Below are 71832 nucleotides of genomic sequence, written 5' to 3'. Positions count from 1 at the left end.
TAATTTTTGCAGCATGTAATACTTCCTTTGATTAGCACAGATTATTACTTACGCAACCTATCATTTCCATTGTTCTAATATATCGTGTTTGTCTTTAACGAATACAAGCAACATGGCTGTGTTTTCAATCTCAAACGAAAAAATGTTGGTGAAGTTGTGCTATTTTTATACAAAAAGAGAGAATATTAAACTTTTTAAAAATCAAAAGTCTTTCTTGAATATGTTTAAGTAAAAAAGAAATGACAACCCAAAAGAAAAAGAGATATAGGTATTTTCTCTACAGATGTGTAGTTGATCTTTTTGAAAATGGACTGGAATAGTGACAAAATATTGTTTTCGTGGTGGTCTACATGGGACTTGCTGTGCGATTGGAGATTGGTGCCAGTTTGAAAAGATGAAGGGAACCACACCAACTGATATAAATAGCCAGATATTAGCATATTTACTCCACACTTAAAATAGAATTTCATATTTTAACATACAACAACTCATAGTTAGAATCTGCTTGAAAATTACTTTTGAAAACAAAATATAAACAAAATTTGTTTGAAAATGAAAAGGGATCTCAATAAAAAGTATGCCAGTTTTAGCTTGGCGTGGGGTAACTTTTTCAATAGGACCGAAACATTATACGAAAGACCTAATGAAGCGACTAGAAATAAATTAAATGCCATCTCATTATTACGACATATCTGTGTACTTGCCATAATTAAAAAGATAAGACAATTTAACCTCCTACCCGGGATAAAGAGCACCTGTCAGTCACCATGTCCTGCTGTCAGTCGATGTACAGACCCTGTGTCATTGTATTCAACAGCTGTTAAAACCGAAGCCAGAAATGAATATTTATTCGACATGGAGCTCAAAGTGCAAATGCAAACAAAGTATACATACATGTATATCTTTTACACGCTTTTTCACACAGCATTTGAAGACCGCCTGCAAAAAGTTCTTTGTTTCCCTCTACCGACAGACTGGCCAGACTCAACAATATTCAATCTCAGAAAACAGTACATATTTTAAAATGCTATTACGATAGGAGACGCTCACTCTTCCATGGGACCTGATCCCACCTCTGATGGTTTTAAAAATCCACGTTTGTTCTGCTCCGAATTTGTATTATTTAATTGAACTTTTGAGATTGAATCTGTTCGTTATCTCCACGTATACATTTATTCAATGTTCCTTTTCTTCAATCAAAAAAATTAAAGCCATTTAAAATAAACACACACACGGTATTCTTGAATGCTTAAGTTAAACTCAAATTGAAACTAGATTCTAAGTCAACACTAAGTATTTATTTGGTAACAATAATAACTCAGATTTTCTGCCCTTAAACGCACAAAAGGTGAAGAACTTTTAAACTGACATAGAGATTTGTACCATTTATGTCGGTATGTCCCGTTTTTTTTATTGTTTACTTTTTATAATTGACAAATTAATGTCAATGAATTAAAAAATCCATCTACTCAATATGTTGAGATTTTAAGAGAAAGAACCGAATTTCGGGGGAAAAGATTGTCTATTGAAGAAAATTTTATGTTTTCTTCACATACACAGGGACAGAAATCTAAATAATCTAAATCTAGATTACAAATTAATCAATTACATGTACGTTTATCAATAAATTTCTTCGAATTCTCTCAGTAACTGCGTTCATGTTTCAAAGTAACTATTTTCAAAGCCAAGATTATATAGATTTTCATCTACGTGTACATTCTATTTACCTAAAAATAGTGAAATGAATTTTTTTCCCACAAAACTACGCCTACCTGGAGGAAATGTTGAAAAGCTTCAACTACAAAAATTGTGCAGCTTTTGAAAAGAGAGAAAAGTGTATTCATATAAAAGTAACAAAAGTAAAAATTCTTATTGTGAAGATCTAGTATAGACAGACATTTATTGGTGTATAAGATTATCCCAGATGTTTTGTATTGGCCTGTACATTAAATAAACATTGTGTTATTAGAAAGCCTCAGTGCACTGTTAATTCGCTGTACTGCAAAGGTGCAACAAATGCTCACTCCTTCGACTGTCAGTTTTCATGGCTTACCCGATGTCGACACGTTTGATCTGTCCTGACACCTTCCGCATACAAATAAAAGAATTTCTAAATTTTGCATCACTTTTATAAAATTCGAGAAGAGAAAACTTTTATTTTAATCTAAAGCAATGTAGCAAACTTCAAAAAACATTGAAAAAAAAACCCCACTAAATATGAAAGAATAAGCCAAGTAGGACACAAAAGTGCCTAACTTTATAGCCTGTGAAAGAAAATTTACATTTAACCTCAATATAATATTTTCATTTTCATTAAATGTGAAATTACAGTAGTAATACTTAAAAGTCGGATTGATGAATTTTAGATTGAGTTAAACTAACACGAATTCCTGAAAACACCAGTAACTGGATCAGATGCCATGAAAAAGTAATTTCAATTGTCGATCACTCTAACTCGCCGTGTGTCCCTTGTCTTTGTCTGGTAAAACAAAAAGTTCCCATGATGGTATAAATGTGTAAAAAGTACACCAGTCGACATCCATTTAAACTCATAAAAGGTACTACCGATATTGATGAATGAAGGATATGGAGATAACGAGCAGTATTCATGAAACAATACAAAATAGCAACAGAGCAAACACGGACCTCCAAAACATCAAAGGTGCATGGATCAGGTGCCATGGAGGAGTGAGCATCCCCTGCCGACCTGCCGACCGGACACACCCGCCGTGTGCTCCTTGTCATGATCGGGAAATAAGGGAAATATCCGTTTTCAATTCTGTGTATATATAATGGACAAACAATTAATGTGAAAAACGTCAGTCAGCATTTGACTCAACGATAAAAGACTTGATGGTAACCTGATAACAAAACTTCATTAAACAAAAATATCAAAAGTCTCGTCGAAAGTCAACATTTTTCAAATTTTAAGATGTTACATTGATGGATCTTTTGTTTGCCTGATCATGACAATAAACACAATGGATGTGAGGGTCGACAAAGGACGTTTTTTCTCCATGGCACTCGATCCTATTTCTGATTTCCTTTGAGGAAAGCTCTGTATTTTCTCTGCACTGAGTTTGTAGTTTTTTAATGGACTTGATTTTTGCTTTTTAACTTCATATTTTATTATGATTGGAAGGTTGTATTTCCGTCGGAAACCTTAAAAACCGAACCACCTTGTAGGCATAGCTCAATAAAGACCCTTACTACTCAAAGGCCCCGAGTGCCGAGAAAAGGCTTAAATCTGAAGCCCTTCACCATTATAAAGTGAACTCTCAATATGAGTGAAATATTCTATAATGGAAGGTAATAAGACAACAACCAATCAATCATATTTTATGCTAAGGTGGGGCCTTTTAAATGTTTTTCAATAACTTGTAATTTAGGAATCTTCTCATAAAGTACGAGAAAAGCAACAACGTAATTATTAGAGGATCCTACAATCCTACTTTTGCTAGTTTTTTTCTTGTTTGAGAGAACCATCGTTAAAAAAGAACTTTTTATATATCAACGTCTAGACTTGATATCGATGAAATATTTTATTCCAGTAAGTTTGGATATGCCAACTTAAGCCTTTATTAAGGCTTTCTCAAAATATAGAAACACGAAGATTAACTTTTGTACCGTCTCAGAGAGAGAGAGAGAGAGAGAAAGAGAAAGAGCATCTTTTTGATGACTGAATAAAGAACAGACATAGCAATGGAAGATTGATTTAAAAACAATTTTTTCCTAATGAATCTCAGAAAATTACAAACTATTCAAAATTACTGTAGCTTGAAATATATAGATACTTTTCAAAATGTATTAATTTTCCATTCATAGAATATGCACAGATGTCAAGATTTGTAGATCAGAGCTATGTTTAAAAAAATTCCTTGTCTTAATGATTTTTTTATCAAAGTTCAGATATGGTTTAAGCCCCTGAAAACTCAAGAAAAACTGGCATGTCAGTGATTTTTATGAACAACATAAAGATTCATGATTCCTTGGATATCTCTTATTCTGACATAAATATCATGTTCTGTTTGATCATCTTAGAATTGGTTTCAAAATCAGCGACTTGCGCATCAACAGAAACGAATGAAAAGCAAAAGTAGAATTTTTGAGTTTCTTGGCATAGTGTTGTGCATTTTGCAAATTAAAGTCTATACGTGTTTATTGTTACGCTTTAAAAACAGAAAATGTACCAATTTTATCAATCAAAGTTTACTTAACAAGTTTGCAAGTTCTGCTTTATTTCCAAGAAAATTGTAGTAACAAGGGCACCGAAACGTAGATCGTAAAGAGTCGTGATATTAAATTTCATTGCAAATGTTCTAAATAAGAATGGAGAAGATAACGAAATTCTAAACTAGCGATCGATCTAATAAAAAAAATACAAACCTGTGGATAGTTCTTTAACCCAGACTCACGTGACATGAGAGATGAAGAGTCAGGTACCGTAGAGGAGTAAGGATTCCCGTTGACTGGTAACAAAGGACTTAAGTCCTATGTATTGATCATGTATGCAAAACTTTATGTAATCAAATTTAGTTTAAACCCATGGACTTATTATGCAATTAGGCAAAAATTAGTCAGCCATAAAATGACTCAAGAAGAGCTTATGTATTACAATTTATGTTATATTCATTTTATTCCTTAGCCAGCAGTATACCTTCATAACCTGCAAAAGGAGTTTACATCATTCACACACTGAAGTGTCCACATATTTTATGGGGGTGGGGGAGGGGGGCGGTTGACGGGAGATGCTCACTCCTCCATGGCACCAGATTCCATCTTTGATGTTTTACAGATCTATGTTTGATCTGTCCAAATTTTGTATTGTTAATTGCACATTTTAGCTTTATTACTGTTCCTTATTTTCTAACATCATAATCAAAACGACCATAGAAGGTTTGAAATGCTGAGTTTAAATATGGTTGTTGAAATATCTGACATCAACTTACCCGTGGGAAGCCTGCTTCTGTTTTAAAATTAATTATACCCAGAACATAATCTTGAGTATCGAAAAAAGTTGACATAAACATGGTGGAATTCTACTGCATATACTTAATAGATGAAAGTTGACGATCGAAAAGCTGAAGTTTAATTTAGCTGTTAGTCGGCTCATACTGTCTATATTCAGTAAGACATATACAAACTTGATTAATTTGTGACAGTCTTAATGGTAACAGTCTTCTACTGTGATATATACAGTGACACATGATGGAAATAATTATTTTTAACTGATAAACTAAATGAGTGAAAAAATAGCTGATTAAGATATCGTCTGGAAATGATAGTTTTACATACTACCGTACATAATGAATGCATGAACTTAAAACCTTATACTTTTTGACCACAAAGTCAGTGAGATATACATGCAAATGCTCCACTTTCAATTTACAAAAGCTCAAGGATGACAGACATACGGATAGACCCAAATTCACTTCCCCAACTCTCAAATTGTTTGCTTTTCAAAGTAAACAAATCTACAATTGTGCCAAAAAGTTATCTATTTTAACATCAACATATTTTAAAGATGTTTCATATTACTTTAACACAACCCAATTACGCAATAACCAAGGGTTATCAAATTCTCCGGTTACCTAGACAGCGGGTATGTATTTATAGATCGAGGTATTTGATGTTTCAATACATTTATCTCTTTTTTGACGTCCTACTGTTGTGTTATATCTGATGTCGGGGTAAAACATTAGTTTGTTAAATCAAACTCATCCTGCTTCGTTACATGATGTTATGTTTTTATCTGTTTTGAGTAGAACTCCAGGTGAGTATCCAGATATCAATAGTTCTTGTTTACATATATCGCAATGATGTATTCATATATCTCAACTAAAATCTCTTCTTTTTTTGAAAAACGAGTGGGCCCATTAATCGAATCAGGATTATAGATAGTGATTGCAAAGTTTTTGAAGACTGATTTGAATATTGATTCTAAGTTAAAAAGAAGTGTTTCCAGATTGAAATTTTCTCTCACAGAAGTAAAAAAATGTATAAGAAAAGATAATTAATATTGTGCTGATTATAAGTTTAAAGTGTTATTGAAACTTTCCATATGATGTATATGTGTGGTCTTCCATCTCCACTCAATCAATGTATACCTACCACCTGCTGCAAAAGCAATGGACGATTAAACTATTTTACTATACAGTATTTTACTTTACTGAAGATATTTTAATGAACAGTGATTAATATCATAAATCTAAAAAGGAAATATAACACAGATCTCTGGAAACATCAGAGTTTGGATGAGGTGCCTAGAAGGCGTAAATATCTAAAAAGGAAAAATAACACAGGCCTCTAAAACATCAGAGATGGAATCAGGTGCCATGGAGGAGTGAGCATCCACTGCCGACCGGTCACATCCGCCGTGTGTTGCCTGTCATGATCGAGAAATTACGGAAAAATCCATCTACAATTCAGTGTGTATATAAAAGTATGAAAATAGTATTTTTTTTTAAAAAAAGTCATTCAGCATTTGACTCAATGATACATTGTATTTCCTAAAAAGATATCGACCATTGTTAATTTTCAACAATCTGTTAAAATTGAAATCACATTGGATATGGTTTTCCAATTGTTTTACTATTTTATTAATGTCGGTAATGTTGTTTTTGTCTTGCGTATAGTTGGAATAGTTTGAAGAATAATTTAGCCTCTGGTAGTCATCAAGTTTGATTAAATGTGTCCACAAAATGAGTGATTTCATATCGAATAAAGTAACTTATTGAATAGAGTTTATATCATATTTATTGTCAAGTGAATCTTTTTGTAGAAATCTTATTTTATTAGAATAATATTTTAGGAACATTACCATTGGCGTCAGGTTAAAGTGTAATTCTTTTTTGAAAATAAACTTAAACAAACCTAAAACGGAAACCACTCTACAAGTTATTTGTGAAGCTATTGTATGTATCAATGTCAGTATGTCGCCTTCTGAGCCTTGACCCTTTAACAGCTTAAAAATAATTAGATCTCTTAAATCTCGTTCTTTAAATTTTCTAACCACTTTTAATCAAAGGTGGAGTGTATGTAAGAGAGTAATTGGGTACAGTGTATAATCTTGCATTCAGTAATGGGTTCTTTTAAAATTTTCTGCCTTTTAAATCAAATATTGTTGGAAACCAACAGGGCCGAGAATAAACTGTTGTCAAGGACGCTTTTAAGGCGAAAAGGAATAAAACATTTATGTAAATATATGCTCTTAGAAAAATAAATAATGCATTAAATTGCCTACATTTAGAAAGACTTTGTTATACGGTTTGATGCAGAAAATTTTAAAACGAAAAGTAAATCTAATTTAATGTGAACACAAATACTACTGCACCGACAATACATAGTATTCAAGGTTGACACAAAAGCTGCTGAACAAACATATAACACAAAAATACACCTTTTCCTTCTTAATTCAATACAACAGGTTATTTTGTTTTACAAAGGCCTCTTTTCATTAGCGCTAAATACCCGTTCTGACTCAACATTTTAGGCATGAAGGGATAGAAATTTTGATCTTTCTTTTTAAGTTTTCATTGAGGATTAACTTTACCCGACCTATAACCGAAATTGTGACGTCACAGTAGCCTTCTTAATAATTGAGGAAAGAGAAGAACCTTTTCCTTTGTTTTTGTATAGATTATTTGTTTTTGTGGGAGACCTGATAAAAGGTTCGTGAGTATTGTCTATTAAGACATCATTAGAATCGTCTGCCGTGATCTATCTGTTAATAACTCTGCTTTCTTACAGCAAACGAGAGCCTGGTGAGAAAATGGCGGAATTCTTAGGTTGGGTTTGTATTTTTCCGTGCAATCCTGTATAGATACGCTTATGAATCTTTGAAGATGAACAGAAATCTGCAGATAAAGTAGATGTTACACCATGCTGCGGTTCAAAATGTAAGTACTTCAGAATCTTTAGCTGTAAATAAAGAAAACTTAAGTTTGTTTTTATCCAAAAGATTTATATATGCTCTGTATAAAGTTTACAAAATGTACTTACAATAGAAATTTTTAGCACTCTCTTTTACTTTTAAAAATAATTACCACATTGTGTAAAAATGTGCGAGGTTTATTAAGAGTTTTAAAATACTCATCATCAAACATGGAATGTGTTTATTTTTCTTCAATTTAATGACAATGCAGTGCTGACTTTGTTAAGGTTTATAGCAGGATATAAGGACAGTTTATATACCTTAACATGTCAGATATATGTCTATTTGTATGTGTTAGTTTAATTTGATAAAAATAAATCCTACAAAAGCATCGATTACACAATACTTCTTGGTGCTTACATCTATGTAGATTAAGGGCCAATACGTATTAATATAAAACTCCTTAAAAAACAAAGCGAAAAAAAGAAAATATTATTACAATAACATTTCTTCAATGAAACATATGGAGATAACGAACAGTATTCAGGATCAAAAGTCCATAAAACAATACAAAACAGAAGCAGAGCAAACACGGACTTCTATAAAATCGGAGATGGGATCAGGTGCCATGTAGGAGTGAGCATCCCCTGCCGACCGGTCACACCCGCCGTGTGCTCCTTGTCATGATCGGGAAATAATGGAAAAATCCGTCGTCGATTCAGTTTATAAATAATGGGCAAACAATGTGTATGAAAACATCAAACAGCATTTGACTCAATGATAAATTGTACTTGCTGACAAGGTCATTGTATCGACCATAGAATTTACGAAATGATAACTTCAAACGAGACATCTGAAATTCTTGTTTCATCAACTTGTTTGTCAATAATTTACCTCATTTTAGAAATTGATCATACGTAGAGCATTCTCTTGTGTATCGAATCATTTGAGATTTATAAACTCTATATGCAGGTGATGAAGGTATTTTGCTGCATAAGTAAGGGACGTTGACGAAAGAGAAGTTAAAGTCATCACGTTTATTAATGAGATTGGTCGTTAGATAACCAACAGTTCATGTGAAGAGAAAGAACGCGATCTCTCTATATCTTTAAACAGTGCACATTGTTAGAAAAGTAGGAAAATGGGTTCTTTGCAACACCAAAGGTGACACCAAGCATTCTCTATCGACCTTTCTCATCTGTCGAGAGCCAAGTGAAAACAAAGTAATCCATAGGTCTGATAAGTATAAAAACAAATGGCCTTGCAATGGTTAAGAAACATGTCAGTCGTAAATAAATCAACGATAGGTTGTATAAGCAAATGATACCATTATCATGACAGTAGAATTCGCAAATGCTGACATTAATTAAGCAAGAGTATTAAAATCATGTCAGTTGATATTACAAGTATTCAACTACCCCGTATTAAATCAGCTGGTCGCAAATTCTACGAAAGTTATAATGACTTTTGCCTATTAGATCTAATGGTTGGTTTTGAAATATTTTTATATTATTTGTTAAGTCGTTGTTTTTATATACCTTAGGGACCAGGCAAAATTTATCACAATGATGGGACCGGTACAAACGGGCATGGGACAATGAGTTTTTTCATCAAAGAAAACCATGAGACAAAACAATTTTTTGCATTAGGTACCCATGGGACACAAACTTTTTTTCAGTGACTTATAGTACATAACCCCAAAAAAATATTCATTTTATTTTTTAATAAAAAAAATTTCGAAAAAAAAAATCATATCTTTGAAACTGAAGTGAAGGATACATTTATATACGAATGGTAACACAATTTTTTTAATGGAAAATATTACAACAGATGAAAATCAAATGAACAAACCAAAAAACTTTTTTTCGATGTCTTAAATATCTGTAGTCTGAAAGACTCCCTAGTTTTGTTCGAGTTATCTCACACCAAGATGTAACCATGGGACAATAACATTTTTATAAGTCTTAAGGCATGGGACAGATATATTTTTAAATACCAAAGCCATGGGACAGGTACTTTTTTAAAATAAGGATTTTGTTTTGTACTGGTCCCATCATTGCGATAAATTTTGCCTGGTCCCTTATTTGACGCCGACGTCTTTATCAATACGTACAGTTTACGTCGACGGCAGATGCTTATTCCTCCTAGCCCCTTCTAACGTTTCCAAGGAGTTTGTGTTTTGCCCTGTTCACGACACAGGGGCGCGGTAACATATTTTATTTGACTTTACGTCATCACTGTATATACAAAAAGGAAAAGGGAACTAACGTCAGCTACTTACACAGGTTCATTCTCAGAAACACTACAGTAATTTCAATAAAATACTTTACAGTTAGTTGAATAGCGACTAGAACCATGAAGCAATAATTATTTTTTCACAAAAGATATAGTGCTCATCAATGTCATTAATGTATCGTTTAAGTTCGTGTTTTGCAAATCCGATATCCTGTCAGTTGCAAGTTTATCTATCAATATTGCATCAAAGATTTGATTAGTCAACGGTGTTTTCTAGAATAGATTTGACTAATTACTTTCCAACTCCTAAATTGCATTTTCTAAAATGCCGTCTAGCTGTTCTTGGCTAAGTCTTTTCCTAGAAGGGAAAAAGCCACAAAAACTTTTTTATAGCGAAGAGGTGCTATTTTTTAATTGCAAGTATCTAAAGGAAAAGATGGTTTTCGTGTAGGCTGGATCTATGGTCTTCGTTTTCCAGCTCCGGGAAGACTTCAAAATCAGAGTAAATGCATGAATTTTACCTTTTTGCTATGGACGACTCAAAGTACATCGACTTGCACGACTGGATTTAGAGTTAGTATGACCCATCTTAAACGTTATATAAATAATAGAAGTTTTAGGTTTATTGAAGAATATTTATTATAGTATGAATCAAGTTCTTAACTTAGTGGCTTCGTGGTATTTTCTTTGAAAAACGAATTATTTATGAGATCGATCCTGTGTAAATTCGGGCTGATATTGGTTCCTATCCTTTTGTATGTATATAGTAATCACATAAAACCAAATATAGTATGTTACCAGCCCCTGTGGTTCACGACTCGTATTCTTTTCTAGATTTTTAAGATTGATCTATGTCTGTTATCTTCTAAATTACTTAAACAAAATTGATAATTGTTTCGAATTAATGCCTTCTAGACTGAATGAAGACGAAAAAACTAAAAATAAAACAAATTATTTTGGTTAATGAAGATTATCCTTAAATCATGACATTACCTTTACTGAATGTTTTTTTTTTGTATTTTGAACACGGAAAAAGGAATACCTTATAAGAAACAAAGACCTTGTCTATCTAGGTATAATTTACAGAACAAGCATTATATCGTATACATTCAATAAATAATTTATCAGTCAATAATATAATTAAGTTCTTAATCAGAAGAAGTAAAGAAACAGTACCTCCTGGAGTCTCAATTTACCTCCATCAACCTCACTTTGACATTCCTCCACTGAATATGTCCAATGTCCACATTGTACTCTCTCATCTTAATTTTTCGATCCCGATTTTCCTTCAATATGATAACTATTCAGATTAATGAATACCTTAAATTAAAGTACCTTAAAGACTTACTTCTTTTTACTCACATTTTGTGGTATTTTGCTTAATCATTAACTCACTAGTCTGTCTCTGCATGACTAAGACCATTCCATGCATCTTTTGTTTCTGCTTGATTACATAATAAAATGTCTGCCTGTCTTCGAGGAACCTATGGAAAAATTAGGATGATGAAAAAATTCCTGTCATATTCGATATCAATAATTTTTTTGAAGTAAATGTGCTTTTAAAAATTTACAATTCCTACCATGGATACATACATGTACTGGAAAAAACCTCAACATACAGGAGCGACTCATCATGAATGTTGTACAATAAACTGGTCGACTTTTAAAGAATGGACTTATCAGTTGTTATTTAGCTGACAAAACAAACCCCTTTAAGAAGTCTTTTGCGTGTTTGCAGTACCTAAAGATGAGATTCACATGCAATCTTAAAGTTCAATTAAATGTGTATTTGAATAGGAAATAAAATGATATGATATAATGTAATGAATTCTTTTATTTAATTAGCGTGACTTATTTCTAAATTTGGTGAAAATTCAATGTATCTAGACGTAAGGTATACTATGATGGAATAGAATGTCATACAAGGTTCGGTTTGACACCTCAATGTGTGACAAATAAGATTACATCATAATCAGGGCTTCTGTAGCAATGAATATCTCGGGAGAAGAACATTTCATTTTGTCGTTTACTGCTTTCAATCGAGACTAGAATTAACAATACAAGACGTCTTGAAAAGATGTTTGCAGTTACCTTCATAAGTAATATCCTCCAAACCATCATTGAACACCCTAATAATGACCAGGTGGAACATGTTCGTTTGTTTATTACATCATAGTCAAGCGTAAAATAGGAGGCAGGGTTACAGTATGTCGTGCTACAATTAATGGGGGTAGACAGTATTCATAATTCTGTTGTGTCGAGGAAAAAAGAGAAAAACTTGTCCTCAAAAATGGACCTGGGTTTCAAAGAAGTGAATCGAAGCATGAGGAAACCTTCATTTTGTCTGTCTTTTCGAGACATTTTTGAAAACATTTCATTAGTTCATTAAAATGTGACGTGAACCCTGTGGAAATGTTATGGCATTCTCATTGTTTAAACATCATACGTAAGTAATTCAAGTAATTCTATTGTTGTTAATTATATCACATTCCTACAATCAAAGATATCAAATTTTAAGACATACGACAACAATGTTTATTTGGTAGAATAACCAAAAGCGAAATAAAATATCAGTTATATATATAACTAACAGTTTGGAAAAGTCAAGATTAGAATTGGAATTACCAACTATAAAATAGGAAAAGCCAAGATTAAAGTTGGAAAAGGCAACTTTAAAGTTGGAAGAGCCAAATTTAAAGTTAGAAAAGTCAACTTTTAAAGTTAGAAAAGCAAAGATTAAAGTTGGAAAAAATAGACAAAAGTTGAAAACAATTTTTTTCAGTTGGAATTGTCCATATCATTTCAGTTGAAAAGCCAAGATTAATGCTGGAAAGGCCAACTTGAAAAAAAATTACGTGGCACTTATACGCTTCCGTAGAAAGTAAACTCAATTACAAAATCGTTCAATTACTGAAAAATGTACTTCATATGGGTTGTTAAAAAGAATAAAACACTTATTGCGGCCTTCCACACATTGAATATATCGGACGTGTTTTCATCTGTTTTTTTTTCCACTGTGAAGTATTGGAATTACCAACTATAAAATCCAAGATTAAAGTAAATTCCTACATTTTGTTTATTAGAGCCAAAAAAGTCAGAAAAGCCCACTTTTAAAATCTTGAAAATTTACAACGATTTTTACTATGAGGTTATAGGATTCACGGAGCAATCCCTTGACGTAAGGCGACGTGACAACCAGATTTCAAATCCGTTATGCTTTGACGCAGTACTTTCCCTTTCTCGGATTTTTCTTATCTTTTTTCTACTTTAAAATTGAATATCTATATCAAGACATGTTTACCTTTCTAAATCTATAATGTCTTTTGTGCACATAAGTTTTAGCTTTTCTGGCCCAGTGTATTGATTCTGATATTTTTGAGATCTTTAAAATCGTCTATGCAGTAAATTGATCAGGTATGAAAACTATGCAAAACCATATAGGCAAAACGTCCATGCGATAAGAGGGCATTGAAGTATCGATTGAGTTAATCATTCAAAATGTTAATCCTTCCATTTATATGAAGTCACAACCATTTGAAAATTTTTGTCCTCTGTGTGTGTAGGAAATTCCCGGCAGCATCTTGAAAATTTTAATCTCTTTTTAGACATTTCACTATCTACACACATAATTTTACGTAGTGCAGTGCTCCATGACGCTCAATGACGTTCCGATTTTTGGCTGTGTTTTTACGTGTTGATCATTTATAAATGGCTATAAAACAGTCATATACCCTCCAATTTATTTCAAAATTTCTCCAAGTGACGTTTCATGTATACTTTAGCGATAGGTAAAATATCATAAATCTCTTTGCACTACAATTGTTCAATTTTTTATTTTAATAAAGATTCTTTGTAATGTAAACGTGCCAAAATGGAGCATGCTCCGTGAAGCAAGATTTATCAAAATAAAAAAGCCGTATATTTTTCAATGATCATCGGAGAGCACCAAATTTTTGTATATTTATTGGAAAATAGGTTAAGATTTTATCTGGAAAGTTTGACCGGTTTCGTGGAAATAGCGCGCTCACAATAGAACTTGTCCGCGAACTTTTCTAACACCCCTCGTATATAAGAAAAGTAAATTACAATTACACCCTTGATATCAGAGGGAATATCAATTTGTTCGTAAAGTTTTCGACTACTGGGTTCACATTTATGGTACTTTTTACAAGATCAAAAAGGACCAAAGTCACGATTTTAAATTGTCTACATATTATTTGAAATAAAGTCCTAAACTTTATTAAATGATTTACAAAGTCTGCCTTAATAAACCTATTTTTTAAGAAATAAAGCAAGAACTGAAAAGTTGTCATGCAACACGCAATGATTCACTCAAAGACTTCAAACATTAAAAGGAAATTGATTGACATATAAATGAAAAACAGGACACTTTTTCGAACAACTCTACTTCATGATAAACATGTAATCAAAGTAATCAAAATATTGCTATGGTATATTTATTACACCAGGTACGAAAACATTTTATATCCTTTACTGACAAACGATCAGCTCTCAAATTTCCTCCCTTTCTTTGAATATTTTTTTAAGTGGAAATATCGATCTAAGAAAAATTACTTCACAGATATTAAGGGGTCATAATACACGGACCTCTGAAAAGTCCAGAGGTGTGTTCAAGTGCCTAAGAGAAGTAAACATCCCCTTTTGACCGGTCACGCCTCTGTGAGCCCTGAGTATTGATCATGTAAACGGAACCAATCATCAAAAATGTCATTTCACGAACGTATTCGAGAATAGTTGATGCCTATGCCAAAAAGTTTGAAATTTGAGGCAGTAGAGAGAGAAAAAATGTGGACATAGCAAAAGCATTGTACAATGATGAAAACTTGGTTTAAATTTTTAAAAACTGGATATTTAGTGTCCGTTATCTTCACCCTTGAGAAGACGTTGATTTTTCTTTGGGTTGGAAAAACAATCTAAACTGGAATGGACATGCACAACACAAGGAACATAATGTGCCATTAATTGTTATTTTCATGATTGTAATTGTTCAATTTTTAAGGAACTATTATGACAAGAAAATTATGAAAATATGTTACAATATACTCATTTAATTAGTGTGTTCTTCATGTAGAAAAATATGATAACTAGTTTTGTTACATAATAGTATTTTTAAAGTCAGTGTTAGAACTATAGTAGTCGCAATATCTATAGGATTATGAATTAAAATATCTTTTTGTTTTGTAAATTTAAACCTTATTTTATAATTTCTTGAAAAAAAGTCTTCTGAAACTATACCATTTACATTCCTTTATTGAAAAAGTAATCAAGAAATGTAACCCTTCTTTTGTAATTTTTGATGAGTAATTTTAGAATTTTACGTTGTGCATTTCTTGATTTACAATTAAGAAAATGTAAGTAACGTGGTTTATAACTCTAGTGCAAATATAACTTACTGTCTCCTTACACGTTGTTCTGTTCCCCAGTCATCTTTATCATAACAAGAAGTCGATTAGCCATGATCCAAAAACCCAGATGCAGTCTTTGTGATTTAAATCCCTTCCAATTTAAACGACCCTTTGCACGAATTAACCTGATTAATACTAATGAGTTGTAAAAGATCTGCACTTCAACCTAATATTTTTTCTGTGATATATTTAAAAGTACATCCTCAAATTGTTTCTGATTGATAAACAGATTCTTTGTTTATCAATTGAAATGAACCTTCCTTTTTCGATTTTGTAATATTTAGAAATACTAGTAGAGATGACACATCTTAATAACTTCCATGAATATTTCTCATTTAAAAGCAAAAAGATGCTTGTAAAGACAGTTTTGTTGACTTTCTCTTTTATTTTTTTTAATCTTTTTCCTTGTTTATTTTTCTTTTCTTTTCCTGAATTTTATTTTAAAGTGCTATTCGATAGCACTGAAAATAAAAATGAAAATGGACAACGTTCAAACTAGACCTACATAAACTTTAATTGACCTCTTAGACAAACGGCATTTCGAGTTCATGTACTTTTCTGCTTATATTTTTTTTAACTATTTACTATCTGCACTTTTCAATATCCTTTGTTCTATTTGACTTTTTTTTTAAATCGTACAAGGGATATTCCAAATTGAAAAGTTTAGATTGGCGTAAGGGAAGTAACTAAGAAATCTTATGGAAAGAAGATCGGCCATGTTGAGTAACATTTATAATTAGCAAATGAAAAATTATATGCCAAATAAAGTACAAAGTTTTATCAAAATGATTTTTCATTTGATTACTAGTATTTACATCCACAGAAACAACATAGCTTTTTTAAAATAGATTATTTGATGAGGAAATGTATTTGTAAATACTAAAGAGAATGGCGGGAATCAGTGACTCATGATATAGGCCCTGTACTCATTTTAATTAAATTTAGAGATAAATATTTTTAAATTCTTCCAAACATCCTTAGAAAAACAGAAGGTGTAGTGACATCAAACAGGCTTGCTCAAGATATCATTCAGATTAGAATATCTTTACCTAAAATTAATTCAAAGCGTAGGTTTGCCAGCCGAAGACAATTGTGGCTCTTTAAATCTTTATTAATTGTGGATCCTTTGTCTTAAATCCCACATCATATATGTATTGTTATCTTAACAAGTGTACAATTATACAGGAGTAATTGGGTATCACTTAATTAATCTCCTGCCTAGTAGTATTGGAATTAACGAGCAGGATCACTGAGCTGTGAACTCATGACTCTAAGACATGGCCGACAAAGCTAGCGGCGATCGAACCCCGCTTCCATGTGTAAACAAATATCGATGGATTGGGTTTCCTTACGGAACCAAATGGTGATGCTTCATGTATTGTTTTAAATGGATGACTTTCCAAATGTAAACCATGCCTCTCGTTACTTTGTAAGTACTCCACAGTGATTTTTGTCCCCAATTGTTGATAATGACCTTAGTTATTTTATAACAATACATTGTGATGATCTCTACTTCTTGGAGTCTTTCTTGAATGAATTGCATAAAATGTATTCCAACTTTTTTGTTAAGAAACCCAAAGGTTTACGTGAAAATTTTTAACTGTATAAGATATGTGTACTGCTTGATAAATTAAGCATGTTTCTTATAATCATTATGTCAGTTCGATGACAGATATGTTTTTTTGAAGAAACGGATGGTTCATGTAATGAGGTGTCAGAGAGAGTTAGTTGTATACTTCTTTTGCTGCTTAAACCATAATTTGGGAATCACTTGGTTTTGTTGCTCAATGTGTTCAGCAATTTTAAAAGTAAAAGGGCTGAGCAACAGAAGTGGAAGGGTGCACTCTGTTGGATTATATTTTACAAATATAAACGATCCATAACGCAAGACCCTTAACCGAGTAACAAGCTCCATGTTAACAATAAAATAAGCATTAAATAAACACTGATAAAACAGAACCACAGATCACTTACTGAAGTGTAGATGTACTGCATTGCTATGGATGTAGGAAATGGGCTCAAATTTTACATAAAGGACAAAAAATAATACTTAATCATTCTTTATGGATTATTGTTCCTAGTATTAAGAACTATGGAACAAAATAAGGTTATTTTGAGTCTCTTCTCTGTCAACCTCTATCTTGAATTTTAAAAACCTACATATCTTTAAGAAAACATGTTATGATAATCATATCTATACGAACGACTTCATTCAGAATTTGATGTAGTCTAGCTTCTCACGTAGTAAAATTTTCGAAATAAACAAAAAATGTAGATGCTAAATATAAGAAGTTATATCGGTATTAAAGATATTCGAATAAAAATTTACATAAAATCTCGTAACATTACATTTAGATTAAAGCATAAAACAATGTAAAATTTCATTTTGATAACACCACAAAAAATTAAATTCAGATAAATCATCTGAAAACAATGGAACATAATCAGATTCATCTCAATATCCTTTAATACTGACTTTACTTTTCCGTAATATGGAATGACTGCTTTCGTCACACGTCAAATGACGTTGTCAAGTGACGGAATCAATGTTAAGGTGTTTTTAAAAGATGTAAATTTGTTTGCAACAGGCAAGCAGAAACTGTATTTTGAAAGATTTTGATCCAGGATTTTTCTTTATATTTATTATAAGTGAGTGAATTAAGAAAATGTTATTTTTATATTTTCCAGATTGGACCACATTTTGGGACCCGTGGGGGTGTACGAAGGAATTCGATCAGTTCACGACGACAATTACATTGACCGACTTAGTCATTACTACACAGTTATCTTTCTTTTGTTTATGCAAATCACCGTGGCAACAAATGAGTATGTTGGAGACCCTATCCATTGTTTCTGTCCCACTGAATTTACTGAAAACGAGGTTGATTACACAAACTTTGTATGTTGGGTGTCCAACACCTACCATATCCCATTCTCAAAACAGATTCCAGCTAACTATGAGGTTCGAAGAAATGATGAAATAACGTATTATCAATGGGTTCCGCTAATCCTTCTGTTAATGGCATTTCTTTTCAAAATGCCAAGGAATATATGGAAGTATTTCGCTTACACCCATTCTGGGATAGGTTTGAAAAAGATGATAGACTTAGTCAAATCGACACAAAATGACACGCCAGAAGAGCGCGAAAAGAAACTTCACTCGGTGGCTAAATTCATCGACTTGTGGATGAGCAAGACAGCCCATCATCGCGCGGGATGTTTCCCTAGCCACCGCTCAAAAGTCGCCACGTACTTTGGATTAGGTATTGGGCGACACTATGGGAACTATTTAGTATTCCTTTGTTTGTTTACTAAATGCCTATTCCTTATAAATGCTGTTGGACAGCTTTTCTTCCTGAACGAGTTTCTGGGAAGTGATAAGTTCTATATATATGGATACGAAGTGGTTCAGTCCATTTTGACAGAAAATGACTGGACAAGAACACACCGTTTTCCAAGGGTAACTTTATGCGACTTTGATCTCCGTCAAATGACCAATGTTCAACGTTGGACCTTACAATGTGTTCTTCCAGTGAATCTCTATAACGAAAAATTCTTCATCTTCCTTTGGTTTTGGATCACCATAGTGGCGATACTGACCCTATTTAACGTGCTCTACTCTATACTTCTAATTGCTGTACCAAATAACCGTAAGAGCTTCATTAAGAAGTATCTTAAATTCATTGATGCTTATGACGATAAAAATAAGGATTTATTCACACAGAAATTAACAAAACAATTTGTAGAAAACTATCTACGATTAGATGGCATTTTTCTTCTGAAGGTGATCACAGCTAATACGAATACTGTGATGGTAACAGACATCATCCGGAGACTATTTGACATTTACCGGAAGCGGCAATTTCATATGGAGACAAATGGCGTCTCTCACACAGTGCATGGGTACGGAGAACCGGAAACACGTCATCATGTCACTCCCCTTAAAGGGTGTGTCGTGCACCTGAGTGAGGACGACATGCCTAAATCATATATGGAAAGTTTTGTCTGATTTTATGCATTTATTTGATTTGCATATAGTCTTTTTTGATATTACAAGCTTTCATTTTTGTTAAATTATTTTTCTTGCTGTATGTGCATTGAATTGTTTGTTGGATGTGCTTGCAATTTTGAAGTGCAGATGTTGGCATAATGTCATACATTTTTATTAAATGAAGAAAAAATTTTGTAATACAATGACTTGCTTTTCTTCCAAAGAATATCATTGTATTAGTAAAATAGTAATTACCTATATTTTGCAAAAAGTAATTTGTTCATTTTATGAAACACTTTCAATATTGTTTGCGTATTTTCTCAATTTTGCTATGAGCGATACATTTTTAAAGTAATTAATTGCAAAAATTTACTTTACATATTTAAGGTTTTTCAAAACACATCACCCAAAACAGTACTATAACAGATCGAAAAATAACATCGAATGCAGAAAAAAAAATGAATATTTTTTACAGTTCTCCAGATTTTAAGCATCATTGTTTATTAATATGAAGATACAGAGACTATCACTCTATGTGAAGTTGTAATGTTAAAGCCCAATTGAGACAATGTATGCAAAAACACCCTTAAAAGAGGACCATTCTTCTAACGCTATTTTGTTCTTGTTCCCAGTAAAGTAATCGAGTCTGTCCATATATCGACAGACTAGCAATAACGTTAGTGGTTCTAAATAAGAGGTGTGACATTTTACATGAGCAATAGTCAACTCACACACTGAAACAATATTGCCTCACTGATAATCTCATTTGCTGTGACGGAGCCCCCAGAATATATCGCTCATTAAAAATTGAGAGCCAGTAAAATCTAGTGATGGACGACGTTTAAGAAAAAGGAGACCTAAAATCAATGAATTTTCTATACAGAGAACTTAGTTTTCTGTGAGTTTTATTTTCTAAACCGTCCAAACACAGTTTATTAGAAAATAAATATCAGAGCTGGTTAACCTAAAACACCGGATTCACAGTATGTACATTTGTCCAAGAAAATGTTTTGTGGGTTTTGTACCAAATCATTTAGATCCGTTGGATATCGAGAATTAAGGAATCATTTCCTTATATTTTACATATTGGCAGATCGTCAGGGAACATTTCCTCGTCAGTAATATTCGAGAACTTTGCTTTTTGACATGATCGCTTTTTACTGGTCTGATTTCTTCCTAACTATATTCAGAATTTCACTCAAAGCAATCTCAGTATTTGGCTTTAAATTAAGATGGAATAAACAAAATGCTCTGTCCATCAGAGAAAGAAGGGTTTATATGAATTTAACTAAGTGAAAGTGACTGAACAGGAAATTGATCAACTTTAAGAGTATAGCCTTATGAAACAAGCATAAAAAGCTAAAATGATGTTCAGTAGCTTACTAGAAAGAGCAGATTATGATGACAATTGCTAATAAAGATCACTTTTAACAAATTAACCTGATATTGAATAACGTTAATTTAATGGAGAACTTAATCTAAGTAGGATATAGGCTTCAGACGCATAAATCCATGAACTGCAGATTCTACTAGAAATCGAACTGATCTCTGTCCTATGAGAGGTTAAACGCAAAATCGGTCAATCATTATTTTGCATTGTGTTCAATTAAGAGGTGTTTCTTTGCGAGTTATAACTCATATTGAGTTAAACTTGCAAAGAACTTCACTTGCTTGTGTAGGGCTGCAGATCCAGACATGTACTCTGTACTTAGGTTTCGAGCAGCAAAAGAATTAACGCACAACCAGCAGGGGACCTCGATTCATTCGGTCTCCTTTAAGGTCGTGTCTTACGTCCCACAGTGGAATTAAACCAGCGACAAAAGGATGAACGCCTTACTCTGTGAATCTACAGCAAATACTCTAAAAACTGTTTTTGGTCTCCATTGTTTTCCTCAAGAAAAGTCAAAAGTGACAGATGGGTGGTTAACATTATAGAGGGTGTCCGTAAATACACGGTAAAAACAAGGAAAATTGTCTTGCTATCAAACTTTTATTTTTGAAATTCCACCTCCTTTCTCTCCAACAATGCTTCTTATTGTGACATAGTGATGGCGTTGTGGAGTTGCTTGAATGGAAGAATTAAAATCCGTACGAATATTATAACTGATAAATTTTAAGTTTTCGTTTTAGAAAGTTGTAGAAAAAAATTCAAGCCTACCTTTAGCGGTTGTCGGTTTTGGTGTCGTTGTTGGTTTTGTCGTAGCCGGTGTACCTAAAAGAGTTTATTTTTGATTTTCATAAATTCAAAAAATGCTCTTAAAAACTGTATAATTACTGTATTTACTAGTATTTTAAAATTCAAAAAGCAAAAATAAGTGTGCAAGAAGACAATGTATGTTAAATCAAGGCGTTCTATTAACCCAAAGCTGTAAAGGAAATAGAAGTGGGTTTGGATGCCCATAGAGAGACAGGAAAATACCTGGACTCATTGGAATTTGACAAACACGGGGTGATGGAATGGAGAGGAGAAAGCTGCGAAATTTATATTCATATAAACACATATACAATTATTAAATAGACACATAAGAAATGCATCAATGTAAACATCTCCTTTGAATCTTTAAGTTTATTTTTGTATATTTGCATATAAAAAGCCTTTTAAACATTTATTTATATATGAGCAAATCAGATGCAAAAAATACCAAATAGTATAAAAATCATGACAATTTTTCTGAATGCCTGGATACCTATCGTTTTTAAACTAAAATATATATGTTGATTAATTTGCAATTAGAAAATGCATTGCTGATATTCCAATTCAAAAATATTGGAGATTTAACAATTTTCCCTACGTAATATGATCAACTGTAATCTTTAACTTTAAAGAAATACAGTGGATAGAATTGCATACCTTTGTGGATTCAGAGATACTTTAATGAGTATTTTTGATTCCTTAACTGCTAATTTTATAAATCTGAGGATCGGACTACCTTTTATATATTGAATCTAACAATTTTTATTCAATGCGTCAATCAAATTCTAGCTATCAAAAGGTACCAATACAAGATGGCCATGGTATTAAACCAAAGAAATTGCGAAATGAGTCTGGTAATTCATCTGACACATTTGTCTTATTTGTAAGTAACTACTTTCGGTTTGGATATAATTCGCAGGCAAACCATGCGTATCGAATCAGCTTGGAGACATTGACACCCTGTCGCTTTCCAGAAAGCATATTTATAGTTAAAAGATCACCGTGACGCACAAGCGGGAAATATATATTGAAAGTATTATATATGAAAATTACAGGTTTCAGAACATTAAAAAAATCACAACATTAACATTAGTATTATCTTTTGTGTAGTTGATGAATGTTTACCCCTTATGACAAAACCTTTCCTTGGGTACAAACATATTAACTTCGTGACCTTGACCTTAGAATTTGACTTTTGTTTGTATAACATTGGTCTTAACTTTTGAGTGATTGGTGCAAAAGAAAGTTTAAGGCACGATGTGAGATGATAGGAGAAAGCCTGAAACGAAATTCGTTTCTACAGGTGTTTAATATTTTCTTGTATAGTTTTAGGATCTTTATTGAATGGAATTTCTGCATTGTATTGGATTTGTGCATTGTGCAGCACATTTGGGTATCAAAAATGATTTTGTCAATCTAAGCAGCAAGCACAATAAAAGCATAATTTGCAATTAAGAGTTCAGAGTAATGCAAGGGCAAAGCAAGTGAGAATTGAATAATGTAAAATGCCTTACCCTGACAAAGTCCACAGGTTTTTCTACAACTACCAGACGCCCATACCGGGTCCGTTTTACAAATTGCCAGAGAATACGTGTTACAAAAAGGGTCCTGGTCTTCACAAGTGGCTACAATGAGAAACATTTCTTTAAAATGCATAAATTTGAAAGCAGTCTAACTTAAAGGTGAAAATTTTGTATAATTAAAAAGTGAAAATAACAATCAATGATCAATCTAAAAAACAACAATTATAAACAACACAAATCTGTAAACGGTGCATTAAAAACACATCCCAAAATCCCCGAGATTCAAGAGGTGGATCAGCTTTAAAAAGGTTGTTGAAATTGTAACATCACTGATTTTGAGGAGGGCAAAAAATTAGGGAACCCTGATTATTTTTATGCTAGTTTAATAAGTCCATATATATTATGAATTCTGTGGAAGATTACGCCAAACCCTGGGCTAAATAAGAAAGACATTGATACTTTCTCAGAATGGATAAAAGGTTTTCAGATGGATGATGAAATCTTGCATCTTATATGAAGCAGAATGTTTTCAAAGACTTACAAATAAAGAGAAGAAAAACCTATATGTCCTGTAATACGTCATTTATATATATGGATATGGACGATGAATTACTTGTATCAATTAGCAATAGTAACTTTCTCTCATCTCCATAAAACCAGTAATTTTGAAAAACAAGATAATACAGATTCTGATAGGTCTGTTTCATATTTGAATAATCTTTAATTTTTCCCTTTCGGGATGTGTTTGACAATTTTCCATTTTCCTTTACTAAATACGTTTATCTGAAGATTTTTCTAATACGGTTTACGTAAAACGTATATATATATATATATATCAAAGGTGAAGGATATGGAAATAGTTTTCAGTATTCAACAGTATTCAATATGAAAGTCCATAAAACAATACAAAATAGGAGCTGAGCAAACACGGACCTCTAAAACATCAGAGATGGGATAAGGCGCCATGGAGGAGTGAGCATCACCTGCCAACCGGTCACACCCGCCGTTTGCTCTATGTCATGATCCAGAAATTACGGGAAAGTCGTCGTCAATATAAATAATGGATTAACAATTGGTGTGAAAAACGTCAGTCAGCATTTGACGCAATGATGAATTGTATTTGCTGACAAAATCATTGTATCGACCATAGAACTTAGGAAATGATTACTTTAAACGAGACTGCTGATATTCTTGTTTCAGCAACTTGTTTGTCAATAATTTACCTCGTTTTTGAAATTGTTCATACGTAGAGCATGCTCTTGCATATCGAATCAACTGAGATATATAAACGCCGTATGCAGGTGATGAAAGGTATATTACTGCATAAGTATGGGAAGTTGACGATAGAAAAGTTAAAGAAATCACGTTTATCATATAACTTGGTAGTTAGGTTACCATTAACGTCTTTTTCAAGTAGAATATCCAAGTATGAAACAGATTCAGACTCTGTGGTATCTTTCATCTAAAGCTCACCAGAATATATTGTATCGACAAAAGACTGGAAGTTACCATTGTTAATTGAAAATACGTCGTTGATATATCTAAATGTTAAGCTGAAGGCCACAACAAGTGTTTTCTTCTTTCATGCATAAGATTTTGCATAAATTCTACTTCATATGAATACAAAAATGGGTCTGCTTAAAACGGAGCAAAATTAGTACCCATAGGAATTCCAATGGATTTTTTGATGACCTGATCTCCAAAAACCACATAGATATTGTTAATCAGAAACTCAAGCATCTTTATATGTCAACTTCAGAGTACTTGTGTGCGCAATAAGAACGAGTTTTAACAAAATAATTTTGAAAATGACCAAGTACTCGTTAGTAAATTTACGAGTTTTATTTTTATTGAAAAAGCAGCTGTCAATAATATCAAAAGGCCTGGACTTTAATTTAACGCGGGGAATGGTTCTGTATGAAGTTGAAAAGTATCATCGTATAAGCAGAATTTTTAGGTTAATTTAATTTTGGCATAAGAAGTGAGGGTTAAGAGATCGCTTAAATTGAATATCGCTAAAATTTAATTGCTATTTATTTGTAATAGCTTCTTTAGTGAAGTTTTCAAAATCGCTAAAATTACATCTCGCTAAAAATAAAACACCAATTTTATTGGACATTCTAATTGTTACGTCATCATTTATACACTGAATTGTCGAGGGATTTTTCCGTTATTTCCCGATCATAACAAGGAACACATGAAGAGTTTGACCCGTCGGCAAGGGATGCTTAATCCACCATGGTACCTGATTCCATCCCTGATGTTTTGGAGGTCTGTGTTTGCTCTTTTCCAATTTTATATTGTTTAGTGGACTTTTGAGCTTGAGTACGGTTCGTTATCTCCATATATTTCATGTAGTTTTATATGCACGCCCATGCAACCTCTTTCTATTTTATGTCTGAAAAATAATTCGCCGTTTAATAAATTTCCTATGATAACATCTTGGTTTGCTTTCTTCAACCAATCTGGACCTCAGAATTTAAATTGATGCCTCGGTTTATGAAAATGTTTAAATAAAAATTGAAAAATTGCTATCTTGTAGTTCTTTGGAAAACTATATTCTTTTGCAGCATACTCAGAGGACCTCTTGCTCTGTGAGAATGGAATTAAATTTAAACAGTCAAGAAAACTTTTTTTCTACAAAAACTTCAATGAACATTGAACAAGTTTACTTCCATCCATTAGTCAGGGTCAAACTTTGATAAGACCTAAATCTGCACATTAGAAATTTCCAAGTTTGTCATCTCTGGGTTGTTGGTTTTTTTTTCTTGAGTGGTTCTTTGAAGTATCAACCAGTTAGTACTTTTATCATATATATCCCCAAAATTCCCATTATTTCCAATAAAGCTTCCTGACAAAAGTAGAAAAACCCACATGACGACCAACATACGATTGTATACTATTTAACGTCCCTCTCCAGAATATTTCACTGATATGGAGACGTCACCATTGCCGGTGAAGGGCTGCAAATTTGGGCCTATGCTCGGCACTCAGGGCTATTGAGCAGGGAGGGATCTTTATCGTGCCACACCTGCTGTGACACGGGGCCTCGGTTTATACGGTCTCATCCGAAGGACCGCCCCATTTAGTCGCCTTTTACGACAAGCAAGGGGGTACTGAAGACCTATTCGAACCCTGAACCCCACAAACGAAGACACAATCAGAAACAAATGGACTACCAAAGGGACTCAAATGAATAACGAGACAATTTATTTTCAGTCCTTCTTTGGTTACCTGTTTGAAAATGTGGTTTTGGCGCTGTTGTTGTCAGTTTGGGAGTGGTTGTCGGTTTGGGAGTGGTTGTTGTCGGCTTAGGAGTAGTTGTTGTCGGTTTAGGCGTGGTTGTTGTCGGTTTAGGAGTGGTTGTTGTCGGTTTAGGAGTGGTTGTTGTCGGTTTAGGAGTGGTTGTTGTCGGTTTAGGAGTAGTTGTTGTCGGTTTGGGCGTGGTTGTTGTCGGTTCAGGCGTGGTTGTTGTCGGTTTAGGCGTGGTTGTTGTCGGTTTAGGAGTGGTTGTTGTCGGTTTAGGAGTGGTTGTTGTCGGTTTGGGAGTGGTTGTTGTCGGTTTAGGAGTGGTTGTTGTCGGTTTAGGCGTGGTTGTTGTCGGCTTGGGGGTAGTTGTTGTAGTAGCTAAGCACATCAATATATCAAAAATATTAAAAATGCAAAATCAAACAAAAGGCCCATGGGCCACATCGCTCACCTTTTAACAATAACTTTTCCTATGCTATTCTTTACCAAATTTCTCCTTTGTAATACCTACTGTGACCCAACCTTACACCTAGGGGGTCAAAATTTGTGTATTTCAATGTAGCCCCCGGGGTCATGATTTTGACAATTTATAATCTACACTATCCCAGGATACTTCCACCTAAGTTTCAGCTTTTCTGGGCCAGTAGTTCTTGAGGAGAAGATATTTAAAGATTTTTTTCCTAAATATTTCAATGTAAAACTTGGATTCCCTATTGTTGCCCCCCCCCCTTAGCCCTGGGGGTCATGATTTTAACAATTTAGAATCTACACTACCCCAGATTGCTTCCTCATAAGATTTAGTTTTCTGACCCGGTGGTTCTTGAGGAGAAAATTTTTTGAATGACCCCACCCTATTTTTGTCTTTTTTATTATCTCCCCTTGTAGGGAGACAATGGCCTTCATTTTTACGATATGAACTCCCCGTCCCACAAGGATGCTTTGTATCAAGTTTGGTTAAAATTGGCCCAGTGGTTCTTGAGAAGAAGTTGAAAATGTGAAATGTTTACAGACGGACAGACGGACGACGGACGACGGAACGGATGATCAGAGAAGATCACTTGAGCTTTCAGCTCAGGTTAGCTAAAAAGTAACAGTAAGTTTATATTAAAGATTAAAAGGAAAAAGAATAAGGAAAGGGCAGAAATACCAATAAGCCAACACTGTACATGAACAGTGATGGAAAAAACATTCACATGTACAATATAAGTAACAAGCGGCCCAGGGGCCACAAAGTTCACTTGAGCACTGAGTAAGAAATCACTATATTTTCAAAAAGCTAAAATGCATAAGTGGTCCCGACCTACTCCTAAAAGGGAGAGGTGGCATGCTTTGAACGAAATTGAATCTACACAAAGCATGCATACTATTTTTGGACTGACTTTTTTCCTATGACATTGAATCTACACCACCTAAGGAAGCTTCCAACTGAGTTTCATCTTTCCTGGCCCAGTGCTTCTTGAGAATATTTTTACAAAATGCCATTAATTTTTCAATAATTCAAATTATCCCCCTTTGGTAGAAGGCATGGCCCTTCATTTGAACAGACTTGAATCCCCTTCACCCAAAAATACTTTGTGGCAAGTTTGATTAAAATTGGCCAAGTGGTTCTTGAGAAGAAAATGAAAAATGTGAAAAGTTTATGACAACGACAACGACGACGACGCCAGGGACGACAGACAACGGACAAATTTTGATAAGAAAAGCTCACTTGAGCCTTCGGCTCTGGTGAGCTAAAAAGCGGAACAAGGTAAACGGAGATTAATAATCTCAGTATGAATATAATATTCTACAACCTTACGGACAATAAAAAGGTAATATAGGAATTAAAATAACAGTAGATCCGTATTATTCATCAGATTAACTGATCATGACAATAAATGTGACAGAGTAGGATGAATAAATTTAGTGAGTAGGCAATATACTAAACTTTACCGACAATAAGTATGTCAAAATTAGGAAGTACTTATGCAGCAGAGTCACAATCTAAAGTAAAGGACAAAAAACAGGAATTTCACCGAACGTTTGCATAATACAATAATACAAAAGCCACTATCTAGTTGAAAAAGAAAAGTAACATAGGTAAATATGTGTGGACGTCATTGGTAAATGAAGGAATCATAGTGATAGAGCATACGAGTAACAGAAAGTATATAGAACAAAAGGATAACAGCAGCATTAGAAAGTCATTACCTTTCTTGGTTGGAAGCGTCACAAACACAAATGGAGAGTGGGTAGTAGCTACAAAGTTAAGCTTGAATATTAAAAGCTACAAAGTAAAGCTGGAATTGTTAAATCAAAGCTAGAAAGAAGCTGGAATGGTTTAAAGCTGCAATGTAAAGCTGGAATGGTTTAAAGCTGCAGAGTAAAGCTAGAATGGTTAAAAGCAACAATGTAAAGCTAGAATGGTTAAAAGCTACAATGTAAAGCTAAAATAGTTAAAAGCTACAATGTAAAGCTGGAATGGTTTAAAGCTGCAAAGTAAAACTGAAATGGCTAAAAGCTTCAAAGTAAAGCTGGGATGATTAAAGCTACAAAGTAAAGCTGAAATGATTAAAAGCTAAAAAGTAAATCTGGAATGGTCAATAGCTTCAAAGCAAAGCTGGAATGGTTAAATTAAAGCTACAAGAAACTGGAATTGTCAAAAGCTACATAAAGGTTTGCAAGAATTGTATGCAGCAAGAAAATATACTTGAATGGTTATAAGCTTTAATGCTTGGATGGTTTTACTATAATAACCTACGCGAACGTCTTGATCTGTTGTTATAATGCTAACTGTGATAAACTGTATATTATTCCTGTAATATTCAATTATGCCATGTAAAATAAAAAATAAATTTCATTAAGCTGTGTTTGATAAAGCTATATGCAAAAATTCTACAAGTAGGAATGTAGTACTGCAAATGTTGAACAATTCCATTTTTTGTGCTGGTAGCATGAAACACGTCAAACATGTGTATAAGATCACACAGAAAGCATTGATGTAAGTATGGTCAATTTTAGGTGATAGCAATCACATTTAAACAATACTTACGTTGTTTAGTGGTGGAAGGTAAAACTGTAAATTGAAAAGAAAACCAAACATAAAAGTAAACCTCTTTAATCATACTTGTTTCGTATTATAATATATAATCTAAGTTTAAAATTTGTGAAATGCATTTTTATCTATTTATTTATTGCCTTCACACAGGGCACACGTTTTTCTACAGCTGCCTTTGGCCCAGTCTTTATTAGCTGTACAGACTTCCGGGGGATACGTAGCACAGTCTGGATCAGCGTCCACACAGGGTACTGTAAAATGATGTGAAACAAAATGTTCTAGATACCGATGTTTAAAAGTATTTTACGCCTTTTCAGACTCCTCTTTCAGATTGTTTAAGTTCAGTCATATGACTTCTTTTGCAATGATTTTAATAGGCTTTGGATTATACATTAAAACAAGCGAAAATATTTCTTTACACAAGTTGCGGATAAGATAAAGCATAGCATTGACGATGTGTTTTTGGATTCCTTCATGAAAAAGATCGAAATAGAAACCCCAAAGAGCTATATATGATAAGAAGGCCTCTGGGATTTGATAAATTTGCAAAATACCTAAAATGATGATACATGTATTTTGAATTCAATGTATAAAACAAAATTTAGAAAAAAAGTGATTTTTCCCTTTAATAAAACAATTTGTTTTGTCTCATTTTCTTTCTTGATATGACTTCTTCACCATTGGTGAAAAGAAGAAATTAAAATATATGAAACATATCAAAAATACTAGTAACTAGTAATTCCTAATTTTTTAAATAACGAATTCGGGTTAGCCAGTGTATGTTTCAGTTAAATTGTATTTCTTAGTTTGCTAGAATCATCTGACAGGGTCTATATGGTGAGATTTTTGTGCAAAAAGAAAAACATTCATCATTTTGAAATAAAAGAAGGCATAAAATAATGATTGACAACAGTATTTTTTTTAGATATAATGAACTTCCAGGAATTGTATTTAAATAACAGATTAACTGATCATGACAATAAAATTGACATAGTTGGATGAAGAAATTTAGTGAGTAGGCAATATACTAAAATTTACCGACAATAAGTATGTCAAAGTTAGGAAGTACTTATGCAGACAGAGTCACAATCTATAGCAAGGGACTAAAACAGGAATTTTACAGAAAGTTAGCATAAATACAATATTACAAAAGCCACTTTCTGGTTAAAAAAGAAAAGTAACATAGGTAAATATGTGTGAACTTCATTGGTAAATGAAGGAATCATAGTGATAGAGCACATGACTAACAAAAAGTATTTAAAACAAAAGGATAACAGCAGCATTATACAGTCATTACCTTTCTTTGTTGGAAGTGTCACAAACACAAATGGAGCGTGGGTAGTAGCTACAAAGTTAAACTGGAGTATTTAAAGCTACAAAGTAAAGCTGGAATTGTTAAATTAAAGCTAGAAAAAAGCTGGAATGGTTAATAGCTACAATGTAAAGCTAGAATGGTTAAAAGCTAAAATGTAAAGCTGGAATGGTTTAAAGTAAAACTGAAATGGTTAAAAGCTTCAAAATAAAGCTGGAATGATTAAAGCTACAAAGTAAAGCTGAAATGATTAAAAGCTAAAAAGTAAATCTGGAATGGTCAATAGCTTCAAAGCAAAGCTGGGATGGTTAAATTAAAGCTACAAGAAACTGGAATTGTCAAAAGCTACATAAAGGTTTGCAAGAATTGTATGCAGCAAGAAAATATACTTGAATGGTTATAAGCTTTGAAATAATGCTTGGATGGTTTTACTATAATAACCTACGCGAACGTCTTGATCTGCTGCTCTAATGCCAGCTGTGATAAACTGTATATTATTCCTGTAATATCCAATTATGCCATGTAAAGTAAAAAATGATTTCATTCAGCTGTGTTTGAAAAAGCTTTATGCAAAAATTCTACAAGTAGGAATGTAGTACTGCAAATGTAAAAAAAATTCCATTTATTGTGTTGGTAGCATGAGACACGTCAAACATGTGTATTAGATCCCACAGAAAGCCAAGATGTAAGTACGGTCAATTTCAGGTGATAGCAATCACATTTAAACAATACTTACGTTGTTTAGTGGTGGAAGGTAAAACTGAACATTGAAAAGAAAACCAAACATAAAAGTAAACCTCTTTAAGCATACTTGTTTCGTATTATAATAAATAATCTAAGTTTAAAATTTGTGAAATGCATTTTTATCTATCTATTTATTTTTTTGTTGTGATACAATGAATTCATTTATGTTTAACTCGCCTTCACACAGGGCACACGTCTTTCTACAGCTGCCTTTGGCCCAGTCTTTATTTGCTGTACAGACTTCCGGGGGATACGTGGCACAGTCTGGATCAGCGTCCACACAGGGTACTGTAAAATCATGTGAAACAAAATGTTCTAGATACCGATGTTTAAAAGTATTTTACGCCTTTTCAGACTCCTCTTTCAGATTGTTTAAGTTCAGTCATATGACTTCTTTTGCAATGATTTTTTAATAGGCCTTGGATTATACATGAAAACAAGCGAACATATTTCTGTATAAAAGTTGCGGATAAGATAAAGCATAGCATTGACGATGTGTTTTTTGATTCCTTTATGAAAAAGATCGAAAAAGAAACCCCAAAGAACTATACATGATAAGAGGGCCTCTGGACTTTGATAAGTTTGCAAAATACCTAAAATGATGATATTTTGAATTCAATGTATAAAACACACTTTAGAAAAAAATTATTTTCCCTCTTAATAAAACAATTTGTTTTGTCTCATTTTGTTTCTTGATTTGACTTCTTCTCCATTTGTGAAAAGAAGAAATTGAAATATATGAAACATTTCAAAAATACTAGTAACTAGTAATTCGTAATTTTTTTAAATAAAGAATTCGGGTTACCCAGTGTATGTTTTAGTTAAAGTATATTTCATACTTTACTAGAATCATCTGACGGGCTTTATATGGTGAGATTTTTGTGCAAAAAGAAAATATTCATCATTTTGAAATAAAAGAAGGCATAAAATAATGATTGGCAACAGTAATTTTTTTTTTTATATATAATGAACTTCCAGGCCTGGTATTTAAATGAAATAGTCAACTTTAATCTAATTAGTACCATTACTTTGGAAAAATTTCCTTTTGAATCTCTGAAAATGACAAATAGTATGAAGAATTCTTCAAGTTAAATATTCTTGTGGAAATATATTCTATAACTTTGTACATGCAAAACGTTAGAGTATTCACTATTGAAGAAAATTTTTGAAAGGCACTGTTGTGCTTAAACATCGTTTGAATAGTGTCTTTGTAGACACCTCCTTAAACTGATAAAAGAAAGACCTTACGGTGCGATTGATGTATGATATTGGCGGTATAGAAAACATGGTGCTGTGAAGGATTGGCTGGTGTTGGAGGATTAGCTGTTGCTGTTATAGGAATAAATACAGGATTGTGCGGCCTTATCGAAGTCGAAGGAATGGATGTGGAAAAGGTTGTAGCAGCTAAAAATAATAACATTTATTGTATTTATAATATAGTTGGGGTATTTTTTACTGAATTATTTATTGTTTAACCATTGCAGAAAATCCGAGAGAAATTCCTGAAAAGTGTTTAAAAATATTTTATTCAAGTAAAATAGTTTAAAATGGGTTAATAAATTAGATATTCAAATGCCTACAAGATTATCGTTTTGTGATATATTAAAAATTTTGATGAATTGTTACAATATTTATTGTATAATAATCAAATGTATTAAAATTTTTAAAGCGCATTCATTGTCAAAATACACAAATTGACTGAACAATTAAAAAAAGCACTTGTGTGGGGATCTACCTGAGAAATAAGGGTATAGGGGTTTTAGACTTACCCCTACATATCTGTTTCCACAGGAATCGTGCTGCTGTGAAAGTATCAATGTGATTCAGATCGGTGATCACGTGTTGTGAGCTGGTGGCCATAGTATGAATTTCGCCCCAGTACAACTTACAATTTCCGACAGGCACCACGTAGATTGTAACATTCTGGCGTTTAAGGCTGTTTATGGAAATAAACACTAGGCTACCAAAAGTGTTACATTCTAGCGTTGAAATGCTAAACATGTACATAGCTATGGTCAGCAAATGGAAAAGTTGAAGATTACAAACAGTGATCGATATAAGTTAAATCTATAAACCATAAAAATATAAGAAGAGGACATAAAACACGAATCCCTGGAAACGTCAGAGGTGGGATCGGGTGCCAAGGAGGAGTAAGCATCCCTTCATTACCAGTAACACCCACCGTGAGTCCTCTATGTATTGATCAGGTACACGAAACATTCCGTAGTCAAACTCCGTAAAAAATAGAATAGCCTAACAATTGGTATGAAAAAAGCCAGTCAAATATCATTGACAGGTAATGTTTTCGAACAAGGTCAAAATAACTACCATAACTTTAATCGTTTAAAGGTTAATCGAGTTTGTTGAAAACTCTGTAACATCAACTTATCAGTGCTGATCATGCTTTAATTCTAAAATTTCACCTCATTCAGGGAAATCTTTTGATTAGCCAATAAGTTTGGAGACATAACCGCTATAAGCATAAGTTAGAGAAATATTACTACATAAGTAAAGATCAAGATGGAAAAGCTGAAGTCATCTCCTTTGTCATAAAGTTTGTTTGTTTGTTGGACCTTGTCGTCTATATCATGTATATAGTCAGTAAACAACCAAATATGAAAATTTTATTGAAGACTCTGTGACGGTCTTCGTGTCAAGTTCACTGGGATATATCGAGTCTATAACTATATGATTGTTAATTGATAAAATATAGTCGATATATATGAATGTCGAATAAAAGATCATAGCAAGAATTTTCTTCTTCTCATGTAGAAGTTTTTGAATAAATTGTACTGCATGGGAATATAAAAACAGGCCAGCTAATAAATCAGGAGAGTTAGTGTCCCATTGATTCAAACAGTTTCTTGGAAGACCTGGTCTTCAAAATAGTACAGAAATGTTGTGAAGATGAAATCCAGCATCCTTTTAATATCATTATCAACTTCAGAGTTCTTGTGTGTTAGTGACAAGCAGAGTGGTTCTTAACGAAGTAATTTTGCTGATGAACAATCACAAGATATGAAAATTTACGAGGTCAATTTTTCATTGAATAAGCAGTTGTCTGTGATATAAAAGAAATCTAAATTTTAATTTATAGCGAGGAATAATGAACTATAGAAAAAAAATTAAAGCAAATGAAGTAATTGAAGATGGAAACACCTATCTCCTATCTGCGTTACACAATGTTTTCCTAAAAAATACATACTTGTAGATCTCCGTTATGGTTTCTTCTGGAATGGACGACCCACCATCTGTCATGACGATTAGAACGTTTTCCGCTGCCGGTCGGTCACCGTTCTCTTTTGTAAACATATGCGTTCTTACATGCGTCAAGGCATTGTGTGTGTCTGTCGCTCCACCGCGATAGGACATATAGGTCTACAATTTTTCATTTATTTATTATCATCTTCATTGATTGTAACTGTAAAATACTTATGCATCATTATAAGCAAATTTAATTATTATTTAATTTGAATTAATGAATATTACCTTTCAAAGGAATATGATATTAATAGATAAATGCTCATAATCGACTTAAACTGTTTATTTGAATAATGGTGGTATTAGAATACTGTATCACTTATTTTCATTATCATTTTGTTTTTAAAAAAAATTATTTTCTTCTGTCTTGAGAAAGAAATCTTACTTCTAATCAAAAAATGTGTTTGTAAATCACTGATATATCCAATTGACAGCAAAGGGGCAAAGGTAAAAAAAAAATGCTCAAATGCAAGACAAACTTAAAGGTTAAGCTCAAGAGATTAAAAAAATATTGCTACCCCCAAAAAGGACTTGTTTTAATGAGTATATCTTTTAATAAAATAAAACCCAAGCCCAAACCGTTAAATAATTACGTCAAGGTTAATTTTTCTAAGGGTAGCTAAAACTCTCAGGTAACAAATTTCAAATAAGTTGGTATACAAAGAAAGACTTATCACAAGAAATGCACCTGTGAAATATGAAAACCCTTGAACTACTTGATCATACATTATGACTAAGGTTAAAGCTTTTTAAGTTTTTCAAACTCTAAATCGTGGTGAAAAAGGTAAAACATATTTTTAACAAAGGAAAGACCTTGTCATAATGATTATTGTGGGTTAAACTACATAGTCAGATTCAAGAGATAAAATATGTTAGTAGTCTTGGTACCAAAAGAAAGGTCTTACTTCAAGAAAAAAAACCATGTGAAATATGAAACGTATAGCTCCGTCCAATCAAAAGTTTTTTCATGGAAAAACAGACAGACAGACATATGGACGGACTTGACAAATTAATATCCCCTCGAGTCTTATATTATTGGGGCATAATGAGAGCATAATTTTTGTTTGTTTTCTTAAGTATTCTGCTTTTGGAAACTAATTACAATTTGCACAATTTAAAGTCTTTTCAAAATAAATGCGAAATCTTATATTCTTGCAAAATGGTACCTGAATTTCTGTTATTAATTCTGCTTTTGTATGAAAATTTTTCAAGGGCAAATCACTGTGCTGTCCACCGGCAAAGTTCATGACCCCCACCTGGGTGTTAAGGGGCCCCAAGGTGAGTGAACGCTGAAGGATAAAATCCCGAACGAATGGAATGATTTGAGTGTGATAGACATGCTGACCGATACTTCCGGAGGCGTCCAAGAGGAACAGGATATCACTAACCACTGTTTGACACTCTGAGAACATATAAACCATACAACCAGTAGTTATCAATGATTTTATCTACTGTCAAGCTTCCTTCCATCCGAATAAGTAGCTAATTAAACAAGATTAACACGATTTTTTTTTTGGGGGGAAGGGTGGAAAATTCAATTCGATTCAATTTATTCACTCAAAACCATGTAAATGGTACATGAGGTACAAAAACATATAAAACATATATACATATAATACAGTGGGTCAAGCAGAAGGTGATAACTAAGGAGAACAGACAATACTATTAATTTTAGAAATAAATGTACATAATTGTTTCAAAGAATCAACATCATTCTGGCACATGATTTCACAAAACTTGATGATATTTGGATTAGAGCAAAATTTTTGGTTCAAATAAACTTTCCTTAGTTGGTTTAAAGCACTACATTCTAAAATAAATGATACTCATCTCCTATTTGGTTACTACTGTATAAGCTACAAACTCTTTCATTTCTTTGAGTACCATTCCATCTACCTGTTTCAATTGGGAGGTTGTGATTTGTGGTTCTAAACTTAACAAAAGTTTTTCTAAATTTAAATGATAACAGTGTTAAATATTTTTCGCACTCAAAATTGGTTTTAAAAATGGAATACAGTGTAATTAAAAAAAACAGTTTTGTCTATTTTTACATTCTGAATTTTAAAAGAAGGATATCTCGAGAGCATTGAGAAAAGTACTTCAGTAATCAAAGTTTTAAATGTAGAAATAATCTTTTTTTTTTTAATTCAATCGTCTCGTTTTCTCATATTCCTTACATGTTCAAATCTGGTGTTTATTAATTGAAATGATGCAAAAATTGTATACATTTTATTCTACTGTTTTGAACATATTTTATTGACAATATGTCAAAGAGATTGATAATGCACAAGTTCCAAAAATTTAGATAATCCTCTCCCATACATAAGATCTGAATAGCTATACAAAATTTACAAAGTTTTTCTATGATATAATTTATTTATATGTACGTAAAAAACAAAAAACAATTGTTTTTATGAATAAGAAAATGATATCACTTAATGATAATGGTGATAATAAATACAATGTTGATTAATTTTTTTATAGTATTACACTTAAAAATCTGTTCACATGTAAGAGAAACAGAAATAATCACTCTATACATTTCAAGAGGAGGTGACCAATTAGACATTTAAGGAGCTACAGATGAAGGCATTTGGAATACAAGTAAAGACGGTTAAACAGTCACTTTCACTCTTTGTAGGCATATTGATGGTGCACAAACATTTATATGTGTTTTTTACACTTTTTCTGTTTAACACTGGATAATTATAGGGACACATCTGCCTGATACATTTCATTTATATTGTATAGTTCCTTTCAGCGACTTAAGTATTAAAACATATAATTTTCCAATATGATTAATTTATTTAAATTTAACATGCATATACCTAAAGTTTTATAACATGCAATGCCAATAAATAGTTTCGATGAATTGCATGAGTTACTGAAATTGTCATAGTTAGAATTTTTTTTTTTGGATTTGCTATTAAAAAATGATTTTAATAAGCAAGTCTATCGGATCATTTTGTTTTCAATAGACCATATAAATCAAATACTCCGGTAATCAATATCCTTTTAAAATACATTTGCAACTTCCATTTGAAGTTAACCAAATAAAATCTTAATATTGAAACATTGGCAAATATAAACTTTTCCAAATGTGCCGATTTATTTCTTGTATATATTTCAGTAAATAAGACTTACGTTGAATGTTCGACCCACTCTTGCCTTTCAGAGTAGGTAAGTGTTTCTATGACACTTATTCTCTAATACCTATCATTGTAAGTAATTTCATTCATTTCAAGAAAAAGGATTTTGTACCACGTTTGAGTTATAATAGTCCGTCAGTAACGTACTTACCTCCGCTCTGACATGTATAAACGTTAAGATTGATCACAAGGACAAAGTAAATCAATTTCCAAATCCACATTGTGTTAGCGATCACAAACATTGGCTATATTATCTTATTTAATCATATCAGTACGCCATGAACCAAAGTAGGAAGGTCGTCCTAAATTATTATTTATTATTACATAATAAAGGTCATCTCAATAATACAAGAGAATAGAAAAGAATCAAAAGAGAACTGAAAATCAAACGGACAATCTTGAAGTCTTAGAATCTAATTAGATGTTAACTTGAGGACCCTTAAGTCGATTCCTATATAAATGAACTTTTATTTGAGAAGCTTGAAATGCTTGAGAAAAAAAGACTGAAAATATTGCAAAAATACATCAATCTTCTGCTCACGAGAAAGTTTTTTTTCTGCACATGAGTCTTTAAAAAAAATACACTTCCGATTGACCTATAAATGTTTTCTTGAAATTCCCCTGGAAAATAGATAAGACTAGACAAATATCTTTGGATCGTCTATTTGGTGTTTTTCATACATTGTCAAATAATAGCCTAGCCTTATAATGTAATATTAGATGTTATGTGTGAAATCAACACTTGAAGGTATATAAGCCTATAACAATGCAGTCTTTTTTCTTCCCCATGTGCAGACTAGTTCAAAATAGTTTTAATCTACCCACCTGGTTTCCTTTCTCACCAGGTATAATGAGTACAGAAAATGATGAGAGTTAAATAAATTTAGATTTTTGGATTTGTGTCCAATCTCTATGCCAGTTATAGAATGTAAATAGTTAAATGAACAGTAAACATGTAAACAAAAATTTCATATTAAATGAAAAGTATGAGTACCATTTATTTTCTTTATGATGATAATTACATAAATAATACTTTATGAAAGTGGTGTATTTATCTTTAGTTAAATAAGTAAATGTTTGAAAAAAAACACCATCCTCTAAATATGTCTTGTAGAAACAATGCGCATGTCAACAAAGTATAATATACATGAAATAAAATGTTAACTTCATTTCTTCATGAAAACAGTCCTTTATTATATGTCAGAAATATAATGCATCAGAAAGAGGTGCACATATCACATCACTAGGCATCTCACTTCCCACCACTTCCGTCACTACCATTGTTCTATTGAGCGGCAAATTTGAACTCATAAAAAGTAACGCAATTTTACACCCATAGTTGACTAATGAATTTAAAATAAAATTATAAGGGATGAATCTAATTCTTGCCCAAATATATTTTTTGTGAGTAAATATAGTGAGGTAATAAATATAGAGATTCTATGTGTCTGTTAACATTATATGGTCCTCAGACAACTCTTGAGGGTTGTCCACTATTGAGGTTGGGGAGATCTGCATACGTATATGGGGGAGGCATCCCGGGGGGATATGCTTGTGGTATCTCCTCGTTTTTCACAATCGATGCCCTGTCCTAAAAGTTAAAAATAATATGTATATACTTGTAATGATGAAAACTTTTAAATCTGGAAAAAAATTGCTATTGCACAAATAGTTTCCTGTAGACCTTTTGATGGAATAAAATATTTTTTTAACCACGACATAGATCTAATACTAAGCGTAAAAACAGGGCGTTTTTTTTTTAAAGAAAAAGAAAAGAAAACCTTGGTTGAAAGGATTAGAATAGTAGATTTATCTAAAACTTTTTTCTAAAAATAAACTTTTTATCAATATTTTAGGTTTATTACTCACATTGTCTTGCGTTTGTCCGGTATTCGGTACACTGAGAATCTGGCCTCTTCCTGGGACTGTCAGAATATATCGGCGATATGTTCGCTGGTGTTCTCTTCTGTTAGCGCGAATGCCACAGATGCACATACAAAGCAACAACTTAATTAGGAGGATTCCAACTCCGATTCCACTGCAAAATGATAATTTATGTAGTTTCTATTAACTTCATTTATGATAAATACACTCTCCAACTGACTGTCAAGATATTCATTAACGGAAGATAAAAAGGATATTTTCTAGTCACAGATTATCTTCACAAGCGTACTTACTAATAGTAGTTCTCCATTCCAGTTTTCTTGCAAAATTTAACCTTTTCCGCCCGATTCAAATGTAAATCAAAACTGAAAAAATGGAAAATGTTCAAATGTTCGTGAATAATTATGGTTCAGAACATTTTGATGAAATGAAAGTTTTTCTTATACTAACATTGAAGATTGTCCTTCTCCGTGTAACAGTGTGGCCACAATGCATCAGGAAGTGCTGCATGCACGAATAACTTTCAATGTAGAGATGGGTTTCCAAGGTGGATTTTTTGTTACATAAAATATAACTCAATAACCCAGTTTTCAATATTTTGCCTATTCTAAAAATCAGTTATATATATATATTTCTTTTACAATATTTTTTTATGGGTCAAAACCTGAATCAAAATTGAGAATTGCCTCAGTTAAACGAACTATATTTTGCATTTTTTCTTTGTTCTCCAGGAAAAAATAAAATTGTGCTAACTTGATACAATCGACACCATTTACATTTCTGTAACATTACATTTCTGTAACAAAAGTGTATATTTTAGATAACCTCATGAGGAATAAACTAAATTCTTCTAAAAGCAGTTGTAATAATAAACCTTAATGACAAAGCTTACCTTGTCACAAACTTTGTCATGTGAAACGAAAACATTAATGCAATTCTAGCTTAAAAATAACGATCTTAAGTAAAATTTTCAAATGAGTATACATGTATTTTCTAAACTAATTTTGAAAAAAAACTATTAAATCTTTTATCATGCGTTTTGTATTTAAAATTATGCAAAAGTAGAACATGTATGAAAAATAAAACTCAAGATGCTCAAAATTTAAGTTTATTCTTATTGTATAGTCTTAGGCAGTGGTCTATTGAAAAAGAAAGGGGAGAGTTTGTCCATTTTGCCCTTTTGTGTTCATAAGCAAAATTGGATAGAAAAAAATTGATTGTACGCCCAAGTTCTTTGACCTTGAAATTAAAGAGATGTTTTATTTTTTTATTCTGATATTCTGATTGAAAATTAGGATTACAATCATATTAAGGAATTCTTATGAATACTACCACTATTTACCAGAATATACTATAGGCTGGTAAATATAATTTTGCTTAGCCATCCGATTTTCATCCAATGATGCTTAAATTCCATGTGTACAGATCCATCTCACAAAAATGTTTATCGTGTAGTCTGCATATAGTTTTAAAATATCACGGACTTCATGAGGGGCGAATAATAACTATGCAGAGTTCAAATGGGCATAAGTAAAGGCGTAAAAGTGAAGAAAAGAGATGATTATGCATGAATGCGTTTTATCCCAATATCTTACCTCGTATGTATACTAAAAACTACATGGACGGTTTTGTTAGAAACACTAAAAAATAATTAAAACTGTTATCTATATACCTTCATCACCTGCATACGGAGTGTACATATCTCAGTTGATTCGATACGCAAGAGCACGCTCTATTTATGAACAATTTCTAAAACGAGGTAAATTATTGACAAGGATTTCGAAGTTGATGAAACAAGAATATCAGCAGTCCAGTTTAAAGTCATCATTTCGTAAGTTCTGTGGTCGATACAATGACCTTGTCAGCAAATACAATTTATCATTGGATCAAATGCTAACTGACGTTTTTCATACCAATTATTATTTCATTATTATGTTCCCCAAACGGAGTTTGGGAACATATTGTTTTTACTCGGTTTCTTATTAAGGTCTTCCGTTTCAGACGGAAGACCTTATAGTGATTCTACTGTTTTTTCTTCTTCTTATTATTTTTTTTCCCAAATCTTGTCGGCAGGATTTCTCAGAGATGTCTGGACGGATTTTCCTGAAATTTTCAGGGATGATAGGGAATGAAAATACCCCGAGACGTTTTTTTCATTTTTTCAAAATTTACTTCCGGTCGTCAGATTTGTCCGATTTCCTGGTTTTTAAAAAATATCTAATCCGAGTGAGATCTCAGAAACGGTAAGAGATTAAGGCACCAAACTTACAGGGATGATAGATCTTGATAAGTAGGCAAATCCATTTGGGTTAAGGTTGTCCGCCGTCACTTCCGGTCGTCACAGGAAGTGTTCATAAATATCGAAAATTTCAACTTTTCTTTTTTAAAACTTTTTTTGCATCACATTATAGCATCTTACATGTAGTGTTGAAATATGTCAGTCCCACCGGAAACAAAAACGACAACTTCCGGTTGTAAGAGAAAAACTGCATATTTTCAGTATTTTTCTTTCCCATAAATATTTTTTATACATGAAGTATTTGTAATGATTTTTGGATATTTTATTCAGACTGCAAATGTCTACAGTAACGTCAAATTTCTTTGTAAAATTCACTTCCAGTTTCGTGATTTCCTGTCCTCAAAATGAGAAGTTATCATAGAGAGATCTCGTAAACGGTAAAAGATGAAGACACCAAACTTATAGGAGTTGTAGATCTTGATGAGTAGGCAAAACTATTTGGGTTAAGATTCTCCGCGGTCACTTCCGGTAGTAACAGGAAGTGATCTAAGAAATCAAAAATTTTAACTTTTCTTTTATGAATGTTTTTTTGCATCACATTATAACATCTTATTCGTAGTTTCGAAATATATCAGTCCCACTGTAAACAAAAACGACAACTTCCGGTTATAAGAGAAAAACTACATAATTTGAGTATTTTTTCTTTCCCGTAAATACTTTTAATGGATAATGTATTTGTAATAATTTTTGGATATGTTATTCAGAATGCAAATGTCTACAGTAAGTTCAACTATCTTTTTGAAATTACTTCTGGTCGCGTGATTTCCTGTCCTTAAGATGAGAAGTTATCACAGAGAGATCTCGTAAACAGTAAGTGGTGAAGACACCAAACTTATAGGAGTGGTAGATCTTGATGAGTAGCCAAATCCATTTGGGTTAATATTTTTCGCCGTCACTTCCCGTTGTCACAGGAAGTGATCAAATAAATAAGAAAAATTAACTTTTCATTACGGAATATTTCTTAGTAATATATTATAGCATCTTATTAGTAATTATGAAATATGTCAGTCCCGCTGGAAACAAAAATGACGGTTATGAGAGAAAAACTGCATAAATTTAGTATCATTCTTTGCCATAAATATCTTTTATAAAAAAGAGTATTTGAAATGATTTCAGGACATGTTATTCAGACTGAAATGTCTAAAGTAACCTCAAATACCTTTATTTTAAAAATCTACTTCCGGTCATGTGATTTCTTCTCTTCAAAATGAGAAGTTAACATTACGAGATCTCTTACAGTGTAACAGATCAAGTCACTAAACTTATATAAATAATAAATCATGAAGATTGGGTAACAGATATAGGATGAAATGTGTCTGCCATCACTTCCGGTCGTCAAGACTATAATTGTCTAAAGTAACGTCGAGAATCTTGGTAAGTTACATCTCCGGCCGTTTTTTTCCTGTAATCATTTTAAATATTATATGCCTTTTTAACATAGATAAAAGCTCATTCATACAGATAAATAGAGGAGAACGGAAGACCGTTTTTTGTTGCTGTAGCAACAAGAGTTTCTAGTTATTATTATTATTATTATTAAGGTCTTCCGACTTCCTTCGGAAGACCTTATTGTTTTCCGTCGGTTTCCTATTATTATTATTATTATTATTATTATTATTATTCTTTTTTCATAGTTATGGCGATATCTCAGCTGTGTCTGTACGGATTTCAAAGATTTTTACAGAAAAGATGCATCAGGTCAATATCTCCAGACGTGTTTTTCATTTTTTCAATTTTTGCTTCCATTCGCGATTTTTGGGGAAATTTGTATTTTTTAAATGGATTTTTGTACCCTACTTTTCTTGAAAACGGCTAAAGATATGACATTGAAACTCATGGACATGAAAGAGCATCACTTGTAGATGTGCCGAACGTCCTTCATTTTTTGTCGTTTCTACTTCCGGTCGCAAACGGAAGTGAATTCAAAAAGTCTAATTTCTCAACTTTTTTGTTTTTCAATATTTTTCTTTCGGATTGATAGGGTTTATAGAGCGTCTTCAAAGATATCTATATATGCTTTCAATTTTTTCATGCGTGCGTTTATTGCAAAGATATGACCGAACCAAACTTTGTCTTACTGTCGCGGGTTCGAATCCCGCTCGGGGCGTTCCCCAAATTTTTTCTTTGTTTTTGTCTTTTTTCAGTTGCAATTTACTTTTCACTCTTTTATAACATGTGTGGAAGATTTTGCCGATTTTTAAAAGCTATATTTGGAGATATTTTGTGAAATACCTGGAACAATCACGATCTGTGTCTAGAAACTACTGTAAATGAACGTAAATGAAAAAAAAGAAGAAATCTATTCATATGATGACGCAAACTAGATTGCAAAAGAGAAGTGGGTCGGAAGACCTGCTTGTTGCACCAGCAACAAGAACGCATCTAGTTATTATGTTCCCCAAACGAAGTTGGGGAACATATTGTTTTTACTCTGTTTCTTATTATTATGTTCCCCAAACGAAGTTGGGGAACATATTGTTTTTACTCTGTTTCTTATTATTATTATTATTTTTCTTCTTCTTCCTGGATACTTTTTTGTCCGGGAGTGATCTTGTAAACTACACATCCGACTTAGATAAAATCTTTTTATGGTCAGTAGGAATGTTTTGTAGATTTGCGGAACAAAGGTCATTTTGCGCGCACGTGCTTGCAAGAGCGTGCACGTGCAACGTGTGAAATGATCAATATAATAGATTAGCCGTAACTTTTCTATTTTTGGATGAAATGCTTTCAAACTTATAATATAAGGTTATATTAGTAGCATAGACAATATGACATGGTCAAAATAGCAAGATCTCACGCGCATGCACGTGCGCTTTGCTCTGATTGGCTGTAACTAAAGTCTCAATATCTTTCTTGTTTTTTGACGAAATCCTTTGAAATTTTGAACATAGCCATGCATTAGGATATCCTACAACATGATATATAGCAATTATCATGAAAACACGTGCATGCACGTGCGCTGCAATTTGATTGGCTTAAACTTTAAATAGCTATAACTCCCTTGGTTTTCAACCAAACAGGATGGGAATTGGAACATAGATAGATATAATGGACTACTACAAGAAAGTATGGTCACCATGCACATGCATACACGTGCGTGTACATGTGCTGCAATCTGATTGGCTGAAACTTTAAACAGCTATAACTCCCTTGGTTTTCAACCAAACAGGATGGGATTTAGAACATAGATAGATGTAATGGACGTCTAAAAGTAAGTATGGTCACCACGCTCATGTATGCACGTGCGTGCACGTGAAATGAGCAAAATCAAATATACACTTGAATGAACAATTTTTTAAAATACTTTTGGATTAAATACTTTGATATTTAGTATATCGAAATATATACTAGTAGATTGTGTAGACAAGATGATATGGTCATTACGCACATGCATTCACATGCGCACGCGTGCACTGCTAAAATTTGAATAAACTTGGTACACTTCTGGGTAAACGTTGTTAAGTTTCAAATGCATAGAGTTTGTCTTATTTAATGAAATTTACAGGGAGTATGGCACCAAAAGGGAGTTGGGGAGCGTTTGGGGAACATCTGTAACGGTCCCCGTCACAATTAGCACTAGTTATTATGTTCCCCAAACGGAGTTTGGGAACATATTGTTTTTACTCGGTTTCTTATTATTATTATTATTATTATTATTCTTTTTTTTCTTCTTTGTTCTCCGGTACTTTTTTTGTCCGCGAGTGTTTTCAGAAACTGTTCACCCAACTGAGCTAAAACCTTTTTAGGGTTAATAGGTGTGTAGTGTAGGTGTGCAACACGAAGGTTATTTTGCGCGCATACGCATGCACGTGCGGGCGCGTGAAATGAGTGAAATGACGGATATACTTTATATAGCCATAACTTTAACATTTTTTGATGAAATATTTTAAAACTCATTTAATAAGGATATATTAATAGTGTAGATAATGTGACACTGTCAAATTAGCACGAACTCACACGCATGCACGTGCGCTTCGCTCTGATTGGCTGAAACAAAAATCGCAATATCTTTTCTGTTTTTTGACGAAATGCTATGAAATTTAAAATATAGGCATACTTTAGGATGTACTACAATATGATATATAACAATTGCCATGTTAACACGCACATGCACGTGCGCTGCAATCTGATTGGCTTAAACTTTAAATGGCTATAACTCCCTTGTTTTTCAACGAAACAGTATGGGATTTAGAACATAGACAAACATAATGAACTCCCACAAGGAGGTATGGTCGCCATGCACATGCATGCACGTGCATGCACGTGTGCTTTGCTGTGATTCGCTGAAACAAAAATTACAATATCTTTTTTTAATTTTTGACGAAATGCTTTAAAATTTTAAACATAATCATGCAATAGGATGTCCTACAATATGATTTATAACAGTTGTCGTGAAAACATGCGCATACACGTGCGCTGCAATCTGATTGGCTTAAACTTAAAATGGCTATAACTTCCTCGTTTTTCAACCAAACAGGATGGGATTTAGAACATAGACAAACATAACAGACCCCTACAAGAACATACAGTCGACATGCACATGCATGCACGTGCGTGCACGTGAAATGAGTAAAATTACAAAAACACTAGATTAAAACGTTTTTTTTAATACTTTTGGATTAAACGCTGTAATTTCTAGTATATAAATAGTGTAGACAAGATGATATGGTCATTACGCACATGCATTCAAATGCGCATGCGTGCAATGCATAAATTTGAATATACTGAATATACTTCTTGGAAAACATTATTATAGTTTAAAAGGCATAGAGTTCGTCTTATTTAATGAAGCTTACAGGGAATAAGGCACCAAAAGGGAGTTGGGGAGCGTTTGGGGAACATCTGTAACGGTTCCCGTTACAATTAGCCCTAGTTATTATTATTATTATTATTATTATTATTTTTCTTCTCGGGAAAATTTTGTCCGCGAATGATCTTGTAAAGTACACATCCGATTAAGGGGAAACCTTTTCAGGGTAAGTAGGCATGTTATGTAGATTTGCGGAATCAAGGTCATTTTGCGCGCACGTGCTTGCAAGAGCGCGCACGTGCAAAACTTGAAAAGACCAATATATAATGGATATAACCGTAATTTTTCTATTTTTAGACGAAATGTTTTGAAACTCATAATGTAAGGATATATGAGTAGTATGCACAAGATGACATGGTCAAAATAGCAAGATCGCACGTGCAAGCACGTGCGCTTCGCTCTGATTGGCTGAAACTAAAGTCTCAATATCTTTCTTGTTTTTTGATAAAATCATTTGAAATTTTGAACATAGTCATACATTAGGGAGATCTACAGCCCGTAATAAAAGAAATATCATGAAAGCATGTGCATGCACGTGTGCTTGCAAGAGCTCGCACGTGCAACACGAGAAATGTCCAATATAATTGATACAGACGTAACTATTTAAATTATTGATGATATGCTTTAAAACTCATATTAGAAGTATATATTAGAAGCATAGACAAGGTGACATGGTCAAAAAAGCAAGATCTCACGCGCATGCACGTGCGCTTTGCTCTGATTTGCTGAAACTAAAGTCTCAATATCTTTCTTGTTTTTTTTAGGAAATCCTTTGAAATTTTAAATATAGACATGCATTAGGATGTCCTACAATAAGATATATAGCAATTATTTTGAAAACGCGTGCATGCACGTGCGCTGCAATCTGATTGGCTTATGCTTTAAATAGCTATAACTCCCTTGGTTTTCAACCAAACAGGATGGGATTTGGAACATAGATAGATATAATGGACTTCTACAAGAAGACATGGTCACCATGCACATGCATACACGTGCATGTACGTGCGCTGCAATCTAATTGGCTGAAACTTTGAACAGCTATAACTCCCTTGGTTTTCAACCAAACGGGGTGGGATTTAGAACATAGATAGATGTAATGGACTTCTCCAAGAAAGTATGGTCGCCATGCTCATGTGAGCACGTGCGTGCACGTGAAATGAGTAAAATCAAAAATACACTTGAATTAGCGTATTTTTTAATACGTTTGGATTAAATACTTTGATATTTAGTATATTAAAATCTATAGATTGTAAAGACAAGATTGTATGGTCATTACGCACATGCATTCACATGCGCACGCGTGCAATGCTAAAATTTGAATGAAATTGGTACACTTCTGGGTAAACGTTGTTAAAGTCTCAAATGCGTAGAGTTTGTCTTATTTAATGAAGCTTATAGGGAATATGGCACCAAAAGGGAGTTGGGGAGCGTTTTGGGAACATCTGTAACGGTCCCCGTTACAATTAGCACTAGTTATTATTATTCTTTTTTTCTTCTTTGTTCTCCGGTACTTTTTTGTCCGCGAGTGTTCTCAGAAACTGTTCACCCAACTGAGCTAAAACCTTTTTAGGGTTAATAGGTGTGTAGTGTAGGTGTGCGGAACGAAGGTCATTTTGCGCGCATACGCATGCACGTGCGGGCGCGTGAAATGAGTGAAATGACTGATATAATTAATATGGCCATAACTTTTACATTTTTAGATGAAATGCTTTGAAACTCGATACATAAGGATATATTAATAGTGTTAATAATATGACACTGTCAAATTAGCACGATCTCACGCGCATGCACGTGGGCCTTGCTCTGATTGGCTGAAACAAAAATCTCAATATCTCTTTTGTTTTTTGACGAAATGCTTTATAATTTAAAAGTATATCATGAATTAGGATATTCTACAATATGATTTGGAAAAAAATTCATGAAATCACACGCATGCAAGTGCGCTGCAATCTGATTGGCTGAAACTTTAAATGGCAATATCTTCTTTGTTTTTTGACGAAATGCTTTGAAATTTAAAACATAGTCATGCATTAGGATAGCCTTCAATATGATATACAAAAAATTTCAAGAAATCACGCGCATGCACGTGTGCTGCAATCTGATTGGCTGAAACTTTAGATGTCTATATCTCCTTTGTTTTTTGACGAAATGCTTTGAAATTTAGAACAATGTTATGCATTAAGATATCCTACAATATGAAATAGAAAAAAATCATGAAATCACGTGGATGCATTTGTGCTACAATCTGATTGGCTGGAAATTGAAATGGCTGTTACTCCCTCGGTTTTCAACGAAACAGGATGGGATTTAGAACATAGATAGATATAAGGGCCTCCTAAAAGATGGTATGGTAATCATGCACGTGCGTGCACGTGCATTTGGAACGAGTGAAATTAAAAATACACTTGAATGAATGATTTTTAATACTTTTGAACTTAATGCTTTAATATATAGTATATTTAGATATATAGATAGTGTAGACAAGATAATATGATCATTACGCACATGCATTCATGTGCACATGCGTGCAATGCTAAAATTTGAATATGTAATTCGTATCCTTCTCGGAAAACGTTGTTAAAGTAAAAAATGTAAAGAGGCTATCTTATTTAATAAGGCTTACAGGGAGTATGGCACCAAAAGGGAGTTGGGGAGCGTTTGGGGAACATCTGTAACGGTTCCCGTTACAATTAGCACTAGTTTATACAATGAATTGATGACGGATTTTTCAGTCATTTCACTAACATGACGGTGAGCACACGGCGGGTGTGACCGGTCGGCAGGGAATGCTCACTCCTCCATGGCACCTGATCCCACCTCTGATGTTTCGGAGGCCCGTGTTTGCTCGTCTCCTATTTTGTATTGTTTTATTGACTTTGATATTGAATACTGTTCGTTATCTCCATATCCATCAATTCGATAATATTTTTATGCCAGGCTCTAAAAACTGAAAATTTTCCTGTATTTCTATCAGATTTTTAAAGTACGTTAAACTATTGGGATTGCTACCTCCTAGTAACAGATTTTTAATCCCACTTAAAACGTTTCTAAGCTTTCAGGTATTATGTTCACGGTAGAATTGTCATAAATATTATATTATTCCTAAATGTGCATAAAGTTTACAAAAACATTGTTTCAAAAAAATCTTTTTATCTAAAAGCTATAAAACAACGTGTTTTATTTATTTTCGGATGGGTTTGCATAAATGCTGTTATCTGATTTTGTTTATTTTGTGTATTTATAAAAATCCACGGTTATTGCTCTTGACTCATGACTTTGGAAATCGTCCAGACCTGTTATACCTATCACACCATACATCGCCTTTTGTGCTTGTTTAGAGGTCCATGTTTTCTCTACTCCCATTTTGTATTTTTTAATTGCCTTTAGGGCTTGTTAATTGTTCGCTTTCACCATTTTTCATTAATTTTGTCAACAAAAATGTTTATTAATCTTAAGTATTCATGTATATGTTTTAATTATCTTTCAATGGCATACTTAAAAGATGTTTCTTTTCTTTTCATTTCTTTTCAGTTCTCAAGATTTTATTATGCATTTGATGAACACCGAATGAGTTCAATGTATGTGTTTCTTAGAAATGATAGATAACAGTACTTACGCTAAATCAGCGGCGTTGTCCATTTCTTATTTCTTCTACGCGGAAGAAAGAAATGTAAAGTATACCTAGCTAGAAATTGATAGACCAAAACACTCTGCATGTTATTGGTTCATGCGAATTTGCGATGTTGCATTTAAATCTAAATTGCCAATAGGATACATATTGTATGAGGTAATTAATTCTGGCCATCACAATTACTAGTACCAGTTCAAGTTGCTTGTGACAGGGAAAGAATTCTGTGACTATGTTGTTTGGACTAATGAAGACATGTTAGTCGAAAGAGTTAATAGGAGTTACACTCTGTGTGATGAGATTACCAATATGGGGAGGTTTTTAAAAAGCTGCTTTACTATATAATTTAGACTTCTATAGGGGCATGTGGTGAGTGCTGCAACACCAGCAAACAACATTGGGTATAGCATCAAAGAAGGGAAATTATTTGTGTTTGCTAGAAGGAGTATGACGGAGACTCTGACAAAGTCACTGGTTGTGACAATGAGGACTGCCCCTTTGTGTGGTTATGTTTTGAATGTGCTGGTATCAAGATAGTTCCCAAAGGAAAATGACGCTGTAAACATCGTCGAACTAAAAAGTGGATGTTTGTGTTTATAGATGGACTCAAAAAAAACCACTGTCGGGCTAGTAAGCTCTAACAAAGCAAAAAAAATGTACATATGTATTTTGAATTTTTGTGTAATAAAATAAAGAACATATATGGTTAAGTACTACCGGGTATATATCAGAGGTAATAAACATTTTTGAATCTTCTTATATATGACGGACGAACGATGTAGACATGCAATATACTTGGATTTCCTGTTACAGTAATATAATATAACTGAAAATTAAATTTAAAAAACGTTTTAACTGTCTGTTATACATTAAACAAAAATGTTTATCTCAACAATATACAACGATATCTTATGATTTTTATATCATATGTTACATAAGTACAGGCCACAAGGGGCCAGAATGCTTAATCTTTGACGCTTTATATCCCGAAAGTCGGAAATATTTTGATAAGTAATATTGAACAAAAGTAGTTCAAAATAAAGTTTTTAACAATATGAAACCTTTCATTTTTTGCTAAACGTCCCTATTAAGGAGTTGAAGGGTTGGCCCCTAAATATTTCTTTTGCAAATATCTCGAAAACGAAAAAGAAAATCTGAATAGACACAAAATATGTTTAAAATCCTAAGAGCTTTCAGGTAAAATCAAGAAAAAGGGTCTGGGCACTCAAATTAGGGGTCAAAAAGGGCTAAAATTCTTTAAACGATAACTTTTTAACAGTTCATATTTTGTTATACATTCTGAAGCAAAAATGTTTATCTCAGCAATATACAAATATATGTAACAACTTTTATGTACTTTATCACATAAATAGGGGTCACAAGGGGCCAGAATGCTAAAGCTTTTTATTTCGAAAGTGGGGAATATTCTGGTGCGTAACATTGAACAAAACATGTTCAAAATAATGTTCTGAACAATATGCAGCCTTTCATTTTTTGCTAGACGTTTTCTGAATAGTAATTGTACCAAAAGTGTTCAAAATCCTAAGAGCGTTAAGATGATATGAAGAAAAAAGTGCACTCCCTATTATAAGGGGTCAGAAGGGGACAAAAGTCGAATTTATAAGTCTTTAATGTTCAAAATCGTTCTTCTTAACAATTTCATCGTTATTTTTGAATGAAAATCTCAATTAAAATCTTATCTCATCTCATCAAGAATCGGACGGAAGACCCACTTGTTGCTCGCAACGAGATCTCTGCTAGTTATGTTCCCCAAACGGAGTTTGGGAACATATTGTTTTTACTCGGTTTCTTCCTATTACTATTATTATTCATTTTTTTCTTCTTTGTTATCCGGTACTTTTTTGTCCGCGAGTGTTCTCAGAAACTGTTCACCTAACTAAGCTAAAACCTTTTTAGGGTTAATAGGTGTGTAGTGTAGGTGTGCGGAACGAAGGTCATTTTGCGCGCATACGCATGCATTCGTGCGCGTGATATGAGTGAAATGACTCATATACTTAATATAGCTATAACTTTTACATTTTTTAATGAAATGATTTGAAACTCATTATATAAAGATATATCAATAGTGTAGATAATGTGACACTGTCAAATTAGCACGAACTCACGCGCATGCACGTGCACTTTGCTCTGATTGGCTGAAACAAAAATCTCAATATCTTCTCTGTTTTTTGACGAAATGCTTTGAAATTTAAAACATAGGCATGCTTTGGGATATCCTACAATATGGTACATAAGAATTTTCATCAAATCATGCGCATGCACGTGCACTGCAATCTGATTGGCTTAAACTTTAAATGGCTATAACTCCCTTGTTTTCAACCAAACAGGATGGGATTTAGAACATAGACAAACATAATGGACTCCTAGAAGAAGGTATGATCATCATGAACATACTTGCACGTGCATGAACATGCACTTCGCTCTAATTGGCTGAAACAAAAATATCAATATCTTTTTTTATTTTTTGACGAAATGCTTTGGAATTTAAAACATAGGCATGCTTTAGGATATCCTACAATATGATATATAATAATTTTCATCAAATCACGCGCATGCACGTGCGCTGCAATCTGATTGGCTGAAACTTTAAATGTCTATAACTCCCTTGGTTTTCAACCAAACAGGATGGGATTCAGAACATAGATAGTTATTAAAGACTCCTACAATAGGGAATGGTCATCATGCACATGCATGCACGTGCGTGCACGTGAAATGAGTAAAATTCCAAATACACTAGATTAAACATATTTTTGGATTAAATGCTGTAATATTTAGTATATTACAATATATCAATAGTGTAAAATGATATGGTCATTACGCACATGTATTCAAATGCGCATTTTGCTGAAATTGAATACTTCTGGTAAAACTTTGTTAAAGTCTTAAATGTATCGCGTTTCTCTTATTTAATTAAGCTTACCGGGAATAAGGCACCAAAAGGGAGTTGGGGAGCATTTGGGGAACATCTGTAACGGTTCCCGTTACAATTAGCCCTAGTTATTATTTATTATTACATGATAAAGGTCATCTCAATAATACAAGAGAATAGAAAAGAATCAAAAGAGAACTTAAAGTCAAACTGATAATCTTAAAATCATACAATTTATTTTGAGGACTCGGAAGTCGATTCCTATATTTGAAGTTTTATTTAAGAGGCCTTAAATATTTGGAGGGGGGGGGGAAATATTGGAAATTTTGCAAAATACATAAAATCTACTGCTCATGAAAAAGTTTCTGCACATGAGCCTTCTTTTTTTAAAAAAAAATGAATATCGAACAATATAACTCTTCTGATTGACCTATAAAATGTTTTTTTGAAATTCCCCGTGGAAAAAAGATGTGAAAAAACAAATATCTTTGTGTCATCTATGTGTTTATCAGACTTCCGGTTAGATTATAACCTAGCCTTTAACGTAATGTGAGATGTTACGTTTGAAATCAACCCTTGAAGGTAAATAGAACTTGAACTATGCACACTTTTTTCTTCCCCGTGTGCAGACTAGTTCAAAATGCTTTTAATTCACCAACCTGGTGTCCTATCTTGTCATGTTTAGGAGAAGAGGAAATGATCCATCGGCAATCCTCGGCTGACTCCGCTACGCTCCATTCAAACCTCGGATGTGATTAGTGGAGGAATACGCAACAGATTCTCACATTTCTCCGCCGGAAACTGCCTTATCACTCATTTCTTATTTCACTATGCATAACGTTTTTAGAAAATGTTCCTTAATTTGTGCAATTCTGTATCGGTAACAAGTTTTGATTACATCCTCATGTCAATAGGCTTTAAAAGCAAGAAAAAACTGTTGTGTGTGCCACAGAATAACTTCGATTTCAAATGTATGACATTTGAAAGAAATTCAAATCAGATCACATGACTGAATCAGCAAGATGGTACATCACCGTTGACGTCTAAGGTTATGTGCGAGGTACGAGTCATCCGTGGAACTCCGATTGGGAAATGATAAGAGTTATGAAATTAGATTTTTGGAATTGTGTCCTAACTTGTTGTCAGTTAAAGAATGTACGAAACAACTGCTATGTGTGTGAAATATTTTAACAATAAATTCAAATGATATGTATTAATTTTGACAACATATTACGATTAATTCAAAACTTATCCAGATTTTAAAAATGCAAAAATCAAGCATGTCAGTTACAGACAATACAATAAATAATGTCTATAGTCATATTCTCTGTAAACTGGAGGAAAAACGTAAAACTACCTAGAAATTAAAATTAAAAATTGTTACATCGATACGTGTACCAAATGATGGTTTTATATTTTGCTTTGTTGAAAAGAAATCAACTTGAGAAGATAAGTTGTCCTTATCGAAAACGACAAAATGATGACGTTTTACAGCAGCAGGTACTGAAGCAATTCTGTTGAATCCTGTAAACTCTAAAAATGTTAAAGGAATCACGTTATGTGCGTATGTACAAATAGTACATGCAATATTTGAGTGACATCCGTATCGGATGAGGATGACCTGTGAAGAAACGGTTTTACTGAAAACATCTGGGAAAATGATAGTTGCTTAGAGAGTTAAGTTATGAAAATTAAAAAATAAATTTCAAGATTTTTGGAATTGTGTCCTAACTTGTTGTCAGTTAAAAATGAAGTAAATTTATTTGTGTTAAATGTGAAACTTCACACATAAATATTTTTACATATTATAATGTGCTTGTTTTGAATTTCCAGTGAGTAATATAACGAAGATGGGCATCGTCCACGAACTTTTCGAACAACCCTCGTAAATAGTTAAATGAACGTTAATCATTTCATACTAAATAAAAAGTAATTGCACCATCAATTCAATTTTATAAAATGATAATCACATAAACAATACTTTATGAAAATATTTATCTTAAGGGCAGATTATACAAACAAACAAAAAATGGATGCCTGGATTAATTTATATGTTTTTACCTTATTTCACTGCAAATGATGCAAATAATAAATTTCTAGGATATATAAAGAAATTGTAAAAATTCTGTGACGTTCAAATTCTACTCTTCTGAAATCAACTTATTATTCTATACAAATATTTTTCACTTCAAATTTCATTTTTGTGCAACTTCGAATAAAAAATTAAATACTACGTGGTGAAATCTATTCATTTTATTCATTAAAACATGACCCAAGTTGTTATTTTCAAAATTTTTTTATTAAAGTATGTTTGTATCATCTGTCCTTAAGTTAAGCATTTAAGTTAAGCATTTTGAGTGAGTTATGTTAAATAACAATGCGTGTGTCATTACTTTAACAAACTAAAGACATGAAACAATGTTCAAATCATTTCTCCACGTAAACAGTCCTTTTTTAAATGTTAGAAATATACCCCCGGTAATTCATCAAAAAGTTGTACACATCCTACTTAACATGCCTCTTAGTGGTGAAATACGGAGAGGCATCCTCACACTGGTCTATGGAATAACATTAATGGCATTAAATACATTCACAAAACCTTTTTTCAATATATTAGAAATATAAATAGTTTGACACTCACTTTTTAGTAGTTTGTAGTTTTGCCAAAGTGATGATTCATTGCCAAAATAAGTTTTGAATAAAGCGCAACTTAAAAGGTTCAGATAACGATCAGCGATCGATTGAATGCATAAATTTGTGAAGAGGGCAAAAACATGCATTCTTGGTAATTTCATAGGTTGGATCAGGCGCCTTAATGAAAAACAGTGGCACCATTAATATAACGATCCCAACAAAAAATGCCATTTATGAGAGTATAAGCCATTCCAATTTAAAACACTTTTTTCTGTCAATTCTACAGTCTAATAATTGATATATTTAACAGCATCCTGTATGTAATTATCACATTCAAAATTCATGACATATGTGTATACTTTAACTTGACTTGATTCCGTTTCATTTTTATCTTTCATCTAGAGTAATTCAGTATTTCAAAAAAAAAGATAGACATTTTCATCAAAACTAATGATTAACCAAAATGAAATTTTCTAGAAAACAATTTTAAAATATAAATCAGTCATGTTTCTTAGCAACAATAACCATGTTAAATCTCCAAGACAAAAAATTTATAACAATCATCAAAGGTATATATTTAGAGGCAATTATAAGCTTATAAAGAGTCTATCTGTCTTTAACATTAGATGGTCCTCAGACAACTCTGGACGGTCGTCCACTATTGATGTTAGGGAGATCTGCATACGTGTATGGGGGAGGCATCCCGGGGGGACAATGAGTTTGTGGTATCTCCTCGTTTTTCACAATCGATGCCCTGTCCTGAAAGTTAAAATGTGTATAAACTTGTCAGTATGAAAACTTTGTATATCGAAAAAAAATTATTACACAAATATTTTCCTGTAGGCCATTTTGACAAAATAAAATATTACCAAAAAAAAAAAAAAAAAAAAAAAAAAAAAAAACACGACAACAAAGTGTAAAAAAAAAAAACATTATTCTTTAAAAGAAAGCCTAAATGGAAAGGAATAAAATGGTGGATTTATTTTCTTTAAAAATTCCTTAGAAATAAACTTTTTCTCAATATTTTAGATTAATTACTCACATTATCTTGAGCCTGTCTTGTATTTGGTACGCGGAGAATCTGACCTCTTCCTGGGACTGCCAGAATATATCGGCGAGTTGTTCGCTGGTGTTCTCTTCTGTTAGAGCGAATGACACAGATGCACATCCAAAGCAAAAACTTAAATAAAATGATTCCAACTGCGATTCCACTGCAGAACAGATAATTTAAATAGTTTTTATTATCTTAATTTATGATAAACAGACTTTTCAACTGACTGTCGAGATATTCATTAAATAGGATAAAAGGGATATTTTCTAGTCACGGTTTATCTTTAGAAGCGTACTTACTAGATGTAGTCTTCCATTCCAGTTTTTTCTCCTCTCGAACACAATTTAACCTTTTTCCCTCGATTTAAATGTAAATCGAAACACTGAAAAAAATGGAATAATTTCAAATGATTTGGAATATATGTCTTTTTGAAAATGTTGATGAAATGAAAGGTTTTTGTTTATACTAACATTAGGGGATATGTCCTTCTCCTTGTAACAGTGTGGCCACAATGCACCAGGAAGTGCTGCATGCATGAATAATCTTCAATGTAGAGATCGGTTTTCCAGGTGGCTTTTTTTTTGTTACATAGAATATGACTCAATAACCCAGTTTTCAATATTTTGTCTATTTCAAAAATCAGTTATTATATTTTCAACATTATTTTTACATGGGTCAAACCTGATTCCATATTAAAAATTGTTTCACTTAAACGAAATATATTATGATTTTTGCACGTTTTTTCATCGATGAACAGGAAAAACTAAATTTTGCCAAACAAAAAAGAAACGAGAAAAAATACTTGATACAACTGACATCGTTTGACATTTTATCTGTAACAAATATTTTGGACAAATTGACATCTTTCGTTTGAACTGTTTATGAGTATTTTCTTGAAGAGTATAGGTTAGGTAACCTCATGTGAAAAAAGTTTTCTAAAGCAGTTGTAATAATAAACCTTACAAACAAAGTATACGATGTCACAAACTTTGTCATGTGGGACCAAAACATATTTCAATGCAAATGTTCCTTTAAGATCATGAACTGAAAAACGACTTAAGTAAAAATTTCAAATTGATATAGCTAAATAATTTTGAAAAAAAAAATTGAAATCTTTTATAGTGCGTTTGTACGTAAATATTATGTAAACGTGGAACATGTACGAAAAATAAAACTCAAGATACTTAAAAATTAAGTCGATTGTGAGAGTGCAACAATATATTCAAGAAGTGGTGTAAATCAGATGTGGATGCTTAAAAATTCCAACAAACTTTTGGACAGTTTAAAATCACAAGATTTTACAAAAATCAAGGGCTTAAAAACTTTATTTTTCAACTTTATACACAACCATTCCCCACGATGAATTAAAGTCCAGGCTTTTTTATATCATTGACAGGTGCTTTTGCAATAAAAAAATACTTACCTTGTCATCGGTCATTTGCAAAATTATTTTTTTAAAAAAACATTCTTATTGTACGCACAAGTACTCTGAAGTTGACATCAGAAAGATGCTTAGAGTTGCTGATTGACAATATCTATGTTGTTTTTGGAGACCAGGTCTTCCAACAATCTACTGGAATTCCCATAAGTACCAATTGTTACCAACAACATATTTTTGTATTCATATGAAGCAGAATTTGGGCAAAATCTTATGCGTGAAAAGAAGAAAACACTTGCTGTTGTCTTCAACTCGGCATTTAGATGCACTAGACAATATTGCTAACTCACTACTTGTTCATTTTTATTTGTGAATTGAACATTTGCCGGATCGGTTCTAGTGTACATGATATGCCATTATTTCAAAAGCAGTGGGATTGAAAAATGTCTTGGCATCATGGAAAAATCCTTGAATGACCTTCTTGTCCGAAAACTAATTTCCAGCTGTGCACTGCGCACCATTTTTTCCACAGATATGAAATTCTTGATCTCTAAAGGGGTCTTTGAGATAGCCACAGGAGGATCCCCCTGTTAAAAATCAAATAACAAACAGTCATTGACTCCCATATCTCCTAGTAATCATCTGATACCTTAGTGTCCATACCAAATTCACTCCACTTCCGGTTGACCCAGTTTTGTGGACCAATTTTCAACTTAGTGTATGCTGCTAACTTAATGCCGTGATTATCTATTGTAAACATTTTTATGTTTATTAATCTATTTGGAACAATTCATGGAATTCATAAGCGTTTTATTGTTTTTTTAAATTTTTTACAGATTTTTCTGAAGGAACCCCCTGCAGACGCAAACCTGTCTACTTTTGCACGTTCTTCTAGCGTCAAACGCCTCATTAGGTGTTACTTTTTTCTAAATCTTCAAAAATGGAGTTGTCATGATTTTATTTTTTTTCTATAAATGGTCACTCTCCAATAAACATTGTAGTTGTTTATAAGGTTTGATATTTATATGCCTTATTTTTTGTTAAAGTAACATATTTATATATCAAATGCATCATAAACAAGTTTTTAAAAGTAAAATATTAAGTCTCTTAGGTGGTGCGTTAGCAATTTTGTCTAGTGTATATCGACGATGTATTGCCAATTAACAATGGAAATTTCCATTCTTTTGTCGATACGATATATCCTGGTGAACTTGAGATAAAAGATACCACAGAGTCGGACACATTAGTTTCATATTTAAATATTCTATTTTAACTTTTTTATCGTCTATTTCCCTTACTAATACAGCTATATACCTTTATCATCTGCATACGGGGTTTATATATCTCAGTTGATTTGATATGTACGAGCATGCTCTATGTATGTACAATTTCCTAAAAGGAGGTAAATTATTGACAAACAAGTTAATAAAACAAGATTTTCTGCTGTCTCGTTTAAATTCATCATTTCGTAAGTTTTATGGTCGATGACCTTGACAGCAAATACAATTTTTCATTGAGACAAATGATGACTGACGTTTTTCATACTTATTGTTAGTTCATTATTTATACACTGAATAGACGACGGATTTGTCAGTTATATCCCGATCAGGCTCCATGATCAAGAAACAAACTTAGACTTAAGTCAAATTTTCTATCACCTATAAAATATTCATAAAAATTGGAATTCATTTCGACATTTGCAGATAACTACAATTCTGAAAATTATTATTGAAAACATTTTAATTTTGTTCTGCTTGATTTCTACAACATTTTATTATCAAATAAAAATTGCTAATGACGTCGTGATAATTTTAGCCTAAAATTATCACAACGTCATTTGTAACATAATTGACAACGTTTTGAATTTTTTATAACTGTCTGAAAAGCCAACATGGCTGAAAGCGCTAACAGTAAAGCTTTTATTTAATTTGGACTGCAGCATTCTGTTTTTATTAAATTAAAATATATATGATTAAGTACTACACATCAGAGGTTATTTACACGAACTTTTTTCAGTCTTTTTTTTCTTTAAGAAAACGACCGATGTAGACATGTTGTGGATGCGATTTACTTGAACTACCTGTGAGTTTAACTTTGAAAATTAAATTAATACGGTAAATGTATTCAGGTGTCAATTTCACGACCATCGTTTTTCTTTCAATCAGCGTATCAATCCCTTTTTGTCAAGTATCAGTATAAATTTGATACAAGAATTTCAAATATAATATTTTTAGACGAAAAAAATATTTATATCGGCATATTGCCAAGAAATGTGAAATCCAACATGTTTTATTTTACCATGTTTTAAAGGTAGTATTTATCTGTGGTTTATGTTCAGTATGTCTTTATAACTTAAGAGAAAAGAAATACGAGGGCTGTTCAATAAATAATGTCCTCGGTGCTCGGAAAGAAGCAAAAGACGCTTTTCAATGATTTAGTCTTCGTGATTTAACTTCTTAATTTCTTTTAATTAAAACACATGTCCGTAACATTTTTTATCCAATTTCTGATTGTTTTTAGAACTCATTTTTGGGTATGACCTTAGTATACTGGAAAATGGCAGATCCAATGATTTCCTGGGCTTGTTTCTTCCTTCTGAAAGGTGTTTTTTCAAGTTTGGAAATAGAAACAAGTCAAAAGGTCAAAGATCTGGCGAATATTGTTAATGTGAAAAAACTTAACTTTCTGTTTATCCCGAAAACCCCTTTACTCTTCAGGGCGTGCGAATTTGGACGCTGTCATGAAGAAATTTAATGTAGTAGATTCCTGATTCTGGGTCCTTCCTCTAATAAACCTTTCGATTTTTTTTGCAAACAATTTGCTTTTTAGATTCCTCTAGAAATTAAACTGTCTCCCCGAATACGAATTTGAACAACAATGCAACTAATATTTAAGAAAATTGCATATAAATCTGTCTTTGTGCTCTTGCGATTCTATGCTCTTGTGAGATCTTCGCTGTTTTTATCAAGTACATCTTATAGTAAATTTTGTTTTGAGGGTTTTTAGTAATAGATTCAAGTTCCATTATCTGTTTAATTTGAATATCAAACAAACGTGGATAATCACAATTACTGATATTTTAAAGTATTTGTTAAGACATTCGTACACGCTGTCGTTTTCACTCATTTTTCAAAATATAGGGTGACCTTTGAGTACTAAGCTTTTTTACCGTCAAATGTTTCTTAAAAAGAGTGTAAACTAATCCCTAAATGATGTCTATCAAATTTGCTATGTGTCATAAAGTCAATCATACATCATCAAATATTATTTGTTGAAATTTGGCAAACAGTACATAAGTTGTTATAATTTTTGTTGGCAAGGACCTTACCCATTTTTTATGCCCAATTTATATTTATTTATCAATGAAATCCATCCGCTCATTTGCCTATAAAACAGGCATTGGTTGCTGTAAATGTCACATATTTCAGTGAACATTTCTTTGAGATTTTTAACAAGTTTTACAGAAGCTTTAATGAAGCTTTTATTTTCACTCTAGTTTACTGATTCTTTACCATTCATTTATAATGCGGTGTCTCGAATAACCCTTGTTTCCCAGCTTTTCACAGTAAAACTACATGTATGTGATAAAAAGTGGTCAAATAAACTGTTATAAATTCTTTAAAGATTCAATAATGAGAGAAAGTCAAGCTTAATGTCATATGATATCTGTATTGTATGTCATACAGTTCAGGACATTATTTATTGAACAGCCCTCGTATAATCGCGGTAAGATTTTATAGCACCAGTAATTTTTTAAAAGTAATAAGTTTTATTCATTTAAGACACATTCTTAAAAAAATAATAGTCTCTGAACAAAATGAGTCTTTTTAATGGTGTATAAGTATCGAAGTGAGTTATTGTTATACCAGAATCTAATAAAACTGGAAAAAGTTGCAAACTAACATATATCATGCCGAAAATGTTTTTTCCTGAAAGGATTTTAAATATGAAAAAAAAATGTGGCACCTACCAAAAAGAAAATTGAGTCAGAAGCAAATATATTTGTTTATTACCAGAAAATCATAATTTATCCAATAATATTATAAAATGAAATATTCTTTAAATATCAATTATTTAAAGATGCTGTGAAACTCTTACTTATATCTATAATTATACTCATGATTTGAAATGAATAATCAGTCTAAAAAAAAATAACAATGAAGCCTTGATAAAAGCGCCTTTTCGTTCATTTAAATTGTTTTGAAACTATTTTGATAGATTCTTTCCTTGACTGATTCGTAATTATTTTTTTCTGGCAACAAGGAAAATATTTTCTAATGACGAGAGAATATATAATATATTCAATATATGATGAGGTTTATCAGGAAATATTTAAATATCAAAATCGAATGATGGCAAAATTATACCCAAACAGAGTGGTATAAGGTGAACAAAGGGAAATACTATTCTCCATCTGATTAATAAATAGACTCTTATCACTTTGACAATTAACTTTCCCAATTACATAACAACAAGTGTTGTTTTCAAGTTGAAAAAAAAACATAATTCACGGAAGTTTCCTTATAAAATACCGAGGGAAAATATTTACATTTCCTTCAATTACTTCTTCCTTACAATTTGCTGAACAATGAAGCCCTTTTTAAAAGGATATTAAGCTATATAGGGTTTTTCTCAATATAAATATGTCTGTGTGGTTTTTAATTCAGTTTTGGCAGGTATCCAAATCATGCAAATACCCAAAAGGAATTACTTTACCAGACATAGATTAGAATTTTATAATGACTATAGACAAAAAGGACCAACTAACATTTAAATTGCATGATTGTTGTATGATAAACGAATTAAATATATGAAGTAATATCCCGCTATCACCTGCTGCTGGTGTCTACATCTCCCAACTTATCGATTTTTGATAAAGAGCAGTCTCCGAATATTATCATTTTATAAACCAAAGCAGGCTATTGACAAATATGTTAATGCTGCAATAATGCCATTAACATCCTTAAAAATTAAATACTGAGTTTTCGTAACATATATGGTTGTTTTAATAACCTTGAAAGCAAATAAAACATAATTTTTACGTCGTAGTATTGGCTAACTTGTTTCATGACATATATAGAGATATATACGAACAGTATTCAAGCTCCAAAGTCCAAACAGCAATACAAAATAGAGCAGAGCAAACATGGACCTCCAAAACATCAGAGGTAGGATCAGGTGGCATGGAGCAGTGAGCATCCCCTGCCCACTGCTCACACCCGCAGTGTGCTCCTTGTCAAGATCATGAAATAAAGAAAAAAAATCGTAGGAGGGTGTTTTATCTCAATTATTCAGCTTTTGTGTTTTAAACTGAGGTTCACTACGGTATGCTTCGTCTACCTAATGCATAGGGGTATGTGACCGGCCTTCTACAGGGGGAGCTAAATCTTCCTAGGCGCCTGATTCCACCACTGAAAGTTTGAGAGGACGGAGCTTTTGTCAAGGAACTTTGGATCAAATGATCCTTCTACTGATTTTAACATGATTTAACATAGCAATTAGGTATCAAAAAAAGAGCTTTATAGTGTGTATCATTTTTAGAAAATACCCTTGGTATTACTAGTGAAACATTTTGAACAGAAAAATAGTTGAAAATTCACAAAAGCGTAATTAGAATACAAACATAGACACATATTTTCCTATATAAAATACACTAGATATTTCTCAATCCCTGATGAATACCTGTAAATATAGTATTGCTATAATCTGTTTGACAGTTTTGGTATCAAATCATATCCAGTGTACACTAGAACTCGCTGACACCCACTCTTGGTTAGTTAAAGGATTAATGAACGCTGTGTGGGGTATGTTTTCCTTACTTAAAGCTTGGACCTCGTCATAAGGAGGAGGTGGATCGTGGTAACAAAAGTTGTGGTCAATTGTAGGGGACTGTGGCGGATCATATATTGATAATCCATTCACTTCATCTCTTACAAAATAAAGTCTGTCCTACAAAGAAGATTTTCTGGAATCTTTATAACGATGTTTAATTATGCACAATTTATTCATCTATAACTATTTTTCTGATCAGTGTGTTTTTGATATCTTACATTGATTACTGGTCCCTGTCCAGCCTCTGCTTTCTTTTTACATCCACACTTGTCCCAGCAACACGCAATCATGATACACGTGACCAGAAACACAAACGGAACCAGCGTTATTATGTATCTTATAAAGTATAAAATGATGTACTAAATTTCAATTTAGATTAAACTTTCAAAATCATTTCATTTTTTCCATTAAAAATGCTCATTTTACTTACAGGACAGTAGCTCCGCCAGTGTTGTAGTTCATTTTGTGAAGAAGGAAGACATATTTAAAAAAACTTACACGAGAACGCATTACATTAAAACATATCAAGTGGTCAAATAAAACGCGGTTGCTATATGAAATAGAAATGCTGTAAATTTTCCTCAATCACATTTAAAATCATAAAATGTATGTTCAGTGTTTGTCAAATAAATCTTTGTCATATTATTACGTAATAGTTGGTAATGCAAGGTGCAATACCTTGGCTTTCATTTATGTGTTCGAACGATGTACATTGATATTTTTAATTTTACGGGGTGTATAGGTTCAAACGGAACCTAATATAAGAACACTGACTGGTCCTAAAACAAAGTCTATAAACAATACAGATCTCCAAAGAGGGCATAAAAAACTGACCCCCAGAAATGTTAACAGTAGGATCAGCCTAGGGGACGAGAGCATCCCCTGTTGACCAATAACACATACTGTGAGCACTATACGTCCAGCTGCGATATTTTGTAATGTATAAGTATCTAGTATAACTTTACTTTTTGTTGTAATTTGGGTAGGGGTTATATTCAACTACATTAGCTTATCTTTTAGGACCGTGAACAAATCTTACATGCATTCTAAGCTATTGCAATTGGTAAGGGGTGGAATTGTAAACAATTTTAGGCCATTCCAAGTTTTTTCTATGTTTAGCGTCCGCATGCATCTTGGTTTTTGACATTCCATGTAAGAAAAAACACACAACATCAGGAGTCCTGAAATTGATTACTTTAGTCGAAATTTTTTAATTTTGTCAATTTCTCCAAATTAATTCTGTACAGTAAGTTATATTCGGTGTATGTTATGCATTTAATCCCTTGTTTTTGCTTAAGAATAGATATATCTTCTATTAATGCAGTCTAGTTAGATCAAATCATTTGAAGGGCGTCATTTTTATGACTTTTAAGCCTGTGTTTTATGTTTTGGTTTGTGTTTTTTGCGAATAGGTAGGTAGGTTTTTGAAAGATGGGTGGACGCTAAACAGAGAAAAAACTTTGAATGGCCTTATTTACCTTCAGGTATACCTAAATATTTTATGGCAAGAATTTTCCCGATACAAATGAGTGTTCTCATTTCTTATTTAACCATATCAAGTTGAACAAAAACTTTATATTAAAAACGCCAGTCAGACAATAGTCAGCTCAGCGATAAATAATATAATCTGCAAAAACTGTTGACTTTAAACGAAACTGCTAATATCTTTGCATAAGCTGCTTTTTCAATGAAAATGGAATTCATAAATTCACTTACCAAGGCATTGTTCATTTGCTTTTTGTTACAAAAAAATCTCTGATTGTACACGTTAATACATTGTACATGTATTAATTAAAAAGATGTTTGAGTTTCTACTTGAAAATATAAAGGTTTTCGAGATAAAGCCTACCAAAATCTGTTGGAATTTTCATTGCTTCTAATTGCTCTGGTCCCATCATTAGTAAACATATTTCTGTTTTTCATATGAAGTACAATTTCTTCAAAAAAATCTTAGGCATGAAAAGAAGAAACACTTGGTGTGGTCTTCAATCCTAAATTTAACTATATTGATGATCGACGTATTATCAAAAAACAATAACTTCCATTTATATGTCGACAGGTAAAACAGACTCGTCAATATCGGTTTCATATTGGCCTTTCTTTTTTTTACTAGAAAATACATTATTGGTGACCAACAGCATAATTGTACGATAAACGTGATGACATCAACAATTCTAGCCATCGCAAACATTTCTCAATATATTGTTATAACCTGCATATGGGGTTTATATCTACCAATTGATTTGATGCCTAAGAATATCCTTTACCTACAAACAAATTCTAAAACGAGGCAAGCTATTGACAAGCAAGTTGATGAAAAAGGGATATCAAAAACTTTTTTTTACAGTCACGGATATATTGGCAGATAAGTAAAGCCTCTTTAAATACTAGCATAAAATTTGGAGTGGTTATTGGAATATTTCTCCAGAGATCTTTTGCAAGTTTTAATAAAAGCTAGGATCCTAGAGTTTCAGTAGGTCTGAAAAATTGATGAAGCCGTCGTTCTTTGTATTCATGCGTTCATTTGGGTTGCATTTGGTGACTGTATATGAGTGAGTTGTTTGAAGGGAGGCAAGGACACTAAAACAATCCATGCTTCGGGAAGGAAAGGCTATGTTTCCTCATTTTGATCTGTTTGCCCACATTACCATTGACTCCTCTTATCAGACAACTCAAAATGATAAATGTCATTTACTTCTACACAATATCCTTTTTTTAAGAAAGCGAGCATTTCTGTGCTTTTTTCGGTTTTGAAAACAAGGCCTTATCATAGATTGAAATGTTTAAGTAAGATTTTTTATGATCCCTTGGCTTCTCCTTATCGTATGTAGGAGTATATAAAAGTAAGATATATAAACGAATCTGATTATTTTTTATCTTCATTCTGCAAGTAAATTTCATATGTGAATTCTATTTTTTAAAATTGGAACAAACATTTCAAATCTTTATGTAATAATATTATTTAACTTCATCTTTAACAATTATTCACTAAATTGAAGTATTTTTAATCAAGAAATTGAACGACTTTTACATGTATTCTATACACAGTGTTACACTTCTCAAGATTGTCTTGACAGCTTATTTTTAATTTCATTTTCATTTTGAAAACAACAACAAGACAAACTTCAAGAATATAATGTATTTTAAATTAAATATTTACTAGTACATTAATATATATATATAAATATCACAGTTTTTCAACATCCTGAAACAACATGAATATCATGAACAAGATTCAGAATATAATCAAATTAATGATTTTTTGTTGTATAAAATATCTATACATCTATAACTCCATTGGTACAACAGCATAAGTACAATGTCATCCAAACGGGAAAAATGTTTTGATTTTCACTTCCCATTCCACGTTGTTTAGTTAAGTTTTGGCCTCTTGATGTCTTAGGTTTGATTACATATTTTTTACAGAAGTGTCGTATCACTTAGACTTTTCGGCTATATCTAGAGAACACAATCATGTGATCACCTACAATAGCTGTCAGTAGTTTCACAATCTCATATATATTTATCTGATATAGAGTATGTGAATAGTTAAAGTAAACAACCCAACAATGAGCAGAAAGAAGAAGAAGAAGAATGCGAGCTGGGACTCTCGACCATCATTTTTCTTTCAATCAGCGTATCAATCCCTTTTTGCCAAGTATCTATATAAAAAAAATACAAAAATTTCAAATATAATCTTTTTAGACGAAATAAACATTCTATATCGGAATATTGCCAGGAAATGTGAAATCCGACTTGTTTTATTTTATCATGTTTTTTTAAATGTAGAATTTTATCTGTGACTCCTTTTTATGGGGTTTATGTTCAGCATATCTTTATAACTTGAGAGAAAAGATATTATCGCGATAAGATTTTATAACAAGAAAATTTCGAAATCTTCACATTTTAAGGGCAGATGATACAAACAAACTTTTGTAAAAGAATTTGAAAATAACAAGTTGGGTCATGTTTAAATGAATAAAATGAATAACTTTCACCGCGTAGTTTAAATTCTTTTATTCAAATTTGCATAAAAATGGAATTTTAAGTGAAAAATATTTGCATAGATTAATAAAGATGGTTTCAGAAGGGCATACTTTTGAACATCACAGAAGGTTTACAATTTCTTTATTTTCTAGTAATTTATTATTTGCATCATTTGCAATGAAATTAGGACAAAAAATATAAACCAATCCAGGCATCCATTTTTTGTTTGTATCATCTGTCCTTAAAATCAAGTTTATTCTCATACGCATAGATACCAGTAACTTTTAAAAAGTAATAAGTTTTATTCATTAAGAAACATTCTTAAAAAATTTATAGTCTCTAAACAAAGTGAATTTTTATATTGATGTATACGTATCAAAGTGAATTATTGTTATATCAGAATCCAATAAAACTGGGAAAGTTGCAAACTAATTTATATGCATAAGACACAGCGACACGCACTATATATCCTAGCGAAATTTATTTTCCTGCAAGGATTTCAAATATGAAAAAAAAAAAAAATTAATAATTTGGCACCTTCCAAAAAAACAATTGAGTCAGAAGCAAATGTACTAGTATTTGTTTATTACCAGAAAATCATAATTTATCCATATAATGAAATTAAATATTTTTTAAATATCAAATATTTAAAGATGCTTTGAAACACTTACTTATATCTATAATTATACACATGATTTTAAATTATCAGTTTCAAAAAAATAACAATGAAGTCTTGATAAAAGCGTCTTTTCGTTCATTTTAATTGTTTTGAAATTATTTTGATAGATTATTTTTTGCCTGATTCGTAATCATCTTTTTCTGTGGCATCAAGGAAAATATTTTCTAATGACGAGAGGAAATTTGTCGTTCAATATAAGATGAAGTTTATCAGGAAATATTTAAATATCAAAATCGAATGATGGCAAAATTATACCCAAACAGACTGATATAAGGTGAACAAAGAGAAATACTATTCTCCATCTGATTAATAAATAAACTCTTATAACTTATCACTTTGACAATTAACTTTCCCAATGATATAACAAGTTTAGTTTTCAAGTTGAAAATAACACAATTCACTGTAGTACAAAATACCGAGAGAAATTATTTACGTTTTCTTTTATTACTTCTTCCTTACATTTTGCTGAACAATGAAGCCCTCTTTAAAATGATATTAAGCTATATAAAGGATTTTTCTCAATGTAAATATGTCTGGGTGGTTTTTAATTCAGTTTTGGCAGGTATCCAAATCATGCAAATACCCAAAAAGAAATACTTTACCAGACATAGATTACGATGTTATTCTGACTATAGACGAAAAGAACCAACTAAGATTTAAATTGTATGATTATTGTATGATAAACGAATTATGAAGTAATATCCTGCTATCACCTGCTGCCTACATCTCCCAACTTATCGATTTATGATAAAGAGCAGTCTCCGAATATTATCATTTTTAGAACCAAAGCAGGCTATTGACAGATATATTGATACTGCAAAAATGTCAACAACATCCTTAAAAATTAAATACTGAGTTTTCGTAACGTCGTTTTCATAACCTTGTAAGCAAAAAACAGAGATAGATACGAACAGTATTCAAGCTCCAAAGTCCAAACAACAATATAAAATAGGAGCAGGCAGTGAGCATCCCCTGCCGACCGGTCACACCCGCAGTGCGCTCCTCGTCAAGATCGTGAAATTAAAAAAAATAGTCCGAGGGTGTTTTATCTCAATTATTAAGCCTTTGTTTTTTTTAAAAATGAGGATGACTACAGTATGTTTTGTCTACCTAATACATAGGTTGTGTGATCGGCCTCCTACAGAGGGTGCTTAATCTTTCTAGGCGCCTGAGTCTACCACTGAAATTTTGAGAGGCAAGCAGCTGTGGATTAAATGATCTTCCTACTGATTTTAACATGATTTAATATAATAATGGGGTATCAAGATGAAGGAACTTTATAGTGTGTATCATGTTTAGAAATATTACTAGTGAAACATTTTGAACAGAAAAACAGTTGAAAATTCACAACAAAAACATAATTACAATACAAACATAGACACATATTTTCCTAAATTAAATACGCTAGATATTTCTCATTCCCTGATGAATACCTGTAAATATAGTATCGTTATAATCTGTGTTGACAGTTTTGGTGTAGAATCATACCCAGTGTACGCTAGAACTCGCTGACACCCACTCTTGGTTAGTTAAAGGGTTAATGAACGCTGTGTGCGGTATGTCTTCCTCACTTAAAGCTTGGACCTCGTTATAAGGTGGAGGTGAATCTTCGTAACAGGAGTTGTAGCCAGTTGCAGGGGACTGTGGCGGATCACATATAGATAATCCATTCACTTCATTACTTACAAAATAAAGTCTGTCCTACAAAAAAGATTTCCTGGAATTAAATTTCTGTAACACAATGTAAGTTTTGCGCATGATTTATTCATCTATAGCAAAAGTTATTTGTTTTTTATATCTTACATTGATTGTCGGTCTCTGCCCACTGTCTGCCTTCTTTTTACATCCAAACCTGTCCCAGCAACACGCAAGCATGATACACGTGACCAGCAACACAAACGGAACCAGCGTTATTATGTATCTTTTGAAGTATAAAATAATATTTCTTAATTTTAATTGAGATAAACTTTCAAACTCATTTCATTTTTTTCATTAAAAATGCTTTATTTACTTACAGGACGGTAGCTACGTCAGAGTTGTAGTTCATTTTGTGAAGAAGGAAGACATATTTACAAAATAACACGAGTTACGCATTACATTAAAACATATCAAGTGGTCAAATAAAACGCGGTTGGTATATGAATTGGAAATGCTGTAAATTTTCCTCAATCACATTTAAAATCATAAAATGTATGTTCAGTGTTTGTCAAATAACTCTTTGTCATATTATTACGTAATAGTTGGTTATGCAAGGTGCAATACCTTGGATTTCATTTATTTGTTGGAACGATGTACATCGATATGTTAATTTTACGGGGTGTATAAGTTCAAACGGAACCTTATATACAGAACATTGACTGGTCTTAAAACAAAGTCTATAAACAATACAGATCTCCAAAGAGGGCATAAAAAACTGACCCCTAGAAATGTTAACAGTAGGATCAGGTGCCTAGGGGACGAGAGCATCCCCTGTTGACCAATAACACGAACCGTGCATGAGCATTATACGTCCAGGTGCGATATTTTGTATAAGAATCTAGTATAACTACTTTTTGTTGTAATTTGGATAGGGGTCATCTTCAACTACAGTAGCTTATCTTTAAGGACTGTGAACAAATCTTACTTGCATTCTAAGCGATTGCAATTGGTAAGGGGTGGAATTGTAAACAATTTTTTTTTTACCTTCAGGTTATACCTAAACATTTTATGGCAAGAATTTTCCCGATACAAATGAGTGTTCTCATTTCTTATTAAACCATATCA

The 71832-nt window shown here is 32.5% G+C and overlaps 7 protein-coding genes across 14 annotated transcripts in view; 2 read left to right on the top strand and 5 right to left on the bottom strand.

Moving 5' to 3' along the window:
* LOC134239063 (innexin unc-9-like) overlaps nucleotides 1–207 on the top strand; it is a 14663-nt gene extending 14456 nt beyond the window's left edge. For both annotated transcript variants that reach the window (XM_062721216.1, XM_062721214.1), the window contains one exon: nucleotides 1–207. This exon is cut by the window's left edge and continues 2485 nt beyond it. The gene's annotated coding sequence lies outside the window, so the exon portion shown is untranslated.
* Nucleotides 208–5633: 5426 nt separating this feature from the next.
* LOC134239059 (innexin unc-9-like) lies at nucleotides 5634–19718 on the top strand. Of its 4 annotated transcripts, none has more exons than XM_062721206.1 (3): nucleotides 5634–5773; nucleotides 7750–7898; nucleotides 18223–19718. In XM_062721206.1, exons 2-3 carry the CDS (start codon nucleotides 7882–7884, stop codon nucleotides 19541–19543), a joined length of 1338 nt encoding a protein of 445 aa, XP_062577190.1. In that variant the 5' UTR covers nucleotides 5634–5773; nucleotides 7750–7881; the 3' UTR covers nucleotides 19544–19718. The 4 variants fall into 4 exon arrangements, with proteins under 4 accessions (XP_062577190.1, XP_062577191.1, XP_062577189.1 ...); XM_062721207.1 differs by lacking the exon at nucleotides 5634–5773 and adding an exon at nucleotides 7581–7670; XM_062721205.1 differs by lacking the exons at nucleotides 5634–5773; nucleotides 7750–7898 and adding an exon at nucleotides 12394–12554.
* Nucleotides 19719–21507: 1789 nt separating this feature from the next.
* On the bottom strand, nucleotides 21508–26881 carry LOC134239060 (adipocyte plasma membrane-associated protein Hemomucin-like). The gene is made up of 4 exons (XM_062721209.1): nucleotides 26477–26881; nucleotides 23234–23344; nucleotides 21684–21737; nucleotides 21508–21590 (listed from the first exon to the last, which is right to left on the bottom strand). The coding sequence occupies exons 1-4, from the start codon at nucleotides 26877–26879 to the stop codon at nucleotides 21508–21510; spliced, it is 651 nt and encodes a 216-aa protein (XP_062577193.1). The 5' UTR covers nucleotides 26880–26881.
* Nucleotides 26882–33152: 6271 nt separating this feature from the next.
* Nucleotides 33153–38525, bottom strand: LOC134239088 (collagen alpha-1(XX) chain-like). The gene is made up of 5 exons (XM_062721246.1): nucleotides 38146–38525; nucleotides 36012–36247; nucleotides 34790–34962; nucleotides 33354–33520; nucleotides 33153–33160 (listed from the first exon to the last, which is right to left on the bottom strand). The coding sequence occupies exons 1-5, from the start codon at nucleotides 38234–38236 to the stop codon at nucleotides 33153–33155; spliced, it is 675 nt and encodes a 224-aa protein (XP_062577230.1). The 5' UTR covers nucleotides 38237–38525.
* A 448-nt stretch (nucleotides 38526–38973) lies between these two features.
* Nucleotides 38974–57744, bottom strand: LOC134239061 (uncharacterized). 4 transcript variants are annotated; one of them, XM_062721211.1, is made up of 4 exons: nucleotides 57664–57744; nucleotides 57493–57575; nucleotides 57185–57353; nucleotides 38974–39585 (listed from the first exon to the last, which is right to left on the bottom strand). In XM_062721211.1, the coding sequence occupies exons 1-4, from the start codon at nucleotides 57727–57729 to the stop codon at nucleotides 39463–39465; spliced, it is 441 nt and encodes a 146-aa protein (XP_062577195.1). In that variant the 5' UTR covers nucleotides 57730–57744; the 3' UTR covers nucleotides 38974–39462. The 4 variants fall into 4 exon arrangements, with proteins under 4 accessions (XP_062577195.1, XP_062577196.1, XP_062577197.1 ...); XM_062721212.1 differs by lacking the exon at nucleotides 57185–57353 and adding an exon at nucleotides 39864–40032; XM_062721210.1 differs by lacking the exon at nucleotides 38974–39585 and adding an exon at nucleotides 55747–56901.
* Nucleotides 57745–62694: 4950 nt separating this feature from the next.
* Nucleotides 62695–64875, bottom strand: LOC134239093 (uncharacterized). Its single transcript, XM_062721251.1, has 3 exons — nucleotides 64834–64875; nucleotides 64622–64739; nucleotides 62695–64520 (listed from the first exon to the last, which is right to left on the bottom strand). The coding sequence occupies exons 1-3, from the start codon at nucleotides 64863–64865 to the stop codon at nucleotides 64302–64304; spliced, it is 369 nt and encodes a 122-aa protein (XP_062577235.1). The 5' UTR covers nucleotides 64866–64875; the 3' UTR covers nucleotides 62695–64301.
* A 2652-nt stretch (nucleotides 64876–67527) lies between these two features.
* Nucleotides 67528–71162, bottom strand: LOC134239092 (uncharacterized). The gene is made up of 4 exons (XM_062721250.1): nucleotides 71085–71162; nucleotides 70873–70990; nucleotides 70503–70770; nucleotides 67528–68065 (listed from the first exon to the last, which is right to left on the bottom strand). Exons 1-3 carry the CDS (start codon nucleotides 71114–71116, stop codon nucleotides 70552–70554), a joined length of 369 nt encoding a protein of 122 aa, XP_062577234.1. The 5' UTR covers nucleotides 71117–71162; the 3' UTR covers nucleotides 67528–68065; nucleotides 70503–70551.
* Between the last annotated feature and the right edge of the window lie 670 nt (nucleotides 71163–71832).

This window comes from Saccostrea cucullata, unplaced genomic scaffold, assembly GCF_032062105.1.
Source record: "Saccostrea cucullata isolate Sc308-1 unplaced genomic scaffold, CSIRO_AGI_Scuc_v1 ctg376, whole genome shotgun sequence".
NCBI classification, from domain to species: Eukaryota; Metazoa; Mollusca; class Bivalvia; order Ostreida; family Ostreidae; genus Saccostrea; species Saccostrea cuccullata.
Note: the sequence above shows the minus strand (reverse complement) of the source record. Positions and strands in the feature narration are given on the sequence as shown.

Excerpts from the sequence above, each read along its gene's own strand:
- LOC134239088 (XM_062721246.1), bottom strand. The coding sequence starts at position 38,236 with ATGTTTGTGATCGCTAACACAATGTGGATTTGGAAATTGATTTACTTT. Across the intron at positions 34,963-36,011 it reads AATTAATAACAGAAATTCAG|ACCTATATGTCCTATCGCGG; the intron begins GTACCATTTTGC and ends GAAAAATTGTAG. Across the intron at positions 33,521-34,789 it reads ACCATAACGGAGATCTACAA|CCTTAAACGCCAGAATGTTA; the intron begins GTATGTATTTTT and ends TTCCATAAACAG.
- LOC134239092 (XM_062721250.1), bottom strand. The coding sequence starts at position 71,116 with ATGAACTACAACTCTGACGTAGCTACCGTCCT. Across the intron at positions 70,991-71,084 it reads TCTGACGTAGCTACCGTCCT|ATACATAATAACGCTGGTTC; the intron begins GTAAGTAAATAA and ends ATACTTCAAAAG. Across the intron at positions 70,771-70,872 it reads GGCAGAGACCGACAATCAAT|GACAGACTTTATTTTGTAAG; the intron begins GTAAGATATAAA and ends TCTTTTTTGTAG.
- LOC134239061 (XM_062721210.1), bottom strand. The coding sequence starts at position 57,729 with ATGCATGCAGCACTTCCTGGTGCATTGTGGCCACACTGTTACAAGGAG. Across the intron at positions 57,576-57,663 it reads AGAAGGACATATCCCCTAAT|TGTTTCGATTTACATTTAAA; the intron begins GTTAGTATAAAC and ends CATTTTTTTCAG. Across the intron at positions 56,902-57,184 it reads CAAGACAGGCTCAAGATAAT|GACAGGGCATCGATTGTGAA; the intron begins GTGAGTAATTAA and ends TTTAACTTTCAG.
- LOC134239060 (XM_062721209.1), bottom strand. The coding sequence starts at position 26,879 with ATGTGCTTAGCTACTACAACAACTACCCCCAAGCCGACAACAACCACG. Across the intron at positions 23,345-26,476 it reads AAAACCACATTTTCAAACAG|CCACTTGTGAAGACCAGGAC; the intron begins GTAACCAAAGAA and ends TTCTCATTGTAG. Across the intron at positions 21,591-21,683 it reads AAAACCGACAACCGCTAAAG|CAACTCCACAACGCCATCAC; the intron begins GTAGGCTTGAAT and ends CTTCCATTCAAG.
- LOC134239059 (XM_062721205.1), top strand. The coding sequence starts at position 12,526 with ATGGCATTCTCATTGTTTAAACATCATAC. Across the intron at positions 12,555-18,222 it reads TCATTGTTTAAACATCATAC|ATTGGACCACATTTTGGGAC; the intron begins GTAAGTAATTCA and ends TATATTTTCCAG.
- LOC134239093 (XM_062721251.1), bottom strand. The coding sequence starts at position 64,865 with ATGAACTACAACACTGGCGGAGCTACTGTCCT. Across the intron at positions 64,740-64,833 it reads ACTGGCGGAGCTACTGTCCT|ATACATAATAACGCTGGTTC; the intron begins GTAAGTAAAATG and ends ATACTTTATAAG. Across the intron at positions 64,521-64,621 it reads GACAGGGACCAGTAATCAAT|GACAGACTTTATTTTGTAAG; the intron begins GTAAGATATCAA and ends TCTTCTTTGTAG.